The sequence below is a fragment of the Salminus brasiliensis genome, chromosome 14, assembly GCF_030463535.1.
Source record: "Salminus brasiliensis chromosome 14, fSalBra1.hap2, whole genome shotgun sequence".
Lineage (NCBI taxonomy): Eukaryota > Metazoa > Chordata > Actinopteri > Characiformes > Bryconidae > Salminus > Salminus brasiliensis.
In genome coordinates, this window is record NC_132891.1 from 9,839,999 (window position 1) to 9,912,087 (window position 72,089).

Consider the following 72,089-nt stretch of genomic DNA (forward strand, 5'->3'; position numbering starts at 1 on the left):
GATTGCCTCACATTTTACTGAGTGTTCTCTACAGGGACACAAAATCTCCCCTCGTTTATCTCTCCTCCAAGCTGCAGCACCGCTAGCTGCGTGTGCTGCCTCATAAACACCCTATGGCCTGCAGCATAACACGGCCATAAATATTCACGGTGTTGTTCCACTGTTTCACCTGCTTTATTGCTGGACAGACAACAGAGGGTGAGTAAAGGCACTTAAAAGGTTCACGACACAGGTAAGAGCCATGGATATCCATCTATCCCAATGGACCTTATGTGCTTTGAATGCCATGATAAGAAGCCTTAGACAAACCATGTATACTCGACTGGAGCGGACCATTGTGTCTTGTATAGAGCCCATTTACTCTTTTGTGGGGGGTGTTCTGAATCTGCTGTTCAGTAATTATGCTCTTCAGGCTCTACCATCCTGCAAGCTCAACGGCAGACGCATGGGTAATAGTGGCTGTAACTACTGGGCATAATTACCATCTCCACATCTGTATCCCTCGTGTCCTTGCATAATTCAGCCACTTCACCACTCCCTAACAACACATCAGTCTGTGATTAAGAGAGGTGTCACAGTTCTGCCGTCCTTGTCAGAGTTAATTCATGAATAATTCACACTGAATTCAGGTCTTTTGCGTGTGACCGCACACAGTGGACAGCCATCCAAGGCTCGGCTGCTCGAGTTCTGTTATTAGATATTAGATAAATGGACTGACAGATACATGTGGACTAATAATCTCCCCTGGAGATTTAATAGATTAACTAGGCGGACAGACAGACAAACAGATATACACTATATGGATAAAAGTATTGGGACGCACACTGATTCCTTGTTTCTTCCTAAACTAAGGGTATTGAAGAGTTTATGCTGGTTTTGTTGGACTTACTCCACTGCTGATCAGGGAAACAGGCCTTCTACTAGATTTTGGAGCATTGCTGTGAGGATTGCATTAATTGCATTCAGCGACAAGAGTATTAGTGAGGTCAGAATATTGTATGATCACCTCCTCACCCCACCTCCCCAACTCATCCCAGAAGTACTGGATGGGGAGCCATTGTTTCAGAGGACACAGCTCCACTGCTCTGCAGCTCAATGCTGGGGGGCTTTATAGACCTCTTGCTCACACCTGGCATTAGACATTTTGGAGTCATACTCTACTGGCAATACTTCTCTACAGGGACTATAGTGTAGATATAGTTTAAGAGGACACAATAAATACACAATAAATAGATTTTAGTTACACAATTATACATAAACACAGTCTAATTATTTCACCACACCAACACTACAGAGTGTAGAAGGTGGCATTCAAATACAAGGCCCGCTCTTAAATATGAGCTTTGTTCAATGTTCAATTTATTTAATGATTATTCTAATTATATATCACCTTTAAAAACAAGAAGTCATAAAAGAATGAATGGACAATAATAAGTAATGACCCATAAGGCCCATTCAATAAATCTGACCCATAAAGTCCCATAAACACAATGTATTGCACACCCAACATAACAGTAAAATAAGTCTCAGCTACTGTAATAGGTCAGAGAATAAAAGTATACTGTCTGTCCAAATGTTTGTGGACACCCCTTCTAATGAATACATTCAGCAACTTTAAGTTGCACCAAGATGTGCAAATGCACACACAGCTTTTCTAGTCCCTTTAGAGAAGAATTTCCAATAGGACTCTCTGGAGAAGATAAACATGAACCTATCGGCACTATGCCTAATGCCAGGCATGGGCTAGAGGGGCATAAAAAGCCCACCAGCATTGAGCTGTGAAGCAGTGGAACTGTGTTCTCTGGAATGATGGTTGGTGCTCCTTTCAATGTTTTTGGGATGATTTGGGGAGTTGGGGATGGGGTGGGGTGGTGATCTTCCAGCATCCTGGCCACACTAATGCCCTTCTCACTGAATGCAATCAAATCCTCACAGCAATGCTCTAAAATCTAGCAGAAAGGCTTTCCTTGGACAGTAGAGACAGTTACTTCAACAAAGGCAGGATAAACTCTTTTTTAAGTAACCTTGATTTTAGAAGAAACAATAAATGAGCAGGTGTCCCAATACTTTCGTCCACATCACGTATCCTTTCAGTTTGGTTTTAATACAAGCTACAGATCTCCTAATATCCAACGGTAAAGCGCTCCACAGTCTTGGGGCCATGATTGAAAAGGCCTAATCTCCTTTCTGTTTATGTCGGGGCCATTGAATGTTAAGGAGTAGCTGAGAAGATCTTAGGGCTGTAGGAGCCTCATCGTTACAAAGCATTACTCTAGACAAAGGAGTGGGCCGGGCCATTGAAAGCTTTATACACTGTGTATCCTAAAACACAGAGAGCCAGTGTAAAGATGCTGAAATTCAGGGTGATTTCCTTTCATTGTGCCCACTAGGAGACGGACTGCTACCATCTGTAAACAGCTTTGTGTCTGAGTCCTGGCTGACGGTGTAGACAGAGCACACTGCCCCAGTTTCATTTAACTGAGCACAGAAATTTCAATTTAGTGTAACGATCCCATAACGCCCCAACAGCCAGGGTCTCATCCAACAGGCAGTGTGGGAGATTTACACTGTGGTAGATTAACACACGGTGGCTTCTAATCTAGTGTGGTACCCTTCCACAAAGCACAGACTCCCCTTCTCACCGCAATAAACAAATCTAATACGATAAGATAGAAAGGCATACGCATGCCAATAAACCCGAACTCAAAGTGCAGCAGCATGCACTTTAGAGATGATCAAATCACCAAAGATACGGAGAGAGGGAGGGGGGAGGGAGTGCAGAAGGTGAGTGAGATCAAGACTGAGAAAGAGAGAGAGAGAAATAAGAGAGAGGGGGGGGGGGCAAGTTAGACAGAGGTTGAAAGAGAGAGAGAGAAGGACAAAGACAGGGAGTGAGATAAAGAGGGCAAGTGAGGCAGAGATTGAAAAGAGGAGCAGAGAGGGCAAGTGAGACAATTTGAAAGAGAGAGAGAGAGAAGGAGAAAGGTGAGGAGAGAGACAGATTGAAAGGCGGGGAGTGAGACAGATTGAAAGTGAGAGAAAGGAGGGGAGTGAGACATTGAAAGATGGGGAGTGAGAGATTAAAAGTGAGAGAAAGGAGGGGAGTGAGACAGAATGAAAGTGAGACAGAGGCGGGGAGTGAGACAGATTGAAAAAGAGAGAGAAGGAGAGAGACGGGGAGTGAGACAGATTTAAAGAGAGAGAGAGAAGGAAAGAGGCGGGGAGTGAGACAGATTGAAAGAGAGAGAGAGAGAAGGAGAGAGGCGGGGAGTGAGACAGATTAAAAGAAAGAGAGAGAAGTAGAGAGGCGGGGAGTGAGACAGATTGAAAGAGAGAGAGAGAAGGAGAGAGGCAGGGAGTGAGACAGATTGAAAGAGAGAGAGAGAAGAAGAGAGGCGGGGAGTGAGACCCATTGAAAGTGAGAGAGAGAAGGAGAGAGACGGGGAGTGAGACAGATTGAAAGAGAGAGAGAGAAGGAGAGAGACGGGGAGTGAGACAGATTAAAAGAGAGAGAGAGAAGAAGAGAGGCGGGGAGTGAGACAGATTGAAAGAGAGAGAGAGAAGGAGAGAGACGGGGAGTGAGACAGATTGAAAAAGAGAGAGAGAAGGAGAGAGACGGGGAGTGAGACAGATTGAAAGAGAGAGAGAGAAGGAGAGAGGCGGGGAGTGAGACAGATTGAAAGAGAGAGAGAGAAGGAGAGAGACGGGGAGTGAGACAGATTGAAAGAGAGAGAGAGAAGGAGAGAGGCGGGGAGTGAGACAGATTGAAAGAGAGAGAGAGAAGGAGAGAGACGGGGAGTGAGACAGATTGAAAAAGAGAGAGAGAAGGAGAGAGACGGGGGGTGAGACAGATTGAAAGAGAGAGAGAGAAGGAGAGAGGCGAGGAGTGAGACAGATTGAAAGAGAGAGAGAGAGAAGGAGAGAGGCGGGGAGTGAGACAGATTAGAAGAGAGAGAGAGAAGGAGAGAGGCGGGGAGTGAGACAGATTGAAAGAGAGAGAGAGAAGGAGAGAGGCGGGGAGTGAGACAGATTGAAAGAGAGAGAGAGAGAGAAGGAGAGAGGCGGGGAGTGAGACCCATTGAAAGAGAGAGAGAGAAGGAGAGAGGCGGGCAGTGAGACAGATTAAAAGAGAGAGAGAGAGAAGGAGAGAGGCGGGAGTGAGACAGATTGAAAGAGAGAGAGAGAAGGAGAGAGGTGGGGAGTGAGACAGATTGAAAGAGAGAGAGAGAGAGAAGGAGAGAGGCGGGGAGTGAGACACATTGAAAGAGAGAGAGAGAAGGAGAGAGGCGGGGAGTGAGACAGAGTGAAAGAGAGAGAGAGAAGGAGAGAGGCGGGGAGTGAGACAGATTGAAAGAGAGAGAGAGAAGGAGAGAGGCGGGCAGTGAGACAGATTAAAAGAGAGAGAGAGAAGAAGAGAGGCGGGGAGTGAGACAGATTGAAAGAGAGAGAGAGAGAAGGAGAGAGGCGGGGAGTGAGACAGAGTGAAAGAGAGAGAGAGAAGGAGAGAGGCGGGGAGTGAGACAAATTGAAAGAGAGAGAGAGAAGGAGAGAGGCGGGCAGTGAGACAGATTAAAAGAGAGAGAGAGAGAAGGAGAGAGGCGGGAGTGAGACAGATTGAAAGAGAGAGAGAGAAGGAGAGAGGTGGGGAGTGAGACAGATTGAAAGAGAGAGAGAGAGAGAAGGAGAGAGGCGGGGAGTGAGACAGATTGAAAGAGAGAGAGAGAAGGAGAGAGGCGGGGAGTGAGACAGAGTGAAAGAGAGAGAGAGAAGGAGAGAGGCGGGGAGTGAGACAGATTGAAAGAGAGAGAGAGAAGGAGAGAGGCGGGCAGTGAGACAGATTAAAAGAGAGAGAGAGAAGAAGAGAGGCGGGGAGTGAGACAGATTGAAAGAGAGAGAGAGAGAGAAGGAGAGAGGCGGGGAGTGAGACCCATTGAAAGAGAGAGAGAGAAGGAGAGAGGCGGGCAGTGAGACAGATTAAAAGAGAGAGAGAGAGAAGGAGAGAGGCGGGAGTGAGACAGATTGAAAGAGAGAGAGAGAAGGAGAGAGGTGGGGAGTGAGACAGATTGAAAGAGAGAGAGAGAGAGAAGGAGAGAGGCGGGGAGTGAGACACATTGAAAGAGAGAGAGAGAAGGAGAGAGGCGGGGAGTGAGACAGAGTGAAAGAGAGAGAGAGAAGGAGAGAGGCGGGGAGTGAGACAGATTGAAAGAGAGAGAGAGAAGGAGAGAGGCGGGCAGTGAGACAGATTAAAAGAGAGAGAGAGAAGAAGAGAGGCGGGGAGTGAGACAGATTGAAAGAGAGAGAGAGAGAAGGAGAGAGGCGGGGAGTGAGACAGAGTGAAAGAGAGAGAGAGAAGGAGAGAGGCGGGGAGTGAGACAAATTGAAAGAGAGAGAGAGAAGGAGAGAGGCGGGCAGTGAGACAGATTAAAAGAGAGAGAGAGAAGGAGAGAGGCGGGGAGTGAGACAGATTGAAAGAGAGAGAGAGAGAAGGAAGGAGGCGGGGAGTGAGACAGAGAGAAAGAGAAGGGAAGAGACAAATTGAAAGCTAGAGAAAAAGAGAGGGAGAGAGTGGGAGAGAGAGGGAGGGGAAGTGAGACAGCAGAGATTGAAAAAGAGAGAGAAAGAGAGGGGTTTAGAGAGAGAGAGAGAGAGAGAGAGAGAGAGAGGCAGTGACAGTGATAGATGGGGGCACATACAGACCTTATGGGAGGTGAGTGTGAAGATTTGCAGCACGACTCGGAACGTGAGCGGGAAAAAATTGCTTTTCTATAAATTGTTCCTTTCGGTCAGAGATTGTCAGAGCTGGTTGTTGGAACCTGCCTCCAGGCCACTCCTGCAGTGCCTGTAGCTTTGTCGTCCTTGACTTTGCCTCTTTTCCATTTGCTATTATCCTTCTCTTTTCGCTTTGTTTTGACTTTGAAATGTCATGTAAGTCGAGGTCACTAAATCCAACTGAAAAATGCCCTGAGATGCTTTATAGTAGAGGCCTTCTGTTCACCAGCTAACCATTACACACCTATTTCCCTTCTAGACACTCCAGCACATGTATTACAATGTGTATACATATATTATATGGAATAATGTTACAATATGGACATGCAAATACACACCAAATAACACAGTTTGCACAAAACCAAAATACAAATAGAATTCAATTAGAATAGAATATCAATATGGCCTGTGGAAATGTTTGGACACCTAAATATATATATATTTAGAAAAGGTCTCGCAAATCAGGTCTGAGGCATGACACCAACTGTAATTAGGAACTGTCTGTTGAATGAAATTTCCAAGCTTTGGAAACACTCAACTATGGGCTCCTCTGATCAACTGTCTAAAGATCTAAACGTAATCAGTGACCACAAGGCAGGAAAAAGACTAGAAGAAGATAGTCAAGCGTTTCCAGCATGCCATTTCCACAGCATGAGCTGTCACTGGTGCAGTGCGTACATTTTTTTATGATGATAAATTCTGTCTTGAATATAACATGTTCACAACAGCAGATCATTAGGATTTTTTATTGAATAATATTACAATTACGAGCCAAATACATACAAAGGCTGATGATTGATGTTAATTTTACTAGCTATAGGTCACTGCAAGTTCAACATTTCTGATGCTTAAGTGTAATTGTTGCCAATGTAGGATTTAGCCTGTTGTATGTGTTAGCAAGCAAATGAATGGGGCGACGCAAGATGAACTTCAGACATTTACAAATGCTGTTTCATTGGCTTATCTGGCTGTTCAGTCTTCTCATAAGCCAAGTTCAGAGGGTCAGAATAAGGAACAGTATGGTAAGTATAGTATAGTAATAGTAAATTACAGTATAGCACTATTTCTAGCTTGTTTGATCATCTAGAGCAGGTGCCGGTGTAGCTGCAGGTTTTCTTCGCAGCCAAGCCGAAGCTGACCCAGTTGTTTGAACTGGCTAATTGATTGAACAAGTGGAATCAGGTGTGCTGCTGGTTGTTTAAAAGGAAAACCAGGAGCCACACCAGCTCTTTGCAGATAACAATGGACACCTCTGATCTGGAGATTGGGCTCAGAACATGCTCACAGTGTACAGTATAGTCTTTTGTTTGTGCATGAAGGCTTAGTTCTCAAGTCATATTCTTTTTCTTTACAATCCATGCTTTTGATGGCCTGTTATTTAGAGAATCCTTCAGTATGGTCGTCTGGATGCTCATCGTGCCATTACTATTATTGCTACCAAATCAAATATTGCTACCACCTATCCTATAGCAGCTTGGTTCCGAGTTCAGCAGCTGGCACTGGAAACCTGCAGAGTGTGGACAGCAAGATTGATTCAATCAAGGAAAACCTAGGAGGAAACATCATGTCTACTGTGAGGAAGCTGAAGCTTGGGTGTCACTGGACCTTGCAACAGGACAATGATCCCAAGCATATCTCAGCGTTCACCCAGGCTTGGTTTTAGAAGAAGTCCGGGAAGATTCTGGAGTAACCACCACAGTCGCCACAGTGAACTCCACTGAACTCCATAGAACGTCTTTGGTGGGATTTGAAAGCGGTTGCAGCTGCAAACTCACTGATATTAGTGAGCTGGAGGCCATTGCCTGTGAGATATGAGCTAAGATTCATTAGCTAAAATCGCTGCCAGAAACTGGCGTCTGGCTATTTAAGGTTTATGTTTTTGCTAATAGGCTAAACCTCATTTACATTGTGGGTTTAATCATTTTGATTACATCTGTATTAAACATTACCTTAACCTTAACCTTGGCCATTTTTTTGCCCTTTCAGTTAAAAATATTAAGCATGGAGCTTCAGTGAAAGCACTTAACGTGAAAATGGTTCTTTATTTATTGGTGTTTCTTCAAAACAAATGGGAAAAAATGTTAATGACCATTTTGATGGTCAGGACATTGTAGGTTTCGCTTGCTTCACCTACCGAGCAAGGTCCTAAAAACTCTCTCTCTTTTCCTCTCACTCACCCACACACTCCTGGAGCACACTCCAGTATGTGCTGATCGCAGTAACTGAGCCTCGGGAGGAGGCGCACGGCTTCATTCCAGCAAACTCAACAGAAAATCCAGCAAATCGAAGTATCGAGCAGAAAGTCTGGAGCTCTTCTCGGCGATGCCCCTTTGGCGCTTCTCTGGGCGCACGGACCTGCTGCTGCACTTCATCCAGCTCTCTGAGGGACTGTAGCTGCTCTTCATCAGTGAGAGGGAGAATCACTGTACCGGAGCGCTGGAGACACACGATGGGCTCCTGCACACCCCTCAGCGAGACCAGTGCCCTCAGTCTCGTGGTGTAAGGGTAGATTAGCGCGCGTCAGCTGGTCAGCTCACTTCTCCCTGTCTATGCCTGTAGGTGTTCTTTACCATGGAGCTCCCGGAGGAACTGAGCGGTGTTACAGACACGCTAGCTCTCAGTCTGCTCAACGAAACGCTTTTCCAGGGTAACATCAGCGCGCTGGACGACACGGACGGACTTCTGCCCACCAGCGTGAAGATCACTGTGGCCGTGGTGTATCTGATTGTGTGTGTGGTGGGGCTGGTGGGGAACTGCCTGGTTATGTATGTCATCATCAGGTGAGAGAGAGAGAGAGTCGATTTTGAAGTTTTTAAACTGAGTCTAGATGCCTGCCTGTCTGTCTGTCTGTCTGTCTGTCTGCGTGTTTGTCTGTCTGTCTGCGAGTCTGTCTATGTAAAATATGCAATTAAATTGCGCAAATTCAACGCATTATCTTTTCCAGTGCACTGGCACCATGCCTAATGCCAGGCATGGGCTGGAGGGGTATAGAGCTGTGGAGCAGTGCAACTGTGTTCCTGAGAATAATGATGGTGATCCATCCAATACATTAAGGATTAGAGTTGAGGATGATGAAGTGGGGTGGTGATCATCCAGCATCCTGATCTCACTAACACTCGTGTCGCTGAATGCAATCAAATCCTCACAGTAGTGCTCTAGAATCTAGTGGAAAGCATTCCCTGGACAGTTACTCCAGTAATTGTATATTTATATAGTTAATTATATAATTTATAATCATATAATTGAATACCCTTAATTTCGAAAGAAAACAGTGAATGAGTAGGTGTCCCAATACTTTTGTCAATATGGTATACTGTTTTTTACTTCAGCATTTGTTTTCATTGGTTTTTATCATTTTCTTGGTTATAAGTCCTGGTGCATCAACCAAAAAGTGTCCCACTTTTGTTGAGTTTGCCCCTCAGTTACTTCCAAGGGTTTGTTGGCCAAAAAGGTTTTGACTTTAAAGGTCTTGACTGCAGAGTACCTCTCAGAGTAAAGTGGCTGGATTGGGGCAGGGGCTTGTGTTTTGTCTGCATCAATGTTGAAATTGCTGGACTTTTTGTAAATCAGTGTTAAATTCAAGGGTTTTTGGGCTGTGTTGTGTTAGAGGATGGCACAGAACATTTATTTTTCTGAGACCTACTAATCTATATATAATCTATATAATACATGAACTGATTACATATAATAATAAACTGTTTTATTATTGATCTACACAGTTAAACTGAGTTTTTTGAAACAGTATGTACATGTATTGTAGAGTTATGCAAACAAACAGGGTTACGTAGACGGACAGAGTTAATGGAATTGGCTATTTACAGTAATAAAGAGTTATTCAGAGAACATTGCCAAATAAACACAAGGTACATATTCAGGCATTCCTGACATTTATGTTGCATTGGAAAATGTGTGTGTGGTTTTACATTTTTACATAGTGTGTGTGTGTTCATCTTGTTGTGGATTGGAATAATAGACTGATTCGAGTCAGACAGATATGTGTACTGTTGTTGTAAATGCTACACTTAACCGTTTGAGAGGTATTGACCCATGGGTAGTTTAAGCTGTTATGGTTCAGAGTGCACCTTTCCACCCCAAGGTCCTTTCAAAGTAAAAATCGACCTACTAAATGATTGGCATATTGGCAGGTTGCAATATATTTTGGCTGTTGAAGGACTGGAGAAGAGTGATAGAGAGAGCAAGGGAGTGAGAGAGAGAGTCTCATGTCTTGCATAGTTGCAGTTTCCCAGCTCATAACGTTTAACATTGTTTCTCCCAGCTTGCATATTAATTAGGCTAAAGAATGAGCTCAGGGTTTTATTTGGATATAGAGTGTATTGAATGGACTAATATGGTATTATAGAGGTTCACTGAGCAACAGAGTTTATTTAGGGGCCGTTACGTATTATAGAGTTACACAGAGCAACAGATTTTATGGACTATTACTGTAGTATAGCGTTTCACAGAGAAACAAAGTGTATTGACTATTACTGTAGTATAGAGTTACACAGAGCAACAGAGTTTATAAAATAGACTATTACTGCATTATAGAGTTACACAGAGCAACAGAGTGTATTGAAGGGACTGTTGCTGTATTATAGAGTTACACAGAGCTACAGAGTTTAAAAAATAGACGATTACTGTATTATAGAGTTACACAGAGCAACATAGTTTATTGACTATTATAGAGTTATACAGAGCAACAGAGTTTATTGACATTTACTGTATTATAGAGTTATACAGAGCAACAGAGTTTATTGACTATTACTGTATTATAGAGTTACACAGAGCAACAGAGTTTATTGACTATTACTGTATTATAGAGTTATACAGAGCAACACAGTGTGTTGACTATTACTGTAGTATAGAGTTACACAGAGCAACAGAGTGTATTGACTATTACTGTAGTATAGAGTTACACAGAGAAACAAAGTTTATTGAATGGATTATTACTGATACAGAGTCTTAAAAATGTAAGTAATGGCATCTATATGAAGAGCTGTTCAATAGACAGTTCTGAAAAGAACTAGTTGAGATGTATGAATGCAGTCTTAAAGAGCCTTTTAAATAAGCAGTTTAATTGTAATGAATGTTGCTATCTACAAGAATTGCTATAGCATTTAACTGGAACCAACATGCTGCAACACAGCCAGAACCTAATGGCCTAGCAGAGAGGGAAGAATGTGCTGAAATGTACAGAATGTAAGGAATAGAGTGGACGATAGTGTCCCTTTTTGGCATTGGTGATAAAGAGTGTGATGAACCTTAAAGAACCTTTATATTAAGTTGTATTAATCACTTTGAATATTGTCATCAATTACTACTTTTCATTAAGGTTTCTCTATGGAAACCTATAGCATTTGACTATATAAGATTTCCACTTGAAAAAGTACCTTTGCAGTGTTTCCGCTGCAGATATGACAAGTTTTAAGGGGATACAGTTTGACAGGCCTTAGAAAGAACCACCAATTCACCTCTAGTTTACTTCTGCACACTTTTTGTTTGGGCTTAGCATGGTATGCAAAACCAATGACTTTCGCTTACTTCCCTTGCTTCAGTCTGATTAAGCATATAATTAAGAAAGAATCTCAGGCTTGCCTAATGTGCTCATATAATTGCTTTGTAATTACGTTTCAGAAAATAGAAATACTGCAACACAGCCAGCACTTAATGGCCTAGCAGAGAGAGACAAATGTGTCGGAATGAACAAATTGTGAAGGAAGAGAGGAAGACGGTGTTCTTTTTTGGCATTGGTGATAAAGTGTATGACAGAATACCTGCCCTCATATGTCTGTACAGGTGGCCACTGCTGACAGAGTTGACAGCGGCAATATAGCTGCTCTAGGCCTATTTTAAACCCCTTGTTGCTAGGCTGGTTACCAAGCATCCCTCACTGAAAGTCCCTTGCTGCTTATTGATCACACTCTGCGTCCTTTCTGGCGAAGAGATGAAATTTCAGATTCCTTTGAATTCACCTGAAAAGCCACAGCAATAATTCATAATGAGATTTCTTTCAAGTTCTCCCAAGGTCTTCCAGTAGAGTATTAAAAATGAAAGCTGTACTGAAAATACTGTCGAGGAGAGTCCTGGCAACGTGTAGAACATTTAGACCAAGTAAAAAAAAAGGAATGAAGGAGAATTGACCTTAATTTAGCTGAAACAGGTACAAACTGTTACTGCAAGGCTTTGTCACGCAAGGCAAGCCAAGAACTGACAAGTGAGAAGGAAGATAGCATGTAAAGAACAAGCTGTAAATGAGCTAAAACTGACTGATCCTTTTCTCCATTTGTTTTTTCAAAATGCTTTTCCAAAATGTGTGTGTCTGTGTGTGTGTGTGTGTGTGTGTGTGTGTGTACAAATTATTGTGAAGTGTTTCTTTGGGAGTGTATATATACTTATGTATGTACACTACAGCTGACCCAAACACTGTTTTACAGACTTCAGATGCTCGTTGGTGTTTAGCAAATGCTCCTTATTAAAACTGCCCTTAAAATATATATATATATATATATATATATATATATATATGTTAATTAATGTATAATTACCCATAACCTTTAAGCATGCTTATATATTTACCAGATGATAAACATGTATTAATACTGCATAGTGGTGATAGCGCAAATGAATTGAAATTAGCTGTTTTTTTTCTAAGGGCAAATACAGCCATAATATATAGACATGTATGCTACTGAGCATCTCTTGAACATACATTTGACATACACTATATGTCCAAATGTTTCTGGACACTCCTTCTAATGAATGTGTTCAGCTACTTTAAGTTTCACCCATTGCTGAGACAGATTGCAAATACATACACACAGCTTGTCACACACAGTTAGTCCTTGTAGAGAAGTAGTGGGAATATAATAGGACTCTCTGGAGCAGATAAACATGAACCTACTGGCACCATGCCTAATGCCTTCCTTGGGATAGAGACATTTAAAGCAGTGGAACTGGAATGATGGATTGTGCTCCATCCAATACTTTTGATGAGTTGGGGAGTTGGGGATGAGGTGGGGTGGTAATCATCCAACATCCTGACCTCACTAACACTCTTGTCGTGGAATGCAATTAAATTCTCACAGCAGTGCTCCTCCAAAACATAGTAGAAAGCCTTCTTCCCTGAAAAGTAGAGACAGTTACTCCAACAAAAGAGACACAATCAGTCCACATAACTCTTTTGTAGTTTTGCATACTTAATAACAGCAGTGTGGTCACGCATACTTAAATGCAGTGCATGATACATTTTAAATTTCACTAAAAATAGTCAGTGTTATTGATTATAGTCTTAAAATGACAGATCATCAAGTAATCAAATGTTTTTTGTTTTTTTATATACTCCTACAGGTACACAAAGATGAAGACAGCCACCAACATCTACATCTTTAATTTAGCACTGGCCGACAGCCTGGTGTTGGCCACTCTACCTTTCCAAGGCACAGATGTCCTGTTAGGCTTTTGGCCCTTTGGCCTGACTCTGTGCAAGACGGTGGTGGCCATCGACTATTACAACATGTTCACCAGCATCTTCACTCTGACCATCATGAGTGTGGACCGCTACATCGCGGTGTGCCACCCTGTGCGCTCCCTGGCCGTGCGCACACCCCACAGGGCCAAGCTGGTCAATGTTGCAGTGTGGGCACTGGCTTCTGCCATTGGAGTGCCTGTAATGATTATGGGGCAAGTGGAAATTGAGCCCAATGGTAGTCCTCACATTATATTTACCTTCACCATCACTAAGCATCGTTCTGTTCATTCACCAAGGGTCTTTCTGTTTGTTCATGTTATTACACTCTTAGAGCTGTCATTTATGTGAGGGCAGTTTATTGGTTATCTGTTTCTCAGATTTTTTTTGTGTGTTTTTATTATCATTTTTGAAGACCTTAAAAGGCTCTCAAACAATTCCTGTATCTGTTGTGAAAATACATTCAATCTTACAGTGGAGCTATGTGGTTTCTACTGTGAGATTTGCCTGTTAAAAGACTAAAATCCCCTGATGATGTGTCTTGAGGAAGGAGGGGCAGATAATTGTGCTTGATTTTGATTTTTGCTAATGCAGCAGGAAGCCAGATGGCTAACGATACTGCAAGGAATGTCTGTATTTACTGTATTTGCTTCTACATCAGTGGCTACACTAGCAGACTAGCAGGAGTTGTCTAGGTGTCTAAATTTTGTCACTCATTTGATAAGCATTTATTTTCCATTAACTCTTTTTCCAAGAGTGCAAATATTAAATCCTTTATTTTTTACCATTTCCAACCTTACTTCTATGTGTCACATCTGTGTTGTGATTTCTGAGTAGAAATAGTTCATAACACAGTTTAATAGAAGTTACTGACAAGTTGCTGAATTCTTTGTTCTTGTTCTCCTAATTCAGCACAAAAAGTCACTTGTAACGACCACTACAGTCTCAGAATTATGACAAGCATCTCTAGGACTTAATAGAGCACTATTTTGCTGTTATGACCTGTTGCCAGTGTGATGCATAGCCAGACACCAGCTCCTGGCAGCAATCTTAGCCCATTCCTCATGGGCAGTGACCTCCAGTTCACTAATATTATTGGGTTTTCTGCTGCAACCGCCTTCTTCAAATCCCACCAAAGATTTTCTATATAGTTCAAGTCAGGGGACTGTGATGGCCACTCCAGAATCTTCCAGGACTTCTTCTGAAATTAAGCCTTGGTGGACTTTGAGGTATGCTTGGGATCAGTGTCCTGCTGGACGTTTCAATGATTCCCAAGCTTCAGCTTCCTCACAGAGGGCTTGCTGCATTTCTCCTAGGATTTCCTGACACTAAATAAATAAATCTATCTTGCCCTCCACATGCTGCAGTTTCCAGCACCAGAGAAAACAGCAGCCCCAGAGCATAACCGAGCCATCGTCCATGCATCACTGTCGACAGGGTGTTTTTTTTTTAGCTGGAACACTTGTAGGAAACCCATAGGGAGAACACACCACATTCCAGACAGTGACTAGAGATAGGATCAGCAACTGTCTAATGACTGCTATTAGAACAGTCAAGAGTGGTTAGATCAATGGGTTCTGTTCCTTTCGAAGTACATGAAAATGCATCAAAAATATTGATCATAGTAAACAGTTGTAATTACAGATACAGCAGAGGATAATAATAATAAAACATTTCCCGAACATGGATCAAGCATCTTTCAGTCAAATGGCCTATCAGGACTAGGCTTATGAAAACTGAACCTTAAGGAAACTGAACCCTAGTGCATTTCCTCAGGGCTGACTTGCTGTAATAATTAAAGAAAGTGTTTTAAATGATAGTCATAATGTGTCATGAATGTTCTGGAAAGATCTCACTGAATGGACTTTGTCTTCTTTTTTCTCTGTGCAGGTATCGAATGCATGGTGGTCCTACCTGACCCTCAAAGCTACTCTGAGCCTGTTTTCGGGACCTGTGTGTTCCTTTTCTCCTTTTTAATCCCGGTGGCTATCATTAGTTTGTGTTATGGCTTGATGGTGCGCCGTCTGCGTTCCGTGCGTCTTCTCTCCGGCTCCAGGGAGAAGGACAGGAACCTGAGGAGGATCTCGCAGATGGTGCTGGCTGTGGTGGCTGCCTTCGTGCTCTGCTGGATGCCTGTTCAGGTCCTGGCTCTGGTGCAGGCCTTGGGGAAGGTGGACCTGGGGGGCAGCGAAGTCGCTGTAGCAGCAATGCACTTCTGCATCGCCCTGGGTTATGCCAACAGCAGTCTCAACCCAGTCCTGTACGCCTTCCTGGATGAAAATTTCAAGCGCTGCTTTCGCGAATTCTGCCTGCCAGCCAACTCTGTTGTTGAACTGGAGGCACCTAGAAGGAAGTCGGTGAGGAAGGAGGTTGGATGTGAAGTAGACGGAGAGCAAGGAAATGGAGCAGCTCTTCAAGCTGCTGGCATACCCAGGTGTGAGGAGTAGAACGTTTAACCTGATGCTGCTTTTTAAAAGTGCTTTGAAAGTACAGTTTGGCCAAAAATGTTCTTATCTAAAGTGAACTTTAACCAGCCAAGACATGTTTGGTCTAGAGGTGTTTCTTTTGTTTCATTGCATGCTGAGGCAATGAGGCTAATGTAGCAACTATCCATCTATTTATCCAGCCATCCATCTTCCTGGTCCTGTTTCTGGTCAGGGTCTCGCTGGGTCCATAGCCTACCCAGAAACACTTGGCGCAAGGCAGTATTAGCCCTTGGACAAGGAGCCAGTCCATCACAACACAACCATCCAGTCACTTATTCACACCTAGGAGCAATTTAACATGACCAATTCCCTTACCGTGTGTGTTTTGGGAGGTGGGAGAAAACCAGAGTATGGATGAAACCTGCACTGACACAGGGAAAACACACCACAGCGACCGGAACGAGGGTCAAACAGACACACTTACTACCTGCGGTGCCACAATACCACCTATGTAGCAACTAATGGAAACTTATAGTCACTAGTTTAAGCTAGACTGCATGACTTAATTTACAGGGTGCTGTTAAAGAGGAATTTGACCATTTTTTCACATTTCCAGCACAATCGAATCACTAAAATGTAAACAGTAATTCTGAGGGGTTTGGTGGGAAATGCCCTGTTATACAGAAACCTACTAAGTCAAGGTTGTTCACAATGGTGCCGAAAAGAGCCAGACGTCTTACGAGTGAATACTTCTAAAAGTACTTCTAATTCACAGAAAGCTTTTATTATTATATAGTATTATTTTGAGACATTTGTTTAGTTCTGAGAACATTGTAAGGCAAAATAAATCCATTTTTGTACCACAGTTCTGTTCTAATCCACATTACATACATATTAAACCTCAGAAGAGACATATACACTCTTAAAAACAGACACTATATTTATTTTTAGATAAATAAAAGTGCTTTAGATTGTTCTTTGAGCAATTCCACAAAACAACCACTTTTGGTTTTATTAAGAACAATGTCTGTAACAGCATTGGTGAATAACCTTCATGTTAAGTGATGTTTTTTAGACCTTTAAAAGGTTCCTTCATGGCGCACTCATACAGCCATGGGAACAAAAATAATGTGACATCTGCTCATTTATTGTTTCATCTGAAGTCAAGGGTAATAAAAAGAGCTGATCCTGCATTTGCTGGAGTAACTGTCTCTACTGTCCACGAAAGAATTTCAACTAGTTTCTGGAGCACTGCTGTGAGGATTTGTTCGCAAGAGTCCACTACTCCACAGCTCAGTGCTTGGTATTACTCAAAGTGCCAATAGTTTCATGTTTATCAGCTCCAGAGAATCCTATTCTACTAGCAGTACTGCTCTACCAGGACTAGATAAGCTGTGCGTGTGTGCATTTGCACATATGTGTCAGCAATAGGTGTAATCTAAAGTACCTGGAGGCATTCATTAGAGGTTAGGGGTGTCCACAAACATTTGGACATAGTATATATCAATATAAAGTGGTAAAGTGGTTAATTCTGTGGCATTGCTCAAAGAGCCTTTTGAAGCAGCGAGAGAGAATTATATTCCCATTCCCATATGTTCCCATTATAACCACTGTACTGACATCTGAGCTGGTCAGTTACTAATCTGAATGATTTAGTTTACATTTGAACCACTGAATTATGCAGAACGCTTGAAACATCAGTGGACTTTCCCTTTAAATCTATTCCAAAAGACTTGTTTGTGTAGTTTCCAGCACTGTACACCATATACACTATCATGGGCATTTCTGAACATATTGGGGCCCTAAGTACCATCCCACCTGGGGATCCTTCCAACCATTCTTTATTAAGAAAATGAAAAATGAATCAATAAATGCATGAATATGGGATTATGGCTTGAATACTGCTTGAATACTGTTAGGATATTGACAAAAACATCACATAGCTAAAATAGCAGTTAAGTCTTGAGTTTTGTCCTTAATTTTTTTATATTTGTTGATTGAATCAGCCCCCCATACCCCCCCCCCCAAAGTTGGTACAGCCAGTGATTCCACTCGTTCATAGCTCCCCCTAGCACTAGCAACGCTCCCGACACTAGTAGCATAAGGACTTAACACATGTCTCCACCGACACATGCAGAGTCAGCCACAGCCTTTTCATGGTCCTGCAAGCTAACAGACGTCTGTGCCTGCGATGAGAGTGATGAGAGGAGTGAGCGCCATCTACCCACCTGGTAAGAGGACAGCCAATTGTGCTCTCTCAGACTCCAGCTGTTAATGGCCAAACAGCATGCTCGGGATTCAAACTTGCGACACCTGGGCCATGGTGGCAGTGCATTAGGCCACTGAGCCTAATTTAACTGCATTTGAAGTGAGGGGTGAATTGTATAAAGTTGATTTCTTGGTCAAACTCTCACTGTACTGAATGTTCTGAATATTCACAGCCTCAAACTCATCTGTAAATAGAGATTACTGGGTAAATAGTCCTGGTAATACCAGGGTAATTATAGCATTTGAGGTTTAGCAGACAAAAATAATGGTAAATTGCTTTGCCACTTGGGACAAAAGGGCTTATCTTGTTAATAGGCTTTTCTTTTTCGCTGATGAAAATGAGGCCTTTACGCATATTGTAATGTTGATGCCTGTTTAAGAACACAGCAAATATGTGCAAGCTTTATTTGCTCAATGTAACTCCAAGACTGAAGGCCTATCAGTATGCACTGTATGGTATTTATTGAATGCTGCCTTATAATCAGGCTACTATTAGTGCTGTGTTCATGTGGGCGCATATTCCTCAGTGGTGCGTATTAGCTTTGTCTGGAAACATACTCAATTGACTGTAGATGCTTATGATTGTCATTAAATGTCTGCATATGACATCTACTCTTTATTTTCGGTGTGCCGTGTGGTATGAAACCTGCTTTTGCTGCTCACTCCTTGCTCCACAGGGAACAGATCTGAGTGACAGGATACCTTTTCTTTGAGGCTTTTTCATGTTTCTCTCTGACATAGTCAGCAGGAGTGGGAGGGAAGGGAGGAAAGCATACAAAACACCTTGCATTTCTAATTTTATTTGTCTGAGTCTGTGATAAAGATAAGGGTCCATTGCTTACAGTCTTTGGTATCCAGTCACATGACTTCATCATATGAATCCAATGAGAAAGTTGCCAAGCATGTCTTAGACATCTGTTTTCCTGTTCCCGGTATGAAGTGCCAGCCAGATGGTGTGCTGCTTTGACAAAGCTAATGTCCTGAATTTAGTTTCCAGTCTGGTCATGATGAATTGGCTTTCATCTAACTTTTCATCCATTTCCACTTAATGTTGCTGCCATTGTGTGAAGTGCTCAACAGATCCACAGCCATGGGAGCTGAGTGTCATTTGTATTCGTTCCTTTTTGTATTTATATATTTGTGTGTGGTTTTATTCATTTGCTTCTACATTTACATTGAGGTTGCATTAATGAATGTCTTAATCTACTACTAAGTTGCTGAGACAGATGTGCAAATACACACACAGCTGTGGAGAATTATTACTAATAGAACAGTACTCTCTGGAGCAGATAAACATGAACCTATTACCATCTTGTTTAATGCCAGGTTAGGGCTAGAGGGATACAATTGAGCTCTGGTGCAGTGGGACTGTGTTCTCTGCAATGATGGTGGTGCTCCGTTCAACACTTTTGGGATGAGATGGGGAGTCACTGCACCATCACGTCTGGCTCTGAATAGTAAGAGTTATCGAGCTACCATTTAATAGAGTGCTCGTCAGTTTTCCACCTCCTGCACAGTCTTCATTAGGCTTCAACACAGCTAACAGGAGGGCAGTTAACATGTCTGGAAGTGCTTCCAGCACAGACGAAAGGCTAGTTTAGTGTGGAAAGTCGTGGTATTTAGACGTGGAGTGGGATCTGTCAAGGCAGAGATGGAGTAGAGACCACCACATCCCAGCTCTGAATAGACATACTAAAGAAACTAGCACTTACTGAGCTTCATTCTGGAGGAGAAGAATCTGGCAGATATAACTCCTCCCACTCAGTCCATGTAAACAGTAGCAACGTTACTGAGCGCCCTGAACACCACAACTAGCTCAGAGACACAGCATCGATTTTTCTACAAACTACTCACTAAGTCACTAAGTGGTCTGTTTCTCAAGGTTTTTCACCAAACCTGGCTGAACTCCGGTTCAGTTTAACTCTCGATTTATTGCCTCGTTAAAAATGATACATGATGAGCTGAGTTTTTCAGCTGGAGATCAGGACATTTGGACAACTTGATGGAGTGGAAACTCTGGTAAGTGTGTTTGGATGAAATATTAGTGTATTCACAAAAAGGGCAGTAGCCTCAGCCATTGATTACAACACAACAAGCAGGCATTTAATGCTACTATTTACACTTCCACAATAATGAACGCAGAAGTGTGATAATGGTCTATAGCCCCATTTTTTTTAACACCCTTAATTTCAGAAGAAAAAGTAAATTAGCACGACCCAATACTTTTGTCCATATAGTGTATATCCTTCACTTGATGTAGTACTTCTACCATTTGTCCAATGCAGATACTATTAGTTCATTTAAAGCATAAAAGGACTTTTGCATCCATAAACTTTATCAACACCAACAACGCTAATACAAATTTTTACATATGCAAATTATAACTATAAATAAGGTTATCCTGTAAAACTTTACATTAGTCATCAGTAAAACATTTGCCATAAACCTCACATGTCATAATGTCACATGTTTTCTGGTATTTCACTTCCTTAAATTAAATTAAAGCTTTTTTTAGTGACATAGGTGTGAAATCTCCTGTAATCAGAAGATTACAGCTACTCTGTAGGTCCAAAAGTATCCAGATGATCCCAATGGAAAATCATTGGCAATAGAATGGGATGCACTGGAGGAGCTGCGCATGAGCCTAAGGTCACCACGCTCAATACCTTTTTAGAGGGGTATAAAGTACCCAGCAATGGCCTCTGGAGCTGGAACTGCGCTTCCTGGAAAGACTGAGCCCATCCAATACATTTGAGATGAGTTGGAGTGGTGTTGATCCAGAACTAAACAACCAGCATCAGTCGTGACCTCACTAATGCAATCCAATCCTCACAGCAATGTTCCAACATCTATTGTAAAGCCTTGCCAGAAGAGAAGAGGCCATTACTGCAGCAAAGAGGAAGTCCCTATTAATTCTGCTGCTATCAGAAGGTATTGGGTTGGTTGGGGTTTAATTGGCCTGAAGAAGCACATCTGCTTGTACCTAGACGATGTGAAGTAAGCTATTTAAGGCATTGTAAGGGTGGTTGTTTATGTGAATGAAACATTAACTGCACTGTACCACTGCTTCTCAACCTATGTCGCCCACCCCGCAGATAGTTATAGCCCAGTCATCCATGTGCAATGCAATCTGCAGGAGCCTGTTACTTACTCCTTAAACAAGGTGCAAGGTGACTACTTTTTGGTAAGGGGAGCTTTTATTATCCATAAAATAGACACAAGAATACAAGAATAGTGTACGCACAAAAAACTGAAATATAGAATTAATTATTTCATATGAATTTAATCTGAATATTTGAATCAGGAGGCAAAGACAAGTCGATAATGTGTGAGTTGAGGTGGGATTCATTAAGTTAATAGTACACACATCAAGCGTTATTACTAGTGAAAGCTAGTTAGTTATTATTCAGAACTGAGTTAATAAAAATGAACTATCCTGCTGCTACCTGTAAATGAAGCCAAACCCAGGGTCCATGAGATACTGAACAGTATGCAGGTAAGTCGTATAAAGCTTCAAGCTTCAAGGCTCTCTGCTGCTGATGAAATAAAGCTTGTTGGCATCAACTGCTGCAGACAAATCGATGGAAAAAGAACACAATGATGTGTGAGAGAGAGAGAGAGAAAGAGAGAGAGAGAAAGAGAGAGAGAGAAAGAGAGTTGGGGATGTATTGGACGATAAGAGGTGAAGTGCATTAGACAGAAATTGACTTAATGACCGTCTGAAGGAGGTACACCAGGACAACAGGACTTAATGAAATACACAACAGTCTCAAAATAGCATGCTTCGGTTTCCCCTTTGTAAACATGTCAATACATTTCTGTAAATGGTATGTAATTAGTGTAATTACTTACAAACGCTGACGTACTTGTAGAAAAAATGCTTTAGCATGCTTAGCACTAGTGTCATGCCTCAGTGAAACACTATCAACATGATCTGGAGTTTTAACAGTTGTTTGCCTATAGTATCCGTATGCTGTGACCTGAGCTAGGCATTTTTAAGAGTGTTCAGTCAGATAATTGCGCAACATGTATAAGATACAGATGACAAAAACGTCAAGCTCCAAATGTTTCTGGACACCCCTTCTAATGAGTGTGTCCAGCCACTATAAATTAAAGCACCTATTGCTTACACACAGAAACAGATTAGACAGGTGTAAAAATACACATAGACAGCGTCTAGTCCCTGTAGAGAAGTACTGCCTTTAGAATGGGATCATCTGGAGTAGGTAACCATGAACACATCGGCACCATACGTAATGCCAGGGGTTGGCTAAAGGGGTATAAAATCCTCCGTCATTGAGCTGTGGAGCAGTGGAACTGCGTTCTCTGCAATGATGGCTGGTGCTCCATCCAGTACTTTTGGGATGAGTTGGGTAGTTGGGGATGAGGTGGGATGGTGATCTTCCAATACCCTGACCTTACTAACACTTGTTAAACTTTTTTGAATACCCTTGATTTTGGAAGAAGCAACAATGAGCAAGTGTCCCAATACTTTTCTCCATATATAGTCTAAGTTCCACTGTAATGGACATTCATTAGCAGCGACTCTGTTTGAATTAATTTAGGGCTGAGGATCAGAGAACCTCTGATGCTGCATCATCGCCACTCTGTGGTTGGTCATGATAGATGCAGCTTTTTTTAGGCTTAATTAATAATCAGCAGCACTTAGATCAGACAGAGTAATGCCATGAGGCCTATCACATAATGCGGCACAAGAGTCTTTCCTGCTCTTCTCTTCGTCTTCCCAGTGGACACTGTTATGTTCTTGTAACACAATGGTCATCAATTCTGGTCCTGAGGGGCCATAGTCCAGCACATTTTGAAGATTTTCCTGCTCTGACGCACTTTATTCAATTGATCAATTAGTTACCAGGTTTAGTAAGTATGCTTGAGCATGGGGATCATCAATTTATGCTGGACCATAATTGGTGAGCCTTGCTCTATCACTCTTACAGAGAAGGCCTCCTCGGTTAAATATGGATGAGATACTGAGAGAGACACTTATTCCACAGTAGACAGTAATATGCTGGTATAATTTGATCAAGCTGCTTTAATATCAACTTTCACTGCCAGCTTAAGCTTTCACTGAGCACAATCAGCCCAGAAGTGTGATTTCAATATGCGTACACTGTTCATAAACGTTCAAGGCCAGTTATAACAGTAATACAGATGGAATTGTACGTGAATCTAATGAACAGTCTGCTTCAGGGAGTGTGACATTATTTGACTAATGCCAGTGATCATACTCTGCTATGTTACTCTGTGGTAAATATCATAAATGTATATAGAGGCTTTGCCCCCCTCTGCCCTCTATTCATCTCAGAAGGCTTTACACTAGATGTTGGAACATTGCTAGTATTTATCCACAAGAACTTTATGTGGTCAGGTACTGATGTTGGATGATCAGTTCTGGCATTCAATGGAGCTCCACCGCAGTACTGTGAGGATTTGATTGCATTTAGTGACATCAGTGTTAGTGAGGTCAGGATTTTGGATGATCACCACCCCACTCATCCCTAACTCCCCAGCTTAACCCAGCACCATCATTCCAGAGAACACAGTTCCGATGCTCCACAGCTCCACACTGGGAGGCTTTACACCCCTCTAGCCCACGTCTAGGTTCACTACAGAGACTAGAAGACTAGAAGTTGTGTCTGTGTCAGCAATGGGTGCAACTTAAAGGAGCTAAATACATTCACTAGAGGAAGTGTCCACAAACATTTGGACATATAGTCTATCATGTTATTTATTAAAATTCAAATTTGCAAATCCTGGATTCACAAAACGGGCAGGGGGTCCCCAGGACCACTTCACAGCTTTTCACAGCTGCAGCTCCAGTTAAATACTGCAGTTACTTCTAATTACAGCTAATGTGATCTGTTCCTGTGTTTCACCAATAGATGTCAGCACTAGTACACTGGTTCCTTGTTGCTAGCCTTCAGACTATGCAGCCAAAATTATGTTAAAGGCTAGACCAGTATTTCTCAAGCCTGGTCCCGGAGGCCCACTCCCCTGTGCTCCCAATAACACCTGATCCAACTAAACACTCATTAACAGCCCATTACTGAGTAAACGTGGGTGAGTGAAAGAAGGAGAGGCACTAAAATAGGGCATGTGTGGAATATGGAGAAGCACCGGATGATCTTAAAGCAACGTTATGTAGCATTTTTACCATAAAATGTTCTTGCTGTCAATGTCATATGTGTGCATCTGTTCACACAGTAGCAGTTGGTGTAGCATAGTGGGTAGGAACATCGAGCACCTTCCGACAGCAGACAACTGGGGTTCAACTGCCTGGCCAGGCAAGCACACCACACTACACCAATAAGAGTCTTTGGACAAGATTCTTAACACTAACTACACCTACCTGTGTAACCCTTTATATATTTATATTGTTCTAGATAATAGTGCCAACCAAAGTGCTGTAAACGTAGTCAAAGTCAATAAAGGACTTGTCAATGGGTGGTCCTTAAAAATGGACCTCAAATGATTATATATGAGATGTGTGAGGGTCTTTTTAACGTTTAAAGAACCTCTACATAATATTCTATAGGGCATTACTTAAGGGGTTGTCCTAGAGCTGCATGTCTAAGGAAAGGGCCGTTTGTTTTTATGAGTGTGTGTTCTGGGACGAGTCGATGTGGGAGGAGGGTAAAAGAGAAGGGATTTTCCTCTGTTTAAAAAAATGACAAAACTCACCCCCCTCGTAAAACTGCCCCCGCAGGATTAATGGCCTTATGTGATAGCCCTTAATCGTATAAAGCCGTCTGCAGTTTACATAGTAAAGGACCACACAGACAGCACGCACACCCACAACCTGGACGTTTGACCCCACCGTTGGAGTGCCCGGTGTGTCAAACCGATACATAGCTGGTGCTGATCAATGCAATAAGGCGTGCATTATGGAATCGTTTAAACTGTAATAACCAGGGGGCGCCATTCCTCAAAAAAGACACGGGGACAAAGAGCGATGGAGCTGCACGTTCAGTCGCTGCCAAAGCATCAATCACCACCCCTCCCTTCTTTCCTCGTCCTATCATTTCCGTGGCCCTGCATCGCCAGTAATGCATGGCTTTAGCAGAAATGGAGCCTCCACCTTGATGCTCTGGCTGTGCTTTGATTGACTACAGTGTGATGGCCTTGGTTCTAGGAGAGGTATTCACTTTCCTGGAGTCCACGATGGTGTGCAGAGCAGAGCAGAGTGCGTGGTACCAGAACCAGGAGGACCAACACTGCAGCAGATTCACGCCTCAGTCCTGGAAATCATCTCAGAGAGCTGCAGCTGACTGCCTTGCTAGCCAGTTAGCACACCTTATAGCCTACACAGGCAGGGCCCTGCAGCATTACGCATAGCGGGCTACTGTGATACACCTGCAGGCATCTCAGCAACCTCCTTCATGATGATGATGCTGGAGCATCCCTAGCTCTGACAAGACCATTGACCAGAGTCAGGATGCTTAGCAAGGAATAATGACCACCCCTCCCCACCCCTCTCCTCCTCCTCCTCCTCCGCCCCACCTCCATATCTGTACACACAGACACACAACCCCCTCCCCCTGCTCTCTGCTCCATCCCTCCATCCCCTGCCTGCCTCCCTCCCTCCCTTCCTCTCTCTCCCATCCCTCTTTTTCCTACTCTCATTTTTTCCTCCCCTGCCCCACTACAACAAACATGGCCGCGAAATCGGACGGCATCGCCGCCGTGTCCGTGCTGGCCGAGAGTCCGGCGCCGAAGTCCGCGGTCAAGCGCTACTCGTTGCCGGACTGCTGCTGGACTCTCGCAGCCCTGCTCGTCTTCTTCTCGGACGGCGCCTCGGACCTGTGGCTGGCCGCCGACTACTACCTCAGGCGGGACTACTGGTGGTTCGCGCTTACGCTCGCCTTCGTCGTCGTGCCCTCCGTGGTGGTGCAGGTGCTCAGCTTCCGCTGGTTTGCCTACGACTACGCAGAGGACGAGGCCGGCGGGGGCGGCGCGGCAGCGGCGGCGGCGGTGGTGGCCGCGGCCGGCGCCGAGAGCCACCTCCTGGGCGTCAAGGGCGGCGAACTGCGCGGGGTTGGAGCCAGGAGCGGCGGCGGCGGAGGAAGGACGTGCTGCAGAGTCTGCGTGTGGCTTTTCCAGAGCCTGGTGCACATCCTGCAGCTGGCACAAGTCTGGAGGTAAGGACAGAAGTGCGAGGGGTGCTCTAGCTGTTTAAAGGGAATATCGGGGTACAGTAGGTGCGTCCAGTGGTATCTCCATGGTGCATTTCCTTTGAGGGAATGGGCTGGAACTGAGCTCAGTTTGCTCAGGGATGCTATAGGGACCTCTATATGATCTCCTACCTATATGATATGCATGTGATCTTATGCCCCAAAGAAGGGCTGTTGGGTATGGCTTAATGTTGGATGGCTTAAGGGTTTGCGTTAAAGGTTTGTATGAGGTTTGCTAGCTGTATAATATCCATATAATTATATGTGCTGGATGTTCCAGTTCTCTCAGAGTAATGTTTAGGATCTATATAGGATGTTCTACCATATATGCATAGGATGCTGTACTCCATAAGTGACATGCAATGGTGGCTTGATGCTGCACTGCCATGAGTTGTAGCTAGGCGTGAGCTCAATCTAAGGGGCACTAGGCTACAGATTCACCGCTGATTCATTAAAAGAGTCAGTTAATTCACTTTGTCCCCCGCTTGCTTTACTAACAGCTTCTTTTATCAGCGCAGACCAGAGAATGAAAGCTCAGTGCAACTGCTGATGGACTGATGCTCCTGACATCAGTTTGGTTTAGGTTAACCTCTTTGGCCTCAACAGTTCCTGACCCAGTAGTATCAACCCCATGCCTTTTTAGTATTTTATCCAGACAAAGAAAGACACACACGCACAGTCTAATGTACACAGTCCAGAATGAGATATTTAAGCTGAAGCTGTTGATCTACCCGTAATACAGTAGGCAAAAGTCAAAGGTCTGAAGACTGCTTTGAAGAAAGGTCCACTCCATTAACATTGTCCAGCATTTCCTGTTGTCTCGTGCCAGTTCATCATCCGCTAGCCACAGAGCTTCCGGGGCCCCTCCTACACCTCCTCCTCCTCTTCCTCTTCTCACAAGCTTCTGGGTCAATAATCTCCCAGAGAGAATCGTCTACTCATCCACTCATTCAGGCTGTCAGCCAGGAATCGCCTTAAGCACACTCTAAAATCCCTTTGTCTTTTGAACAGTGCGAAAGACGGGCTCAGAGCGGACCAAGATTCTTTCCTCACTTCTATAAATGATTGCTGAGATTTTTAAACAAGACGAGGAGAGAACCGCTCCGGTTTTGTGCGAGCAACAGGAGCTCGCTGTGGCACACCCACTCATGTACTCAGGAGGCGTTTGTATCTCTCAGCAGTGCTCAAGTGGTGACAAAATTCCTCAGATGGCTTTAAAGGTTGGTCAGACAGTTTTCAGTCCTGAGTGGAGCGCACACTTCTCTTTCGGACACAGTTTACCAAGCGGTAAATCCGTCCCACCTCTATTCATTTCTGGAGACACATTTTAATATGCTGGGCTTCACCCCTGACCTATATAGCACAATACTCTGTGAATCCCCTCAGCACCCCCCCCCCCCCCCCCCCCCCCCCACACACACACACACACACACTTTTGTTTACATCACATGACATCTGTTTGTGGGATCTCTTGCTTGGTGATAAACCAGTGATACCCTTCTACCACAACAAAGTGACCAAGAGCGGTCTTGGGAATGATGCCATAGAAGAACCACTTTGGGTTTCTTATTGAATCTTTCTATTTGAGGTTTGTCTGAAGAAACTCTTTAGGGAACCAAAAGTGGTTCTCTTATGACATTGCTCCTCAGAACCCTGATTGAAATCTTTATGTTTAACAAAATAACTGTTAATTTGTGTTAATAATGTGTATTCTTTAGGTATTGTGTCCTAAATTAATGTACACTATATGTCCAAATGTTTGTAGACACCTCTTCTAATGAATGCATTCAGATAATTACAACTGCACTAACCATAGTAACTCACAAGTAAAGGTAGCTGTACTTCCAAAACCTGAAAATGAAGGCTTTTCGAACAGAAAAGGTCCTGCTTCCGTGGGGTCGTTTACATTGTTATGGATACACCAATGGATACAACACCTGCACAGTCATTATCAATGAGGGAAGTGAGTTTTTTTTAGCATTTCGCTTAGTTTTATATATAGTTTAGGACTGACTTTGGTTAATAATAATCAAATTGCAAATGTTTATAATCTAAGACATACTTTTAATATTTGTAGTATAGTTCTGAGCCCCCGTTTTAGGGCCACTGTAGCACGGTTGGCACTTAATATGTACTTTTCGTGCCACAATAAAAAATCTATTGGCCAAAACTTGCAGTGTAATGCACACAGTGTAGCGTGCACTTGCACGGTGGTAGCATTATGAGTAAGAGAGATGTAGAGCTAAGATGTTATGAATGACAGTATAGGCCTGTGGGCATTCCACTGGCCTTGTCACCCGTTGAGTGGTCTGACTGGTTGTGATGGGCTCAGGCTGCTATATGTTTGGACTGTGTTGGCTGCCCCGCAGGGTGCAGAAGGGTTAATGATGTGATACTTACTATGGGCCTGTCAGGCATGTCAGTCACATTTAATCATTCGTCTTTCCTGAAACAGTTAAGGCAGCATATTGGACTGTTTGTTATTCATTAGTACAATATTGGACGTCTCAGTGCTGATAGTTCGGAGGGCTGTACTTGTGTGTGTGTTGTGAGCAGGCTCAGATGATTATTTTCTGACCAGTCACGTTTATATACATGCAACATTTATTTAAGCTTGCATCTCCAGAATGGCAACTGTACAGGACCTTCTGGACCTTTACGACATTTCTGTTGGTCCATTCATCATGACATCTTTCCAGGAAAGTCACTAACAACAAAATGTAAATTCACACTATAGGTCCAAGTGTTTGTGGACACCCCTTCTAATAAATGCATTCAGCTACTTAATGTTGCACCCATTGCTGATACAGATGTCCAAATGCACACAACTATAGCAACTATTTTTAATACCCTTGATTTTGGAAGAAACATTGCATAAGCAGGTGTCCCAATACTTTTGTCCACATAGTGTATAGTGTACCTTATATATATATTGTTCCATATCATTAAGTCTACTTCATTTCACAGACACTGTGTTTTAAGGACATACTTAATAAACCTTTTAGCTCAACACGGGCTGTTGGCAGTTTGAAAGTATTCCAGTATGTACATTTACAGAAGAAGTCACAGTAAAAGCACTATGGTGGAGATGATTATTCTCAAACAATGTATTTTTAAGTATTTTTGGGGATTTTTAAAACTTATGCCATTCTTTTGTAAGGGTTTATAAAATAATATAATTGTATTGTGATCATGACTATGAAATAATATCAAAAGATAATTGGTCATGACTGTCTGATATCCTGTTCATTTTATAAGGTCAGTACTGGTACAGATGTGTGTATCCAGACATGCAGATCGGATCATTGCTGTAGTAGTAATAGTTATAATAATAAAAATAATAAATGTTAACCTTATTTATGTAACACTTTTCAAATACTGTTACTCTAAAAATGGTTTCTCGATTCAATCTAAAATATACTACTTCACGTGGCTACAGGGACGTCTCGATCAGGTGCCCCCAATCCAAGTCTCTTAATGCTGAGTTTCAGTCGATACCAATTCGATCTTTGTGTTTGTATAAATAATACAGCCACACAGTTTAGACAAGATGAGCTGCTGATTAATATGTTCAGTAAAATATCTTTATTTTTAGTATTAGCTTCTATAATGAGACATTCTGGACTGATTGATTTAGTTTAGTAGAGACTTTTATGAAAATGTGTTTAATAGTGTTTAATATAAATAATCATGTCCCAACTTGGTTCTGAATGGGCTCTTCAGTGCTGGTTTAAAAACAGAGAAAGGTAAAACAGAGCATTTCAGTGAGAGTTTTATAAAGGTTCAGGTATTATGGTCTGTTGTTCTGTTGCACTGTAAAATAGCTCACCACTTCAGACTATCAACTCTTTTATTTACCTTCTGGGAGCGGCTGCATTGCTGCTGCCAGCTGGACAATAATGTCCGCTAATGGCGCTGTGATGGCGCTCTGAACTCTGTGGTTAAAACAAAGACTCTGAACTGAATTGGAATTAAAATAGCCGATACCTGATCTAATAAACTATGCTTGGATCATCCATCTTTTATGTGACCATTTTCAGTGTTTTAGTAGCACACATAGTGCTTTACAAGCTGGTGATAATGTTTAAGATAGTCTTAAAAGAAAACAAAGTTGAATAAATGAAAGTTGAGAACATGAAATGAGAAATGAGCTGAGACAACAACATAGATCCAATTAACAAAGATAAAATATGATAAAATGATATAATTAAATTATATATATATTTTTAGCTGTGACTTAAAACTGTGTAAGCTTGACTCTCACAGTTCCACAGTTAAGAAATATAATACATTTTTTTCTTCCTTGTTCTGTAATTTAGTCAGGGTCCCGTGGAAAGTCAGTATCTGAAGCTTTAAAAACAAGTAATATAATATCATACTCCTATGATCCTATAATCGATCCTAAAAGACACAGGCAACCAGTGCAGCGTTTTCTAGATAAGGCTCTTTTTTATTGTATTAGTTGGGATCAGTGCTGAAGTTGTAGAGAATGTACAGTAAAACTAGGGCTGGGCGATATGGTAAAAATATTGTATCACGATATTTAAAGATTTCCACAATACACAATATTCATCAGCATATGTGATCGCAGAGAAAATTACTAGTATTAGTATAATTACTAGCATTACTAGTGATGGATTTTTAAATACTACCATTCAAACACTCTCCCATATTTAGTACAGTGATTTTTATTGAAATGTGCTGCACTTTATCCAGTTAAACCAGAGTAAATACACTGTTTGTAATGTAACATGCAGCTGATCAGTGTTATTTAAGCACTTGATCATATCCTCGATATGCTTAAAAAAGCTTATTGTGTTTCACAAAAAATAAGAATATCACAATACAATCGAATATTGTCATATTGGCCAGCTAGTACAACATCAAGTACAAACACAACATCATCCTATTAATGAATTCTGCCTATGACAAATGCAAGGGCATGCTTCTCTGCATTGTCATGGAATAGAAACTAACTAGTGATATTTCTCAAATATTGAAAATCAGCTTTACTAATCACATTTACAACAGACACAGAATCTAGAGCTAGACCCAGATTCTGTGCTTCACATTTTTTTTATAAAAGCAAAGGGACCTTGTTTCTGAATTTTGGAAAGTAGTAAAGAAAGAAAAAGTGAGCAAAAGAACAAGTGCAACAGAATCATCTAAGGAGGTCATTTTGGTTGTTAGCCATGCTAAATTTGACCCAGCCATTCTTCTTTTTTTTCTAATGGACGCCCATTGTTTGATTAATTGCATCAGTGCCATCCATTTAAATAGTCCTCAAAAAAGATACTTGAGGTCAAGTAATTTAATGTCTTCTAAAATGTTCAATTTCTCTGTCTCTGCCTCTCTCTCTACCACACTTTACACCTCTGTTCTGCAGTGATCGCCCCAGTCCCAGTTTCCTCTTTGTGTCCCTCCTGTGATAAAGCCACATGTCCTTCTTCCCACTGCTGCTGCAGCGCTGCCGTCCACTCCTGCACTCAGAACGAGACTTTGTTCCAAAGGCTGGCACATGAATCTCTCCCAGCACTCTGGCTTTGTTTGACTGGAATTACTGCTAATGCCATTAAAGCTGACACCGGCACTGGGCTCATCATAGCCCTGCATTAGAGGGATTACTGCTGTAGGTTTTATCTGCAGCGGTTTGCCCGAAAATGGAGACGGCTGTGATCTGCTACTTATATGAATAGGTAAGCAGGGATCAATGACGTAGCTACGAGAAGAAGTGTGCCTTGGCATATTGTGACAAATCGTGAGTATTTCACTAATCAGATATCACCACTAACATGTGGTAGGGAACATATCGCCGCTGTCGCACGAAAAACTTGTGTCTCCATTTCTGCTGTTTTCTTTTTTACATAATGTGAATCTGGTTGTTACTTACATTGTGTCTCAGTTTCATGATGAACGGATCAATAGAAATCATCCAAAATGACTTACCATCCTTAATTTGTGTGTGCATTTCTAACATAAGCAACTCCTCTTCCCCGCCCACTGTCACACCAATCGGCCATAACGTAAGTACCCCTACTAAATATTAAGGGCCTTGAATTATCTGACCATTCGAGGCACGGACTTGGACCTCTGAAAGCCTCCTGTGGTATCTGACACCAAGACGTTAGCAGCAGAGTGCTATAATTTGTCAAGTCAGGCCTCCATTAGTATCGGTGAACCATACTTGCCCATAATCCTGTCACCGGTTCACTGGTTGTCCTTCCTTGGAGCACTTTTGGTAGGTATTGACTATTGCATAATGGTAACACTCCACAAGACCTGCCTGATGTTTTGGAGGTGCTCTGACCCGGTCGTCTAGCCATCACAATTTGTCTCTTGTCACAGGGGCTCAGATTCTTATGCTTGCCAATTTTCCTACTTTTAACAAATCATCACCTCCAAGAACTGACTGTTCCCTTGCTGCATAATATACCCACCCCTTGACAGAAGCCACTGTAGATGAAGATAATCAATGTTTTTCAATTCACCTGTACTAATGATATGGCTGATCTGTGTATATCAGATAATAATAATAGTAGTGTGTGTGCTGTTCATTTCCCAGGGCCTGGGGTAGGGGGTTCTTTGATGGTTTGGTGTGTTCTTCCCGTGTCCATGTGGGGATCCTCCAGGTTCTCTGGATCTCACGATAAGCACATGGTGAATGGTGTGTGTGATGCACTGGAGATGTTCCTGCCATGCTCTTAATGATTCCAGTTCCACTACACTGGCCAAGAAGAAGCACATACGAGTGTGGATGTAATATGATAATCACTGTTTATATGAATTAAAGGGAGCTTTACTAGCATTTTACCATGTAACATGAGAGAATAACCTCATAGTAGGCTGCCCAGAAACAGATCCGGTGAACAAACTTTCTCTTGGTCCACTGGATGCTTTGATAGATGGTTTTTAATCCCATCCTCCCTCCAGCACTGACTGAGAACCATTTAGGCTCATTCTCAACCAGTGTAAGAAAAAAACAAGCCCCCAAATTGGCTGTGGAGGAAGAAGTAATCATTGTATGTCCTTTGGCAATCACTTAGAAGTGAGGTACCTGTCAAAGATAATTGACAAGACACAGGAATACACAAGGATAACATCCTGAAGCCTTTTTTATTTAGTTTGAGCCAGTATATACAGTTATGTGAAGTCCTGGTCTTTGTCTAGAGGTTCTCCGGCAAGTTTTTGACTTGCCCTGTTTTTTGGGCACACCTCCCATGAACATCAAACTTCTACAGTTTCTTCCTGATGGTAGATGTTGTGGCAAGAGCTACCTGTAGGTCCAGTAATGACATGTTAGGATTGCTGGGGACTTCTGTACACATCTTGCGGTCTGCTCTTGGGCTGAATGTGCAAGGACGGCCTAACCTGGTCATGTTGGTGGTTCTTTTAAGTTTTATGTTTTTAAATGTAATGGTATTTAAAGAAAATTACACAGTATAAGATATTTGTATGTTGACATGAAGACGAAATGCATAAGCAGCGACAGATTCTTAAAAAAAACTGCTATTCAAATACTGTCCCATCCTGAGTACAGTGATTTATAGTCAAAATCTGCTGCACCTCATCTCATTAAACAACACTAATGACTAATGACTCTCTGTAATGAAATGTGCAGTTGGCCAGTGTTCTTTAAGCACTTACGATATCCATGACATGCACGCTTGAATCACGATAACAAAAGTTCACAAATTCAGTAAAATGTAGTCATATTGGCCACCCCTACTTTACATAATTACATACCATATGCATCTACAACCTTCTTTCTGAAGGCCTCAGAGAGCTCTTTGGGTCTTACCATGGAGAGACCACTCACTTCTACAACCAGACTGAGACTGTGTCCGAAACGGAAGGCACCTGCTGCGATGCCATGCTGCATGCAACAATATGTCATGGCGTTGCCAGGATACCATCAACTACTGTCAGCTGGTGGCGTACCTAATACCTAAGTCATTTTGACATAAAAAGCACACATTCGGCTATTACGCTGACAATTTCTCTGAAATAAAATATTAAGAAAAAAAGAATTGCAACTTAATTCGTAGAGGTTGCTGCTTACTTCCACCATGTTGCTTTTTCTTCCAAGGTTCATGGGATACGTAAGGCAGCAAAAAATACACTCGGTTGGGACATGACATTGTACCTTCCTGCTTCAGAATACTGCCTGAGTAGGCAGCATTTATTAAGTTCCAGACACAGTCTAAATGTCTGAGGTTCTAATAAGGCAGGTTTCTCCAAAACCCAGGCCGTTCCTCAATATGTGTTCTTGTCTGTTCTTTCTCTTCTTGTGTTCTTGTCTGCGATCAGCTTCCATTGCCCAAGTTCTATTCCAATACTCAGGAATAGCAAGAACCGTAAACGTTTCTGAATGAGTTCTTTCTTCGAGAATGAGTGGAAATACCAAGCATTCATAGGGAATTCAGCGCTGACGCAGCAGCAGAAGATGCTGTAGAAGCTGCAGAAGATGCTGTAGAAGCTTGTGCTTTAAATAAATGTTGCCGCTCAGTAAGTGGCGGTAAAGCATCACACGTTGGTCTGTCACCATTAGTCCAAAAGAAGAAGCAGAAGAAGAAATGGTGCACCTGGTTCTGCTCTAGTGAAGTTATCAAATCTTAGTTCATTTAATAAGCAACGATTGTTTCTTTTGTTATGTTGTGAAGCTCATTAACCCTCCTGAGGTAGCCTTAGCTAAGCTGGTTATCAATAGGACATCTCAAAAGGTGTCCTCCATCCTTGTGTTCTTGTGAGTTCGTCCTGACACCAAGACGTTAGAATGCTCTTTCCAAGAACATAAGTCTGCTTTAACCGTTCTTGGTAATGAGAAACACCCCCTTGTTAAACCATGTTCTAATCGCCTGCAGCTGATGTGCTGCACCCGATTCTAATTGTAGACATAAATAGTGGTAAATGTGGGAGTGTCCCAAATTGTTCCCCTCAAGAAAATTGATTTTCCATAATTATAGTTTGAAAAAATTACTTACAAAAGACATTTCCTTATTTTTCTATATGGTTATATTACCTATAAAAACATTTTTTTTACATGACTGTATGCTCAGGCGCCCAAGTGGTGGGTTATAGCTTAAAAAGTGTTTAGGTTTGGATGTTTTAGCTTACATAGCATCCATGTTTTATGGCCTCAGTGTCCCACAACTCATGGGAATTGATAACCGGAGTCCCCGGAGTAAGTGGAGTGTGTAAATCAGCTGCATTGCAGGGGTAATTGGTGTTATATCAAGCTGAATATTTAGCCCAGTCGTTTTTAAATAAAGCAAGCTTCTACAGGAATTTATGGTTTGCAGAACTGGCACTGCTCTGGCAAGTGGGGTTAGAACCAAAATTCTCTCGCAATAAGACTATAAATAGACACATCGCACACACACAGCTCATTTCCAGTTGGGCTCTGAATCAAATGGACACTGTATATGTGTGTGTGTGTGTTGAGTATTAGTGTGGGAGTGTGAGAGGGAGGACAAAATGCACAAGAAACGGCTCATCTGTTACGGTGCGATAATTTGGAGTCGGTGGAAGATTGATTCACCCCTGTGGATATCAAAGTTAAACTGGCCCGTGGGCGAACTACACCAGCGAAGCTCACAACGCCCGCCGCAGCTAGGCCAGAAGCTTTACATTCCAGGCAGAAGGATGCAGGCTAAATAAAATGCATTAATTCACAGGCCCGAGGATTAGCCGTGACAGGAGAATGAACCTAATAAGATTCAAGCTTTGGTTAATGTGTGTGAGGTAGGCAGGGGCGGGCTGCTGGCTATGTGGGTGTTGGTGGGCTTTTGTTTGATCTGTGAGTGTTTGCATAGATAAATGAGGTTATGGCTCAAATGACAATCATTGATGGCTGCCGAAAAATAATACGACTGCGTGTTACGAAGCGAGAGCTTCATATATCCAGCTGTGGCATTCTCTTCTCCTCAAGGGTTCGAATGCCATTTAAGAAAGCATATGCAAGCCTGGAGCTGTTGATGGCCTCTATTTTACATAGAATATCAATATTTCATTGCGCTATTGAAGTACAGAAAGTACATTACTGTCTTTTCTGGTGCACCTATTTGCATTTGCTGGTTTGAGTTTCAGTTCACTTCAGCTTAAGTCGGTGAAAAACACGAATGGACGTAATCGCATTACAGTGGGCAGACTGAAATAAGCAGAAAGAAGTGCTTGATATGGAGAAAACATGTTGTGTTGCATTGGTACGTACTGCAATGCAGTGCATTTTTAAAATAGAAATAAATAATTCTTCATAGGACTAATTTTGGCTCATTTTTATGTGGTGCATTTGTTGGATCACATTGCCTTGATTTATTGAAGTAGTCATTTAGAACAACTGGGATTGTCCAACATGCTCAGTGTCAGAAATTCTGTGATTGGTTAGAGGATTCATTTCAAACTAATATGATGTTTGTTTGTTGTTTTGGACTTTACATTGTGTCTGTGATGGACCATGAATGGACCAATAGAAAAGCCCCAAGAAAACATTTTAATTTTTTGACCTAATGTGAATCTGATGCTTGTTCTTTACATTGTGTCGAACTATCATAGTGAATGAACCAATAGAAATGCTCCAAAATGACTTGGAATACAATCTTTTTACATTTACTTCCATTGACATTTTTTTCTGTAAAGTTGCCATTTTGGGGATAAAAAGCTTTTGTGTGACTGAGATGTTATGTTAGCTCAACTAAATATTATATTTATTGCTGCCAAAGACAGCAATCAGGTCAGTTAGCGTTACTAATTATTTACATATGTTGAGTAAAAAAGAACCAGCTAGTGGAAACTGATACCAACATCCTTACAGTGAAGATTATGCAGAGTGTATAGTACAGCTAAAGCCAAGGGTGCAACAGTAAGGGTAATAGTAAGAGTACAAATAAGATCCACTGGGTGTAATGTATAGTAATGTAATATAGGCCACCGTTAGCATAGCGTTGAAGCGGAGAAGTATAAATTGAGTACATTCATTTCCTTCAGATTTCCTTTGATGTGCAAAGGTGAAGAAATGAGGAGTGTGCAGTCGGAAGAGAACCTTTTGACACTCTGTCATGTCTTCACGTTCAAGTCATGTTCTTTAAGGCAATCTCATTTACTTGATCTTAGCTGTCATGCCGCTGTCTGGATAAGTTCTGGGAATAACCTGAAATTGTGCAATATTTTGATTAGATCCAGGGAATTTGACACCTGCCACTCCCTCCCATTTACAGTGAGAACGTTCTGTCAACCAGACCTTGGCAGTGTGGAAACTGCAAGCCTCCCTCACTTGACTGAAATGGAAAGCTATGGATGTCCACTGACTGCTCCAGAGCTTCCTGTTCTGTTGGCCGTGCTTTTCTATGGATATTATACACGCTGTCAGCAGTAGGTGCACTTTAACATAGCCTACTTTTCTGGACATTTGGTAAAAACATCAAATGAAATACAGGACAAGACTAATTACTCCACAGACAAATGACAAATGATGTGATTGCTTTAAAGGGATTATATCCTATATTTTAATTGTAGATTTTGCCTCAAGGTCCCTTTTTATTTGAGCCCAAGAAAGCACGATTGGCCCTGCTCTTTCCAAGTAGGTATATGTCTCATGTAAGAGCACTACATGTGATTAGGGCCCTTTAAGGTGTGCAGTGTAATGTAGGCTTCAAGTCCACATATGATTTTGGTCATAAACCCCCCAGCTCCAGACTGTGGAGCAGTGGAGCGTTGAGTTGATTTGGACTGATGTTTGGGATCCAGACGTCCAACATTATCCTACAGTACTTGGCCTCACTAATGCTCTTGTGGCTTAATGTAATCAAAAGCTCACAGCAATGTTCCAACATCTTGTGTTAAGCTCTTTCAAGATGAAGCTGTGTTACTGCAACTAAGAGGAAACAACAAGTCCCAATTCATTTCCTTGACTTGAGAAGAAATGTTGGGTGAGCTCTCTGCTCTGATTGGCTGCCCCCTGTGACTCATTTAAATAGGTGGATATGTTTAAATTATGGATTCCAAATGAGCTGATCTGCAGCTTAGTTTCCACATATTTACAGTATAGACTCAAGAGTGAACTCTAGACTGGGTTTAGAAACTTTTTCACCCAAACTCTGGCTTGAAAAGGGGAAGGATCCTTCAGTTTTCCATGATATGGGCTCTTTAATGTCTATAGTAGCCTAAAGCAGAGAGTTCACAGAGCTTGTGTGCAGACGGCATGAGAAGACCGAGAAAGTGAAAGAGAGAGAGAGAGTATGAGTAACACAGGCAGACGGGATGTAGAAGACACTGACAGCCTCTCAGCAGTGCTTCCACCGCCCCCAAGCTCACCTGCTGTCCACAGACACCCGCGCAGTGTTTCATAGACGCCTCAGCGGGGGTGCCGTCTGAAGCTGAATGGAGGCATTTAACCTTTCGTGTCAAGAGTAATTGCTTTTGTTTTGCTGTAATTACTAAATAACCTAATAATTACATATTCAGTTACGTAATTGAGTTTACACACTGAATCAGTGGGATCGATTCTGTACTTTTCTTTTAAACTTTTCCTCTCTGCTCTACTCTTCTCTTCCCCTTTACTTCTCTACTCTTCTCTACTCTTCTCTACTCTTCTCTTCCCCTTTACTTCTCTACTCTTCTCTTCCCCTTTACTTCTCTACTCTTCTCTTCCCCTTTACTTCTCTTCTCTTCTCCTTTACCTCGCTACTCTTCTCTTCTCCTTTACTTCTCTACTCTTCTCTACTCTTCTCTTCTCCTTTACTTCTCTACTCTTCTCTTCTCCTTTACTTAACTACTCTTCTCTACTCCTTTACTTCTCTACTCTTCTCTTCTCCTTTACTTCTCTACTCTTCTCTACTCCTTTACTTCTCTACTCTTCTCTTCTCCTTTACTTCTCTACTCTTCTCTTCTCCTTTACTTCTCTACTCTTCTCTACTCTTCTCTTCTCCTTTACTTCTCTACTCTTCTCTACTCTTCTCTTCTCCTTTACTTCTCTACTCTTCTCTACTCTTCTCTTCTCCTTTACTTCTCTACTCTTCTCTTCTCCTTTACTTCTCTACTCTTCTCTTCCCCTTTACTTCTCTACTCTTCTCTTCCCCTTTACTTCTCTACTCTTCTCTACTCTTCTCTACTCTTCTCTTCTCCTTTACTTCTCTACTCTTCTCTACTCTTCTCTTCTCATTTACCTCTCTACTCTTCTCTACTCTTCTCCTTTACTTCTCTACTCTTCTCTTCTCCTTTACTTCTCTACTCTTCTCTACTCTTCTCTTCTCCTTTACTTCTCTACTCTTCTCTACTCTTCTCTTCTCCTTTACTTCTCTACTCTTCTCTTCTCCTTTACTTCTCTACTCTTCTCTACTCTTCCCCTTCTCTTCCCCTTTACTTTTCTACTCTTCTCTTCTCCTTTACTTCTCTACTCTTCTCTTCTCCTTTACTTAACTACTCTTCTCTACTCCTTTACTTCTCTACTCTTCTCCTCTCTTCTCTACTCTTCTCATCTCCTTTACTTCTCTACTCTTCTCTACTCTTCTCTTTTCTACTCTTCTCTTCTCCTTTACTTCTCTACTCTTCTCTACTCTTCTCATCTCCTTTACTTCTCTAAGTCTTCTTTTCTCTACTCTTCTCTTCTCCTTTACTTCTCTTCTCCTCTTTTCTCTACTCTTCTCTTCTCCTTTACTTCTCTACTCTTCTCTACTCTTCTCATCTCCTTTACTTCTCTACTCTTCTTTTCTCTACTCTTCTCTTCTCCTTTACTTCTCTACTCTTCTCCTCTCTTCTCTTCTCTACTTCTCTACTCTTCTCCTCTCTTCTCTTCTCCTTCTCTACTCTTCTCTTCTTTTCTTCTCTACTCTTCTTTTAAACTTTTCTACTGTTCTCTACTTCTCTACTCTTCTCCTCTCTCTTTTCTCCTCCTCTCTTTTTCTATCTTCTCCTCTCTTCTTCTCTCTTCTCTATTCTTCTCTTACTCCCCCTTTTCCTTTTCCTCTCTTCTTCCTTGTCTCTCTTTTTCATCTCATCTCTTTTCTTATTTTTCCTCCCTTTTTGCCACTTTTCTCCTTTTGTTTCATTTTTTCTTTTTTCTTCTTTTCTTATTTTTCTTTACTTTCTCTTCATTTCGGTTTGCTCTCTACTCTTCTCTACTCTACTCTACTCTTCTCTACTCTTCTCATCTCCTTTACTTCTCTACTCTTATTTTCTCTACTCTTCTCTTCTCCTTTACTTCTCTACTCTTTTCTCCTTTATGTCTATACTCTTCTCTTCTCTACTTTTCTACTCTTCTCCTCTCTTCTCTACTTTTCTTTTCTCCTTTACGTCAATACTCTTCTCTTCTCTACTCTTCTCCTCTCTTCTCTACTCCTCTACCTTTTTACTCTTCTCCTCTCTTCTCTACTTTTCTTTTCTCCTTTACGTCTATACTCTTCTCTTCTCTACTTCTCTACTCTTCTCCTCTCTTCTCTTCTCTACTTCTCTACTCTTCTCCTCTCTTCTCTTCTCCTTCTCTACTCTTCTCTTCTTTTCTTCTCTACTCTTCTTTTAAACTTTTCTACTGTTCTCTACTTCTCTACTCTTCTCCTCTCTCTTTTCTCCTCCTCTCTTTTTCTATCTTCTCCTCTCTTCTTCTCTCTTCTCTATTCTTCTCTTACTCCCCCTTTTCCTTTTCCTCTCTTCTTCCTTGTCTCTCTTTTTCATCTCATCTCTTTTCTTATTTTTCCTCCCTTTTTGCCACTTTTCTCCTTTTGTTTCATTTTTTCTTTTTTCTTCTTTTCTTATTTTTCTTTACTTTCTCTTCATTTCGGTTTGCTTCTTCGTCTTTTCTCTTTCTCTATATTATTTCCTATTCCTACAATAACGATTATGTTCCTCCCTCTCTCTTGGACCACAAGTCTCATGCATCTTTACTGATGATGATAAGAACAGTTATCACTGTGAAAGCTGAGGCGTGATTTGAAAAGGTTTGATCGGCTTGATCGACCAGACTTTTGTGCACCAAAGGAACAGAGCCAGTCAATAGCGGAGGTCCAATTGGCCGGCCATGAGCCTGAGTAATGGAGTAGCCTAATTGGTCTCTCCAATGATGGAAATGAGATGGTGCCCAATGGCAGCTGCAACCCAGAGATGAACTGCAGAGCAATCAGGTTAGTGAACCTGCTTCGACTGCTCAACAACACAATGGACAGAAATCAATAATCCCTGTCAAACAGCGGAGTTGCCCTTGTTCAGAGAGGCTGAGTGGAAAGATCCTCTCCACAGGACCCGTGTACAATCCTCTGAGCGAACCAGAGGGCTGTCACGTTATTGTCTCCAAATGGTTTTTGTTAAGTAAAGCAATAATGGGCCAAGCACGTCGACCATAATGCTTGTCAGTTGTCACCATGGAGACTGTTGTTTTTGCTCGCTGTCAGCAGCTGTGTATGTAATGATCGGCTCTATACTCTGCTCTAAGAAGCCGTCCGCCCCCTTTGTTGGTTTTTACGTCCCGATGGAGTGGCCTACTCAGCTAAAATATTTTTTGAATAACCTGAGATTGGCACGTGTAATGCTTGGTTTTATCTGATAGCAACCTTAATCCCAGAGGGACAAGGGAAAAAAACTGCCCTCGAAGCCAAGGGAAGGAGGTTTTTAGGGGCTCTATTGCTTCACCAAGAATGTTCTTCAGCTCCAAACAAAAAGGCAAATTAGCGTCACTTGTCAAATGTGAGGTATTCATGCTGTCAGCTCTGGCACGGTGCCTGAGCGCTGCTTGATTGTCTTTTGAGGAGCTGCCTTTTCACTCATGTTCATCACACAGGAAGCCAAGAGGAGGACGTGGAGCAATTTTATGGAAATCATCAACTGGAGGTGAATCATCGTGCCAATCGCCGGCTTCCAGCAGGCGCTCTTATTACACTTATTTTCTGTCAGAGAAGCTGACACATCATGGCACTTGCCAGCCAAGAGAGAGAAATTGAACTCAAGTGCATGAGTGCTGAAAATGTCAGTATAGCTGGGTCAGTCCTCTTCTCCTGTTTTGGACCGTGTTCAAATATTTTCTCTGTAATAAACATTTTCACATGTTTCCCCTAAAACGCTGAATGTGGGCTGCCATTCAAAGTTTTTACTCATTGTTCAGTTGTTCATTTGTTGTTACACAATATGACTCATGACAAGAAGAGATCTATTTGTTTCCAAAAAAGATTAAAAAAGATTTGTTTCTAAAACTCACAGTCTGAATCGGATCACAGTTTTTTGTGTATTTTGTGTTACTGCTTCCTTTGTATTAGTGACTTTTATTGTGATATAGTCTGTTTGGATTACTGACTTTTATTCTGACACTGTTTATATTAGTGGTTTATTTTGGTACAGTCTGGTTATTTGTTTATATTCGTGATTTGGAGATTAATCTGTACAACCAAACTTTGTGTATGTGTTGGTGGGGGGGGGGGGGGGGTCCACATGGTCCTAGAATGGCTGTGTATTAGACTACAGCATTTACTACAAAACAACATTGATTTAAATTCTACAAATTAGACATTTAAATCGATCAGTTTTATTATTTTTTTTCATTGTAAATGACATTATTAGCATGAAGTTAAATCTTTATATTTAGAATTTTGGGGGCGTGGCCTCTTTTGCTTTAATGAGTCCACAACTTCATGGTGAGTAGATTAAGTTTGTCCATGAGTTTCAATGGAGAAAAATCTAAATATTGTAAAAAAAAAATGTTTCTCTTTTTGTCAAATTTCTGAAACATTCTGTTGTGTAAATTAAATTAATTAATTAATTTTTTTTTGTTATGTAAATATAGTAGAATAATGTCCAGTAGTAATATAAATGTAGCTAAAGATAAAGTTGAGTTTCCAAATTTCCAATAACTTAACAGTAGTTTCTGTGGTGTTTGGAGCTGAGACTCAGTAGGGCCCTGGCTATGTAATGTAGTATTAAACAGGATGGAGGGAAATGTCATCATTAAAAGTGCTGAAACTGGGGCGGCCTGTTCTCCCCCTGCTCCCTGTGCTCTGGCATCCATACAGCCTAATGTGAGAAGACATTAGTGTGTGTCGTAAGACATGCTCGAAGCCCCGGCGGAGGCACTGAGGACAAAATGTACATGATAGGTTGGAGCACATTCGAGTTCACTGGCACTCTGCCTAAGCAAGGTGTACTGATTATTCCAGGTGGTTGCAGTCGCTGAAGAGGTTCCTTAGTCTTAAGATAGGCTTCTGTCTGTAGGTTAGCAATGAAGACAGCAATGTTTCCCAGGGCTTCCAAAGGCTGTCTGATTTCCCCAGTATACACTGCAAACAGTAAAGAAATACAGTCATCCGGGGTGTGAATGTTGTCAATGTGACAAATAGATTCTAGGCTGTTAAAATTGATTATGTTGGTAATTAGTTAATCTACTGGCTAAACAATATTGCAAATAACGAATATTGTAAAAAATATACATGTATGAAATGTTGGAAATTATATAAAAACTGCAATTTTGTGGAAGTGTGTGGCAAACAATGCCTATAAATTAGTGTGTCCATCAGACTCATATCAGCCAACATGAGTCCAATATGAGAATTTGCATATTATCACCCAAACTACCATTTAAAAGCACTGCCAAACACTGAGAAGGTCAATTTTAATCTATTCAGCTTCTGATCTTTCTTTCCCTCTGTTCTTTTCTTCTTTGTACCTCCATCCCTCTGCACTCGTCCTGCTGCTCCATGGGGTGGTCTTCAGGTACGTCCATGCCCTGTACCTCGGGGTGCAGAGTCAATGGCGAGGGGACCATTCCTACTGGCGTATGATGTTCGAGAGTGCGGACATCAGCATGCTGCGGCTCCTGGAGACCTTTCTGAAGAGCGCTCCTCAACTCGTTCTGCAGCTCAGCATCATGGTCCAGACCAGCCAAGTGCTCCCTTTACAAGGTCAGTTACTCTTTTCCAAAGCATTACAGCTAGCTTAAAAGAGTGTGCACATGACAGATAGGGTTCCTTAGAACCCTCTATAGAAGAACCACTTTTGGACCTGTAAAGCAGGGGTTCTCAAGGTGTTCTAATGTTAGACACAGTAGACAAATAAGTACCATCATATTTGTTTCAAAGGAGATCAAGCTCCTCGCTAGTGAGCTACTAACAGGGTCCAGATTCATATTTCACACTATATGTCCAAATGTTTGTGGACGCCCGTTCTAATGAATGCATTCAGCTACTTTAAGTTGTATCCATTACTGATGCAGATGTGCCTGTGCACACACTCAGACGCAGCTCGTCTTGTCCCTGTAGAGAAGTCTTGCCAATAGAATAGGACTATCTGGAGCAGCTAAACACAAGCCTATTGGCACCATTCCTAATACTAGGCTTGGACTAGAGGGGTACAGGGCCCCCCAACATTGAGCCGTGGAGCATTGGAACTGTGTTCTCTGGCATGATGGATGATGCTCCATCCAATACTTTTAAGATGAGTTGGGCAGTTGTAGATGAGGTGGGGTTTTGATCATCCAACACCCTGACCTCACTAACATTAACTCCAACACAAGCAGGATATACTCTTTTAATACCCTTGATTTCAGAAGAAACAATGAATGAGCAGGTGTCCCAATACATTTGTCCATATAGAGTATGTCCCATTGTATCTCTACACCCTTTGGATTTGTGAATTGAGCTACTTTTGAGTGCGTCTGTTGCTGACATACATGTTCAAATGTGCACACAGCTTTACAATCTTTGCAGAGAGGCAGTGCCGGTACAGAGGCAGTTCCTGGAGCAACTGTTTATGGGCCTTGGGTCACTATGTCCAATGTTAAGCACTAGATAGACGAGTATAGACAATGCCTCCCAGCTTTGGGCTGTGTTGGGCAGTTGTAGAAGAGGTGGGGTGGTGATCATCCAACATCCTGACCTCACTAATGCTCTTAACACTGAATGCAATCAGATCCTCACAGCAATGCTCTAATGTCTAGTAGAAAAACTTCCCTGGACAGTAGAGACAGTTAAACAAAGCTAAAGCAGGGTCTTTTTGTAATAGCCTTGATTTCAGAAAAAACTATGAATGAGCAAGTGTCCCAATAATTTTGTCCATATTGTGTATGTGAAATATCTTCAGTGAGAGCACACTCTTATAAATGAAGGTGCAACAAAGTTATGCCATAGAAGAATCACTTTTGGTTCCATAAAGAAATACAGTACTGTTTTTGTGAAGACGTTGTGAGTGTGAAGAAGCGTTACATTGACTTCTTTAAACCTTTAAAAGGTTCCTCACACACATTTGTTTTTCCAAACATGGATTTTATGGAATCCGAAATGGTTCCTCTGTGGCATCGCTCAAAGAACCCTTTGTAGCGTCATTATTTTTAAGAGTGCATAATGATCTTTGTCTGTGTTTCTATTCAGCAGTGCAGTTCACAGGCTGCTCAGTCTGCCTGGCTGCATGCTCGTTTGGTGTGATTGCTAGATTGTATCTGGTTAGTATTCATTGCCACAGTGGGACTCATTTAGAAACTTAGCCTCACTTAGCATTCATTAACGAACAGATCTGCCATGAGTTACACAGCATGGCACTACGCAGCGGTTCATTTTCAGTCCAACTGCAAATTAGCTGGAGTGAGAAATCAGCAGCTGATTATAGAGCACAGCGTATATGGGTTATATGGCCTTAAGCATCAGTAGCATGCTTAACAGTGACCTTTCTGCTGTCACATAAAAGACTGGACTAGCTGGCCAGTGCCAGTATCAAGTCTTTCACTGTATTAGCCAGGCATCAGGACCAGTGGAATTACTTTAATAGAATATAAAAGGGGAAAACTGCTCTCTGAGACATATTTGATTCCAGTGCCATGCTTACGTGCATTTGGCTTTTTTTACTGACTGAATTATTAGTGTAACTGAAAAAGATTTGTTTAAATCCATAGCGACGAACAAAAGTGCTTCACTGTTTACTCAGAAAATATCTTTAGCTAGTTTGTATCAGCTGGGATCCTAAATATACCTCTAAGCTTAGATTCTACAAGTCAGTATGGATACCTAGATACATAACACTCAACATACAAGTGCCCAGGTACTCTTGGAAAAGGTCTAATGCTAATGTAATGGTTGATCGGTGTAGATGATGTATATTGCCTAATTATTATTATTATTATTATTATTATTATTGAGACTGGTATAGACAGTGTATTTCTCACAAACAATGCAGTCTGAAGATGATGATGATGATGATGATGAAGAAATGATCGTTATTATTGTTATTATTGTTGATGTTATTATTCATGTTATTATTATTATTATTATTGAGACTAGTATAAACAGTGTTCAAAATCAATTAATTTTAAAGATGATGATGATGATGTAATGAAGATGATTATTATTATTGTTATTATTGTTGATGTTATTGTTAATATTATTATTATTATTATTAAGACTGGTATAGACAGTGAATCTCTCAAAAACAATGCAGTCTGAAGATGATGATGATGATGATGATGAAGAAATGATCATTATTATTGTTATTGTTATTATTGTTGATGTTATTATTCATGTTATTATTATTATTATTGAGACTAGTATAAACAGTGTTCAAAATCAATTCATTTTAAAGATGATGATGATGATTATTATTATTGTTGTTGTTATTGTTGATGTTATTGTTAATGTTATTATTATTATTATTATTATTATTATTAAGACTGGTATATACAGTGAATCACTCAAAAACAATGCAGTCTGAAGATGATGATGATGGTGATGATGATGATGAATATTATTATTATTAGTATTGTTGTTGGTTATTATTATTATTATTAGTAGTAGTAGTAGTAGTAGTTGTAGTAGTATTACTGAGAATGGTATAGACAGTGTATACCTCATAAAAAAACATGCAGTCCGATGATGATCATGATTATGATGATGATGATGATGATGATGATTATTGACACTGGTATAGACAGTGTATACCTCCTAAAACAATACATGCAGTCTTATTATGATAATTGTTGATATTAAAAGAAAGGCCGTTGTAGGAGATGTGACTGTGCTTTGTGCTGTAAAATAACTAATTCTAAGACAGTAGTGTCCGCGGTCATGCAATACAGGCATGTTACCCTAACTAAGCATTTAGCACAGGTCAGTTGGATGTAGGGGGCTAAAAGAACCCTTCCCAGGATCCATCCTTCCTCATTATAATGAACATAGCTTTGAATACCAGTTGAAAGGATACAGTCCTAGAGGCATTTGCATCCAAATGTCAAACAGCAAACTGCACCACAAAAGAATACCCCAGAGGTGGCCAATTCCACTGTACATTCTGATGTCCTTCTCTTTCGTTATGCCACTGGACAAGATCCTGCAATTCCTCAGTGGTGTGTGTTGCTCTGAGCATGCAATGAGAGCGATGCTGCACTCATGGCTAATTCAGAAATTCAAAGCAGCTGAAGGGAGCTGTGGAGCTGACTGATGCTCGTGTCTGGAGCATTCATTAGCAAAGTCCCTTAGTTCTGCTTCTCTTCACCAAATGGGTGAGCTGATGAGCTGCCAGATAGTGATCAAATATTTATGACAGCTTTCCACAGCACTCAAACACAGCCTCTCTTGTTTTTCTATGAGAGTGTGTGTGTATGTGTGTGTGTGTGTGTTTTATACTTAATATTGATTGCTTCCTCTTATTCCATGAAGTGTAGATCATCACTGACACTAACCAGTAGTCAGACGGGCAAATGCATATGCTGATGGCCATACACACTCATTTTCATCTCTGACATTTATTACTCTGTACTGATGTGTGATGGTACTAAAGTCAGCTGTCTCTGATAGTATCAGTGGTTATGAGTTATCACAGATGCCACCACTTCATGCTTTGTCTTTATCGCCCATTCATAGCAGGTAGTACGTAGTTAATGATAATAATAATAATAATAATAATCATCGTCATCATCATCATCATCATCATCATCAGTTTAAAACTGCAGAGGAACCTCATAAGATGCTTTGAGGTACCTTCAAGGAACCTTTTTCTTCTAAAAACATTTTTCTTCAAGGTTCCGTAAAGCACCTTAAGAGGTTCCTACACAGTTTCAAACTGATGATGATGATGAAGATTGTTATTATTATTATTGTTATTATTATTAGTAGTATTATTACAAACATTACTCCACAGTTTCCTCTCATAAGAATCTTTTAATAGTGTATATTAATGAAATCTATTGTTACAGGCCTTATGGCTAGTACTATTAACTAATATTTATCATTATGAGACTATGACTGTAACAAGATGATATGAAATTTTGTTTAACATTTATGTAGATAAACATACTTACTATATTGTAATTATTGAATTTGGCTTCTTTTAAAACATGATGCATTATATATTTTCTTGCTGTTTCAAGAAGCAGTGCTTGGAATTTCAAATTTCTATGGCGTTTTTGCTGGCCAAAATAAATGAAACTAAAGCTAAAGCTAAAAATTACATTTTAATTCAACTTTATCTACCAGACAGAATCTGCAGACTAGGGGTCCTAACATAGCCTTAAATAATCTGATAAAATGTATAAAAGTTTAGCCATATATTTGACTTGCTAATCTCATATTTGAATTGTTTATTTTTATAATTTTGCAGGTGTCTAATGGCATTTGTGAGTCACCCGGCTTTCACGCATTAAAGGTGTCGTTTATGTCCATGCTAATCGATGGCAGATAGAGATTAGGCTGAAAAATGTGGGAATATTCCTTTAAAACATCTCAAACCTCAGTCCTTTTTCGTTTCCTGCCCCCCCAGGCCTCTCTGCATCTGCCTCCTTGGTGTCTCTTGCCTGGATGATGGCATCTTACCAGAAGGCTCTGCGGGACTCCCGTGATGACAAGCTGCCCATGTCTTACAAAGCAGTGTTGGTACAGATGCTGTGGCACCTGTTCTCGGTGGGGGCACGAGCCATGGCCTTCGCACTGTTCGCCTCCATCTTCCAGCTGTACTTCGGCATCTTCATTGTGGCCCATTGGTGCGCCATGACCTTCTGGATCATCCAGGGCGAGACTGACTTCTGCATGTCCAAGTGGGAGGAGATCATCTACAACATGATGGTGGGCATCGTGTACGTGTTCTGCTGGTTCAGCGTGCGCGAGGGGCCCACAAGGTGTCGGCTGTTGCTGTACACCCTCATAGTGCTGGCAGAAAACGTGGCCCTCACTGCAGCTTGGTACCTTTACCGGGGGCCACGCATCTCCGACTTCTACGCCGTGGTGGTGGTCTGTGTGGTGGCTTGCAGCTACGCCCTGGGCACGTTCTTCATGTTCGTGTATTACTGCCTGCTGCACCCGGACGGCCCTGTGTCGGCCACTAATTTGGGATGCGGCATGATGGAGGTGGGGGCCATCTCGGAGCCTTGCCTTTCATCCGTGACCTCAGCCCCACCTCCAGACGTGGTCAGCAGCCCACCCAGGACGTTGCAGAGGACTAAAGGAGGAGCAGAGCAGGACGCAGCAGGAGGGGAGGGTGCTGATGTGTTTCAGGTGCGCCCTCCTGCCGGTTTAAGGACCCCTGCGCCCCGCCTCACCCCAAAGACAGAAGGGCCGGTTATCCGCATCGACCTGCCCAGGAAGCAGTACCCCGCCTGGGACGCCCACTTCATCGACCGTAGGCTGCGCAAGACCATCTTAGTTCTAGAAAGCGCAGCCCCAGTCACCCCCAGGATCCAGTACCGCTGCCTAGGCACGCCTAAGGAGGTAATGGAGTATGAGACGACAGTGTGAACCTATCAGACGCTTTCTCGCCCAGTTTGGCCACGTGCCAGACTCTCTTACTCTAAGCGCATGGTGCAGTCATGTCAGCCCGCAGAGTCAAGCCCTCCTGGCTTCGTTTGGCGGTGTTGACCTACGGCAGTGGCAGGGAGAACAAAAGAGAGGGGGGGGAAGAGGGAACAAAACCAGAACAGTGCTCGCCAGCTCTCCAAATGGCACGACCTCTATCTTTAATCCTTTCCATCTGTAGAAGTATCTGCTGTAACGGTCTGCTCTTTTAAAAGAGGGCTCCCTGGTGGTGTGGCGACACCCACCATGGCATTATTGCAGGTTACTGGAACAAAGGACAAAGAAGTCAGAAGGTCAGATAGCATGTCACTGCGAGCAGGTCCTGCCGAATCTGAAATTGGAGAGAAGAGCGGGGCAACGGCGATGTAGAAGTGGATGTCACAGAGGGTACAGCGTATTGTGGTACAGCATACGTATTTGCAGTGACGGTGCTTCAAAATGTCTTTACAAAGAAAACAACTTTGCTTGGATGTTAAATAAGCCCTTATGGCAGCTGTTCCAAAAAAAACAGCAGTTATTTGCCTGATGCTGAGCTCCAGTTGGTAGTTATTTATGGAGTCTGAGATGTCATAGCTTTTAGGTAAGGTGCAGTGTATGAATAGTTTCATTCAAGGCCTTAATCAGCCCATGTAGGAAAGTCATGCAACACGTAGAAAAAGGACCAGGCCAAAAAAAAAAGAGGAGAACAAACACACCATTTTTATCTCAAGGATAGACAATCCTGAACAGACCGACCCAAGACATTCCTTTATGATGAAAGTGATTACGGATCCACGTCTGCAGTATTTCACAGATGATGTCTAAAAGCTAACAGGGCTCAAATGTTCTAAAAGTTTCTAGCTGGTCTATAGTGCATCTGCGATGATACTTCAGTGTATGTTTACATGTTTCTAACTAATCCTCTTTTCTATGACTAATAAAAAAACAAGGTTAGCATTGTGGTTTCATGGTGATGAAGATTGGCTCGTCCTGTGCAATAAAAAGAAAACAGAAATGCTTGGATTGTAAATCTCCAGTTTGGAGGGTTATGTCACATACATACAGTACTGTGCAAATGTCTTGGCCATCCGAGGAAAGTATATATGTATGGCATTCATTTGCTTTCAGAAATACAAATAAACAGTACATTAACTACAATGCGGTGATTTGAGGGGAGTGTGCCAGTTACCATCCAGTATCTAGTTTATCTACTACGTCCTTCATTAAAGTAAATCAGGTGAGCTGCTGGTGGAAGCTATGGCCATATAGTATCTGAAGGCACCAACCAAATCTGTATTCTTCTGACAAAGACTCAACGTGCACTATATGTCCAAATGCTATGTTAAGTTGCATCCATTGCTGAAACAGATGTGCAAATGCACACACACACACAGCTTGTCCAGGCCCTGCAGAAAAGTATTGGCAATAGAATGGGACACGCTGGAGTAGATAACCATGAACCTATTGGCACTGTGCCTAATGCCAGGTGAGGGCTAGATGGATATAAAGCCCCCCACATTGTGGAGCAGTCAGTATAAGCAGTATACATTCTTTTTAATACCCTTAATTTCAGAAGAAACAATGAATGAGAAGGTGTCCCAATACTTTTGTCCATATAGTGTATGTCCTAACGTATCTCTACACCCTTTTGATTTGTGAATTGAACTACTTTTAAGTGCACCTGTTGCTGACATCAAATGTGCACACACAGCTTGTACAATCTTTACAGAGAGGCAGTGCCAGTAGAACAGGATGTTCCTGGAGCAGCTGCGCATGGGCCTTGGGTCACTATGTCCAATGTCAAGCACTGGATAGATGAGTATAAAGCCCCCCAGCATTGGGCTGTGGAGTACCTTCCATCCAGTACCTTCAGAATGAGTTGGAGAGCCAGCCTGCTTACGCAACATCAGTACTTAGCCTAAATGATGCACTTGTGGCTAAATGCTGTGAATCTTCACAGCAACATTCAGACTTCTAGTTGAGATGCGTTGGTTTAAACAGTAAGTCCATGAGACTTTTGCACAGTACTGTCGCTACAACATTTTTCTGTCATTTCACTCATTCCATTCATTCTGCACAGTGCTCTGACTAGAATTTTGCATCTCTTCCACATGTGATGCACAGGATTTCCCTTAACTTACTGTTTCTAAACTGACAGCCTCGCACACAAACACACACAATCCACAAACTGTATATCCCAGTTTCCTTTGTATGTTTAGAATCTATAAACATGGTACTTAAGATTGTTCTGGTCAAGATTAAAAAAATACAATCGTCTGGGTTCGCAAATTAAGTCCTGAGCCATGCCACTTTGCCATCGGCTGTTGGTGTCAGAGAGAGCATAATTGGCTGTGCTCTTTCCGGATGGTTAGATGGCGCTCTCTCCCCTCATCATTCTTAAAGTGATATTGGCCGGCACAGGCGTCTGTTAGCCGGTGCGATGGAGTTGGGGACCCGGCGCTTTCCTCAGATCGTGTCGGCTGCCCGGCGATGCCGCATTGGGAGCGGTTCGTAAAAAGGTGGAGGGTGGCTTCTCATGTATTGAAGGAGACGTGTTAAGTCCTTGCACTCCTAGTGTTGTGAGCATTGCTAGTGCTAGGGGAAGCTATGAACAGGTGGGTTAATTGGCAGTACCGAAAACACAATTGTCCACAGTAAGGCCCATGTGGCCACTTAGAACTTCAGGTTGGACCGTTACTGGATCAGTGCAGTATATTGTAGTCATATGGTTTTTGTGTCGCCGGTAAGTCAATTGGTGCATCCATAGACACAGAAACGTATGGTTTCACTTCAGCATTATCTTTACACGCCCTGTCTCAGTACTGTGTTGCCATGTTGGTGCTAGCTGTAACACCTCAGCACAGCCTAATGTATGCTGTCCTATATCAGTCAAGACCATACCGGTACACTGGTTTATGCTGGATTTTACTTCAGACACATTAGCTAGACGTAAAGCCTTACACTGCTCATGTCAGACTGTGACTACTGTACAAAAAAAAGAAAAAAATACACAAAAGATGGACTGCAGCCATGTGTGTGTGTGTAATTTGGAAAATAAAAAAACAGTGTTTACTGGCCTGACCAAAGCACCACCCTGGAAAGTGTCTTCTGTTTATTGGTCATGAAAATCTGTGTATTGGGAAGTTCAATATGGATTTACAAATGAAAAAAAAAAAACAGTTGGTCTTTTCTGTTTTTCTGCCAGTGGATTTTAGTCAGAGGCCAACACTGCACTCATGTGGATATAAGTGGAATAGCACCCCCACAGAGCAGACCACCAACAACATAGTATTAGTTGCCACTGCTGTAGCCTTTTTTAGATAAACAATAGAACAGTGTGAAGGCAGGTTAAAATGCTAAAATGATCAGTTAACTGATTACAGAATGTTTTTGGGAGTTAACTCAACTTGGATTAGTCGCAAGTTCTCCAACCTCACATTTATAGTTCTGCGTCTCAGTTTGGGCAACAATACAGTTTAGGTCAAGTCTTAAAATCATTAGTAAATGAGCTGCTGCTGAACTTGATTAAATATTCTGTAAGATGTTTAGTCTCTGTTCCTCCTCGTGTTTACTGTTTATTCCCATCTGCAGGTTAAAAATTCATCTATCACATTTTTTCACAATGGAATGCTGAGCTCTCGCTAGGATTTGATGATGATCTCCTCAAACTTGATGAGCAGCAGTTAGACTGTAGGGCCGGTCTAGAGCATAAAAACACAGTTCTGAGTAAATCTACCTTTACGTTTTTTTTTGGCCACAAATATGTACATGGGTTCCCAGCTCAAGACTGGCATAACTGTCTAACTGCCTGCTTGTCAGGAGACAGGAGATCTTAGGTTTGAGTTCCATCAACACCACAGCCCTCCATGGTCTGGAGTCTAGGAATAGGAAGGCATTCCCCCATGTAATAGGGGAACTGCTTAATATGAGATGTGAATAAATGGTAAACAATATGGAGGTGGAGGGACACAGACTAAACATTGTACAATATTTTTAACCCCTTAATGCAGAAATGTTTATTACACACTAAGGTGTATTACTGACTTCTGTACAAACTGGTGGGGCTGTTCTTTAGTAATAGAAGTTTGTGATAACACTTTCAGCACACCAGCAGGTCATAGGCTGTTTAAGGGGTTAAGCAACTTCTGCTGCATCTCATTTACTAATGTGTTTGAGACTCAACTTGAACTGTATTGTTGACCAAACTTAGAGTTAGGATAACTTTTGACTAACTCAAAAATTGTTGTTTTATCATCTGAAGTTGACCTGCCTTTATATTTTTTACAGTGTATGTAATTTATTATGCGTTATATTATACAATATTCTGGTGAATATTTCTTTATGCAAATAATAGATTTACCAGAAACAAATACACAGATATCATTACTTTTTTTCACAGAATACAAAGATCTCATATAGGTATTAGAACTGTTACTAAATTTACTGAAGTAGCTCAAGAATGACCGGTAACCTTTATTTATGTGTAATTAAATGTATCTCTCATTTTATATGCAGAAATGCAACAAATGCACTGGCCACATCAGTATATCCACATTGGGGGTTAGTGTATGCCTTCTATAATATATAATATACAACATCATGCATTACTCAGTCTCATTGCCACATGTTGTCACTGTTGTACAGTCTACAAGATGAGTTTAATCATATAGAATAACACCCAACCAAGACCAAAAAAGCATTTAGGCATTCAGTTGGTGCATTAAGATGTCTCAATTCCATATAGAGCCACTACCTTCAAGGAACTTTTGACGAACCCCTTTTTAACAGCAAAATAAAAAAAAAAACTTGTAACTCATTTGTTTATAAATGCATGACCCCTTATGTTATATTGGGACGGTCTTTACTGTCTCATTGTGTTGGGTCCTAGAGACCCCATAATTCCAAAAGTATGAAATAATAACAACTTGTTTTCATTCTTTTGATTTAATTACAACCTATTAGGCAGATAAAAATGAGACTCTATCCTCCCCTTTGGCAACAAAGGAAACGTTTTCGATAAGATGAAGTAGTTGGTGTAGTGTACTGGGTAACAACCCAGCCTTTTCCATGGAAGAGTAGAGTGTGAATCCCTGATTCCATTATTTAAATGTAAGTCGCTTTGGACTAGAGCACCAGCCAAAAGCCTTAACGCCTTACTGTGTCTTATATCATACATCCACTGTTGGTGGATGCTATCGGTAAAGTAAATAATGGAAAAATGTATAAAAATGTAAAGAAAAGGGTATGTTTGTGGTCTTGATATGAAGAGGATGTGAGGGGTAACCTGGTATAAGGGCAAAAATAACCTCTGAGTAAAACTGCCACTACCCCTTTGAATTAAAGTAACTCATGTGTGTCAGAGGTCTGATGATTATATTTGTAGTTGGTTTAAACTGAGATCTTTTTTCCCATAGTTCCGAACTTTCACCAAACCATGACATCACCTGATCCGGGATTTATGTGTACTGTTACACCCCTAATATTTAAGTTTGCTTGGTCTACAGGACCCCTAACATAGCGTGAGGGTTAATGTATGTGGTTTACGGCAGCTGCGAGATAGATGTTGGTTGCCAGGCACAGCCACAATCACAAGGTCCAAGCTATGATTAGCTTATCTAAGGCAGGTCTCTGGAAGTGAAAGGTGAGTGTCATAAAGCTTGGGGAATACTGGATGAAGAGAGGGAATATGATATGACACACAAATGTAAAGGTGCATGTATTTGTCACTGTACACTGTACAGCGACAAACCCATCTACCCACATTTAACCCATCTGGGGTACACACACACACACACACACACACACTAGGGGCAGTGAGAACACAGACGCACCCAGAGCAGTGGGCAGCCAACTCCAGCGCCCGGGGAGCAGCGCCCGGGGAGCAGCGCCCTTGCTCAAGGGCCCAACAGTGGCAGCTTGCTGAGCCCGGGAATTGAACCCACAACCCTGTTATCAATATCCCGGCACTCTAACCACTGAGCCACCACTGCCCCAAATGTGCTGTCAGCAGTGCAAGCATTTGTGTCATACTGGGTTTCCACAAGTAAACCTTTCAGCACACTTGGAAAAATGAGCGGAGAGGAGAGAGAAATCCTCTCTCACACAGAACTGGAGAGCTGAAATGAAGGTTCTTGCCACCAGCATGAATAGACATTGTTATCTGGTTGACTGTAGGTCATGACATCAGGTTACCAAAACTCAGGGTCAGGTCAGCGTCGAATGGCAGTCTAGGCATCCAATACTGGGAGGCACTCTCGTCCTGTCTCCAGTATCATTTTAGTCTCCCATGATTAAAAGGCTCTTAGGCCCTGTCTCTACTCACACCCTTTGTTTGCATGTTCCCACTTAGCAGTACAAGTTCTTTCAGTTTCCTTAACAAGAGTGCTCACAAGCGCCCCCCTATGAGCATCTGACGCACCCCTTTCCTGGTGTTCGATTTTCAGTGTCTCCATTTGTACCCAGTTGAGATGCTGTTGTGTTCTGCAGTTCGTTATCTTTGAAATGATTCAGCAGCAGCAGCAGCTGTTAAGCCCAGCATCATGGCAACTGCGGTATTTGGCATTTAAGCAGCAGTACGGTCTACAGGTGAAGGGATGTGAGGCGAAGTGTGTGCCTATTCTGCTCTGAACTCTCTCATGTCTTATACACTCATGCAACTTTTACAACTTCATAGAAGTGTACACTTTAACTAGGGGCTTAGGGTGCTGAATTGGGACAGGGCCTTAGATGTCATGATAAAAGCATAAGATCAAGGGATTTCTAAATAACGCCAAGAATCTTTGTAGCAAGTTTATAGTGTTTTAAGTAATTAAACAAGTTAAAATGTCTCCGGTCTCTTGCTTACACCATTACATAAATAATTAAATTAATAAATAGATAAAAAATGAATAAACACTCATTATACCTTCCCTATTTTGTATTTCATAAAAAGAAATCCCAGTTAATCTCAATCCAACATTACATTTGAATCTTGTTGTCACAGCTGTGGATCTTGGAGGTGGAGGTAAATGCAAGGAATATGTTTAATAGAAATAACAAAACAGAGCAAAACAGGATACAAAAACAAGCATAACTAGACAACCAAACTAAAGTCAGACAGGGCTACAAAGAAGGCACGTGTGGGAACAATAACGACAAGGCGGGGCTAGGGTGGAGACCAGAGGGGACACAAACATAGTCATGTTCAAGAGCACATAGGGGAAAACCAAAACAAACTGGCAGAAGGAAAACGAAGACACACAGAGCATAGATATGAAAAATCTGAAAAATCACAATATATTGTCCTGCTTACAGTATTACAATATATCACAATATATTGAATCATAACTCCTCTATCATGATACATATTAAATCTCCATGTTTCTACATTTCATTTGTTCACAATGTTTATTATGGAAACGTATTAATCAGACGTGCAAGAGATCATTTTCTGGTGCACTTCAAGAGCAGATGCACATGATGGATGTGTGCATGTGCACACTGCTGTGTGTACTGGTCGGTACATGATGCTGATTGGTGTCTTCACTGTTAGAAAGAGGGGAACTGCTCTCAGTGAAGCATCACCACATTCCTCTGGCGTCACATCTCCAGAACGCGCTGTCTGGAGACGCGCGTGGCGTCATAAAGCGCGCGTCGTTCAAAAAGATTCCTCTCTGGTCAGATGTTCAGTCGGTGTGTTGGTGAGCTCGAGCACGGCGGCCACTTTTCACTGCGATAAAGTTATTATCCATTATTTCAACCCTAGAGCAGCTTATCGATTCATTTCGACAGTAGATTTCTACCACTGCGTCTCCTTCAGTTTAGCTGATCATTTGAACAGCTCTCAGAAACCCTTCTGGGGATCAGCTTATCCCACGGTCTTCACACAGCTATGGATTCTCGTCAGTACAGAGTCCCTCCGCTTCAGGTTAGTAGAAAGTTCCCACATTTAAGACTAAATTCCAGAGCAAGAGCACCAAAAAATAAAGCCACAGCTGGACCTGCATGAAGTAAAGCTAGTGTTCATTTTACAGGTGGATTCTGGTGGTTCAGAGGACTCCCCCGTTCACACACCTCTCTGTGTGAGTCTCTATCAGACTGTTACACATATTAAACCCAGTAGATCCCAGTAGAATAAACAATATTTAGATTTAAGGTTTTTCCTTCTCTTGTAAAGTTGAGGTTTAGACATAAAAACACACAGAGACAGTTTTCTATCATATATTGTTTAATAGATGTGTGACACATATAGGCTTTATTGATATATGGCTGAAATGAATGTCTCATATTTGAAAATGGTTGGGATATATGTCGCATATATTTCATCTGCAGGTGGATTCTGATGGTCCAGGCAACTCCATCACTCTCCTGCCTTTTTGTGTAAGTCTCTATTAGACTTATTATTATTTTTTTATTATTATTATTATGACTTGTTATTCCCAACAGAATCTTACATTTAATAAACAATATATAAATAAACAATATTTAGATGAAAGTGGCCTATTAGGGGTGTGAATAGCACTCACTGATATCTCCACCTAAAAGGACAGAAAGTAAGCAGTACCTTATTGGTCAGCCTAAATATGCAGAGGTGCTTAGTCCACATTACAGCATTACAGCACAAAGAATGTATGTCATCCTAAGTGGTGTTTCTTCCTGAAGGGCACTGAGGGGCAGAGAAAGGCCTGTATGGAATGGCAGGGTGAGGGGCCAGACCCCTGGTTGGCTCTCCGGCGCTCGCAGCATGAGTTCCTGGAGACGAAGCTAAAAGCTCTTATAGAGAAGGTAAGGAAAGCACACTGAATGATTAAGGTGCAGTGAGGAATCACTGTCATATAACTGTGTCCAAAACCACATACGACCATACTGAAACACTACAGCACCATAAGTACTTTTATTAGTGTAGGAAGGATTGGGGATGGGTATCTTCACAGTTTGGTGATTCCTCTGCTTTGACACACTTACTAAAATTGGCAGTTAACCACACTGTAACAAATATGTGTAGCTTAGAAAGCGTGAAAAGTGGTGTCAGAAGCTTAATTTCCTTCAGTTTATACAAGTAGAGCATAGTGAGAAACGTCTGGGTGAAATCTACCCTGCCAAAAGTATTTTATATAAACAAATATAATAAGGCACAGAAATTGTACATTTTGTAGTGGAGATGAGTGACCCTCATTTTAGACTAAATTCTCCAGCAAGAGCATTTAAAATTAAATAATATTTATTTTACAGGTGGATTCTGGTGGTTCAGAGGACTCCCCCGTTCACACACCTCTCTGTGTGAGTCTCTATCAGACTGTTACACATATTAAACCCAGTAGATCTCAGTAGAATAAACAATATTTAGATTGAAGGAAGCCACACGCTTTCTTCTTCTCTTGTAAGGTTGGAATTCTATCAGTCCTAATCATAAATAAATCAATGTAATCATATATTGTTTAATAGATGTGTGACACATATATGCTTTATTGATATATGGCTGAAATGAATGTCTCATATTTGAAAATGGTTGGGATATATGTCACATATATTTCATCTGCAGGTGGATTCTGATGGTCCAGGCAACTCCATCGTTCTCCTGCCTTTTTGTGTGAGTCTCTATCAGACTGTTATTCCCAACAGAATCTCACATTTAGATGAAAGTGGCCTATTAGGGGTGTGAATAGCACTCACTGTTATCTCCACCTAAAAGGACAGAAAGTAAGCAGTATCTTATTGGGTAGGCTAAATATGCAGAGGTGCTTAGTCCACATTACAGCATTACAGCACAAAGAGTGTATGTCATCCTAAGTGGTGTTTCTTCCTGAAGGGCACTGAGGGGCAGAGAAAGGCCTGTATGGAATGGCAGGGTGAGGGGCCAGACCCCTGGTTGGCTCTCCGGCGCTCGCAGCATGAGTTCCTGGAGACGAAGCTAAAAGCTCTTATTGAGAAGGTAAGGAAAGCACACTGAATGATTAAGGTGCAGTGAGGAATCACTGTCATATAACTGTGTCCAAAACCACATACGACCATACTGAAACACTACAGCACCATAAGTACTTTTATTAGTGTAGGAAGGTTAGATTGGGGATGCGTATCTTCACAGTTTGGTGATTCCCCTTATTTGACATACTAAAATTGGCAGTTAACTGATGAGTAAGAAAACCCTCACATACTATAGACCACACTGTAACAAATATCTGTAGCTTAGAAAGCGTGAAAAGTGGTTTCAGAAGCTTAATTTCCTTCAGTTTATACAAGTAGAGCATAATGAGAAATGTCTGGGTGAAATCTACCCTGCCAAAAGTATTTTATACAAACAAATATAATAAGGCACAGAAATTGTACATTTTGTAGTGGAGATGAGTGACCCTTATTTTAGACTAAATTCAAGAGCAAGAGCACTTAAAATTAAATAATATTTATTTTACAGGTGGATTCTGGTGGTTCAAAGGACTCCCCCGTTCACACACCTCTCTGTGTGAGTCTCTATCAGACTGTTACACATATTAAACCCAGTAGATCCCAGTAGAATAAACAATATTTAGATTTAAGGTTTTTCCTTCTCTTGTAAAGTTGAGGTTTAGACATAAAAACACACAGAGACAGTTTTCTATCATATATTGTTTAATAGATGTGTGACACATATAGGCTTTATTGATATATGGCTGAAATGAATGTCTCATATTTGAAAATGGTTGGGATATATGTCACATATATTTCATCTGCAGGTGTATTCTGATGGTCCAGGCAACTCCATCGGTCTCCTACCTTTTTGTGTAAGTCTCCATCATTCCCAACATAATTTTTACATTTAATATATATAAACAATATATATCTCAACCTAAAAGGATAGAAAATAAACAGTACATTATTGATTAGCCTAAATATGCAGAGGTGCTTGTGGTGGTGTTTCTTCCTTAAGGGCACTGAGGGGCTGAGAAAGGCCTGTATGGAGAAGCAGGGTGAGGAGCCAGACCCCTGGTTGGCACTCCGGCGCTCGCAGCATGAGTTCCTGGAGACGAAGCTAAAAGCCCTTATTGAGAAGGTAAGGAAAGCACACTGAATGATTAGGGTGATTTATTGAGCTCCTGCAAATGCTGTGTCTGTCAGCCCCCTTTTTGTCAAGGAGAGGTGCAGGATGGCCTTCAGTGTTTTTAACAGATGATTTTAATTTTTTTATTTATTCACATATTAGTAATGCTGTTTGGTTCTGATTGGGTTTGGCTGCTTTAATTGCAGTGTATGTAAGACTGACTGCCTTTAATAACTTTTTATAAATACTATAATAACTATAAAATACTTTTTTCTGGACAGTGCCAGGAAGCACAGGGGGAAGGCTGTGTGCCCGCTCTACTCACGGAGTCTCCAGAGCACAAAGACACGGGATTGAGCAGCTCCCTCATCCATCCCCCCACCGTCATAAATCCGCCCATTTATCCTCGGTTCAGGCCAGTTCTGGTGCCGATTGAAGAGGCAGATGCTTCTGACAGGCTGGACTTTGAGGAGGAGTTTAAGCCAGGGCCATCGGCACAGGTAAGAGTTTATCCAGCCGTATCTAAATCTGCTCTACCTCTTTGTCTCCAGATGATTAAAGGTCTAAAGTTCTGTGGGAGACTGGTTCATGTCTTTGCCTCTGCCTCTTGTAGTGTGACGATGTCTTAAAGGACCTGGCGTTGGATGAAGGTAGACAGGACTTTGATGTTCAAAAGGAGATGCTGGAGACTGCTCCTAAAATACAGGTAAGAAGTTAGTATTACCTAAAGCAGCACACACATATATGAGTAGCTGTTAGAGTGTTTAGTTTTTGTTAAGTAATGTAACTATTCCCATATTAATGATGCTGCTTGGTTCTGACTGGGATTGGCTGCTTAGATTATATTGTATCTGTATCACCAACTTCCTGTATCAATCTACATAACGGGAATCTTTGATAACATGATAACATGGACAGGGACAAGAAGCACTGAGGGAAGACCTCATGACCACTTGCCAGCCAGAGTTTTCAGAGCAGGGCAGCAGATTGCTCTCATCTACCAATGAAGACCATGGTGGATCCTCCCCACATCCCCCCACTACCATGAAGACCCTGAATGGCCCTCATTTCAAGCCAGTCCGCAGAGTCCTGGTGCTGGTTGAAGAGGCAGACAGCTCTCACAGGCTGGACTGTCATGAGTTTAAGCCAGTGTCAGCGGCACAGGTAAGACTTTTGCTCCTCTATGGGTTTGTGTTAAAATCTGTAGTTGATGTGCTACACATTCACTGTATCTCATGATGTTCTGCAGTCCTGCAGTCCTGCAGTCCCGGTAATACTGACCAGAAACAGTCTTTTAATTCTGTGTCACTTATAGTTTCCTAAAAGCATTTGGGACATATTGACAATCTCTCTTTAGTGGAATTATTCTAAAAATATCTTCTCTGCCTCTCTGCCTTCATACGATTGAAGGTTTACAGTATCTTTGGGAAACACGTTCATTTTTATTTGGCTCTGTCTCTTGTAGAGTGGGGATGATTTGGAGAATGGTGTGGAAGTCCTGTTTCTGGAAGAAACCAACAGGCAGAACTGTGATGGACAGAGTGAGACATTGGATCCTGCTCCAAAAAAGGTGAGAGCTCAGTGTTATCTATTGCAACACACACAGAGATATAAGAAGCTGCTAGAGAGTGTGGAGGAATGAAATAGGTTCTTCACGTGTTCTTCAGTAAAGGCAAAAGGCTTTCACTGTCATTGTCATTCAGAGAACCTATTTTTAAGACTATGAAGAGCATATGTCCTTCAGAAATATGTGTAGCACAGCTATTAGGGAATATTTCATTTCTGCATTACTGGCACATTATAGCAATTGTGTTGTTTTGTTTTATTGTCTATGCACGTCTATGGGATGTCTATGTCAATGGTTTTTACGCCCAGTCTTACTTTACCCTGTATTTTTACAATCCCTCCCATGCAGAGAGGATGGATTCGCCGCTTATTGAGCCACTTTCAGAAAAAGAAGCAGGACAACGAGAAAGCAAAGAAAAAACAGGCTATTGAAGCTCTACAAACAGAGCTGCAACAGTTAAAGGAAGACAAGAAGATAGTTAAAGAAATATATAGACAAGAAAAAAAAGAGCTCAAGCAAAAACTAAAAGACGCAAAGAAGGAGTGGCGACTGGAGAAAAAGCGTCAGAAAGAAAGACAGAAGGACGCTAAAGAAGGGATGGACAAATGCAGCATTAGTTAGGATGGGTGATGCAGCAAATCACAGCAGGGTTGTCCTTAGAGACAACGAAGAAGGACAATTTATTATTTCTTATATATTTTTCTTCTATATTTTCCAATTTATTGGTCATATATTCATATGTTCTGTATTCCTAACCCCATCCCACCACCCCATCCCTCAACCTCCACTTTTTCTGTTATTAATAAACACATTAACAACAACTTTGTGTCATTTGAGTTATTTAACCTAAAGTCTGGACTTTTACCTCTTTACAGCATCATCCAGGATAATCTAAAAATCTCTTTAGCTTTTAAACCCTAGCTCTCATTTTTTAAACATCAAAGAATAAAGCAAACTTCTTAGCAAACTTATTTTTTATGGTGTGCATACCCCCAGATCATTTGGATCCTCTAGATTACTTCATCACATACATTAATCAATACATTGATCAATTATGATTAATAGCAAAAATATTTAGTTTAACACAACACTATAACCAGTAGCATATATTACTGACTTGGTTGGGATATAGCTATTAAAAGTGAACAGATAAACAACACTGACCATTATTTTTTATTAATTGGAGGTCATATATTTTTCCTAATGCCACCCAATATCAGTGCATATCTGGTCGAGTTCAGGATACAGGAAATTTCATAACATTAATTATTGTACAGTACAATGAAACTCTTCACATATCCCAACTTAGAAACCCGACTTAGTCACTTAGTACTTTTAGAGAACCCCTGAAGAATGTCTTCAGGGCTTGGAATGGCCAGAAAGAGTGGCTTGAGGCCTTGCTCACAGGCCTAAGAGTGGCAGCTTGTGGGACCTGGTTATCAAACCCACAACCATGGGATTAACCTCTAAAACCACTACTGCCCTCCACTCAGCCACCACTGCTTATATATAGGATGTACTTAATACTGTGCATCCACACTGTAGGCTAGCTATAGTTTCCTCATCCAGGGCCTTGACAACATGCACTGTACACATTAGTGTTTTGCTGACAAACGCACCATACACCATGATAACGTGGGTGTACTGAACGTTTGTCTGGTGTTCGAGTCCAACATCTTGTTGACGTCATGTTGACATTCAGTACCTGCTGGCTTGCCGAAGTGTAATAGGACAACAAGACTAAAAATAGCTTGCATTTATACTATCAATACTTCTAGGAATGAAGCCAAATTCCAAGGATAAGCATATTTGCAGGGAAAAGAATGGAACACTTTTAATGTGAACTTTGAGGACATGAGAATTTAATGTATTACTATCACTAATGCCCACCTAAGGTAGAGCAACCAACTCCCAGTCACACAGCTTGACACATACATCATTATATGATCATTAGGCCTACCCTATACCTGCAATCACTGGCCATTTTATTAGAAACATCAACCATGCAGGCACATTTTGTGGGTACAGATTTACTAGCTGTATTCCAAGTGTTGCTACCTATTTTAGGAGTCACCCTCGATCCCATCCATCAATGGAAATGAACCACCTGATATTATTGACCAGATATTTTGTGTTAGCGTGGGTTTTACTGCTATAAATGCTATAAGTACATTTACTGGCCACTTTATTAGAAACACCAACCTTGTTGGTTCTTTGGAGGTGTATTTTTAGAAACACTTGAATTCTTACCTGCATGATCTGTGTTACTAACAATCGAGACCTCCATCAGGGGTCAGTTTATGACCATAGAGCCACTACAGGCTGGAGATTTGTGGCTGGTAGAACCAAATATATCTAGCCGGCAGGTATTGACGTTAAAGCATTGACAGATGGAGATGATAACAGATACAAAGATGGTGTGTGAATGACAAACTGCCAATGAATGAATATACCTAAAAACTGTCACAATTGAGTGCATGGTCAGATATGGGTGCAATCGCTGAAATACCGGCTTCTACACTAAAGCACTAGTGGCATCCTTCTCTTTTAGGAGCAGAGATATTGGCTTATCTACCACCTGCACTCTGTTATATAAACACTCAAAGTGACTTTGAGACTAATAATATGATTATAAAAGAGGATTTGATAAAGCAATTTCCTTCTTCTTTAGCTGAGTATGAAAACATTTCATATTTCATGTGGATTACAACAGCAGCCAGATCATGACAATGAGATTTATTGCAGCATGTTGACCCATTGAACCAGCATTGATAACATTGGAAACAGCTGAAGGTCCTCTTTTTGACACTCTGCAATGACTCTAGGTTGCTTATTTCATACAAATAAAATATATGTAAATTATTTGTATAACTTGTATTTAAATGTATTTAAATAGGGCTAAAACTTATTGATTGTATATGAATACGTTGACATTTCCTTGCTTTTCTTATGAATATTCATACTATTGTTACCAGTATAAAGCTCAAGCATCTCCCAGCCAATCCGCTTTCGACGAGCGTTCCTTTTCATGAATAATTCAAAACTCCCAACCAATAAGCTGCCTCCTGGGCGTTGCTACATTCTCCCCCCGTCAACGGAGCTCCACACTGCCACCAAGTCACTCGTAGAATGGCGGCCGCTGCTTGCGGTCCTCATGCTGGTGCCGGCGGCAATACAACCAAGCCAGCACACAAAGAAGTGCGAAAAAGTAAGGATTCGCGGCGGAGACAAGCGGCCCTGTTATTTCTGAACAACATATCTTTAGACGGGCGGCCAGTGTTAGCGCTCAGCAATGGAACCGCCAGCCTCAGAGAACACGGGCAACAGAGCGTGGAGGCCGGCGTACCGGCGGCGGCTCCCCCGCTGTATACAGCAGGCAGTTACGGAGCCTTCAGCCAGCTGTCAGCTCCAATCAGCGGAGGCACGAACGTTGCTCCTTTACCGAGGACTAGCACCTTTCCCCCGGCCCTGCTTCCCAACACTGTAACGGGGTTAAGTCAGGGGAGCAGCGATGTGTTTTTGGATCCTTTGTCGTCGTCGTCTCAGGGATTCCCCTTGTCTCCAGCCTCTGGACCTCAGAATCCCAATTTACCCGCCGGTAAATCACCCGTCGTGTCGTCCAGTTACAACCCGGCGCATCTGGATCTCCGGCAGCGGTGAGTTTAGTGTGCTGGCCGCTGGTGTGGTGACCCGGGCGACCGAACAGAAAGGGAGCCGGTGCGGCTTAACGGACGATTTAAGCCAAAATAACCCCACTGATAACAGAAGGGGAGTAAATCCTGCTTTTGTTCAGATAGCTAGCGACCTGCTCGACACCACTGGGCGCCTATTTGTGTGCTTTTAGGGACGTAAGGTAGGTAGAGTCTCAGTCTCGGTGCTCAGGACTGTGCTGGCTGCGTTTCGTCTGGACGTTGCTTAAGATTTGATGCTCGCTGAGCCACAGTCACTCCCCTGTCTGTGGTAATGAGGGTGTCTGACAGGCTGTGTGGGACTTACGAGCTTAAAACACTCACGATGTCCAGGTTTAAGCTCGTTTTCCTCTCATTTAACGTTAGTTAGTCTTCATAACACTGAAAACCTAAACTTCCGGGTCTTTATAGCTTTATAGCTTTCATTTTCGGATTGGAGCATTTCAACGTGTTTTAATTACAGTACACTTTTATTATTTGTTATTTATTTATTTTTCGTTAGTGCTGTATACCGGTTTGTTTTATTACTAATCCTAGGCTTTTATTGCTACAGGGATAATGGAGCTGCATGGTCCAGTACTGTATGTAGCTATGTATAGAGGCATGCACAGGTTTGGGCACCCCTGATACTGTAAATAGTTCAGTGAGTAGAAGATGAACTGATCTCCAAAAGGCATAAGGATGAAAAATCAACAGTTCAACAAGTTAAGCACACTTGGTGTGTGAGTTTTTGTTTTGTATCATTTTGAAGTGATTAAAAAAGGACCACCACAAGCCACCAAAGATGTGGGCACCCCCAGAGAGCTCTCGGATACCTTTAATGACCTAATTCTGCGATGGTGGAAGTGATGGAACGAACTTCCTCTGGGTGTCTGAACGGCAGAGTCGCTTACTGCCTTCAAACGCAGACTGAAACGCAAGACCCATCTCTTTCAAGAGTACTTTGGCGAAGTGTAGTGCAGAGCATTGTGGTCTCCATACTGTCTTTTGTAGATCTGATCTGAGGTATCTTTTGCATCCTGGCCTAAACTAGCTATGGATATAGCTAACGGTGGAAACAGTGAAGCACTTTTATAAGTCGCTCTGGATAAGAAGATCTGCTAAATGTAATGTAAATGTAATGATCTTGTTAAGGCTATGACTTATTCACCATCAGTCATCATTAGCAAAGGCCAGGTGACGCTAATTTCTAAGCTCGAATCCTCAGTTCCTTAAAGCAACACGATGGTGAAAAAAGTGACAAAAAAGTAAAATAACAGGTTTAAAATTGTGTAACATGGAGAAAAGCGTTGCTGCCCTTGCTATTCCGAGCTCGGCACGCTGCTAACTGCAGTATGTCATTTTGGAGAAGTAGGCAGGATGATGCTCACGTGAACTGCGTAATGCTATGAAACACATTTGTGTAAAATCCAGCATGCTTCTTTCACTTTATGTGAGGATCCTGTATCTCTCAGTTTAAGAAGCTTAAAGAACACTTCCCATTTGTAGGGGAAGCCCGAGAGTAAGACATAGCAATTCTCCATAGTGTTGCTTTAAACCTCCTTTATGCAGCTGCCTAGCACTCTGGAAATGAAAATAATTGCCAAGAAAACTTTCCAAGAGAACTCATCGTAGGATTGCTAGAATGGTCAAAATCCCTGTTCGACTGCAGAATACCTTCTGGAAGATGTAGCAGACTCTGGAGGGGTGGAACACTGTTCTACTGTGCAGCAACACCTGCATGTGTATGACGTTATTGAAAGAGTCATAAGAGGAAAACCTGTCCTGCGTCCACAAAATTCACTGTCAGAAGTTTTTTAGAAATAAAATCTAAGCAAACCTGCTGCATTTGGGATGTCCTGTGGACTGATGTGAAGTTAAAATACAGCTTTTTGGGATATGTTTGGAAAAGAGTGGATGAAATTCTTATAAAAACAAGAATTGAAAGAGATTACAAAAAGCGTCCTGGCCTTGCAGTGTGCCCAAACTTTTGATTTGAGTCTTATTCCTTTTTTATTATTTTTAATGTTATAATTGCTTAGCTATTCAAAGTAACACATTTTGGCCAGGGTCCCCACACTTTTTGCATGGCACAGTATAGTGTAGTGGTGTATAGTTTAGTGTAATTAAACATGTACTACTGACACCAGTAAAAACAGTACATTTCTAAAATGTATTTTTTATCATTATTTCGGACAGTTGTATGTGATATGTAAACATATCAAATTGTGGTGGTGGTAATAAGAACCATGGGTCACAGGGGATCTACAATGCAAATATAGCTATTTTATTTGCAGTCCAAAACGGATAATGACAGATGATTGACAGCTTTGAGAGGGCCTAGTGAATCAGATCATTGAGCATGGATTAGTAGTCCATTACAGCTTCAGCAAATCAAGCCTTCTATAAGGTTTAGCCTGGCCTTATGTTCCCATCTGTTAATCTCCTAACTCATTTTATCTGCCTCTGTGCTTCATTCAGAAAACAGATTATCATGTCCTTATATAAGGTCTCAGAGGAACTTGTTGGACTGGGCTGGTGCTTCTGTTACATCTCAGAGTGGATCCAATTTCTCCTCTGTGATAACAGCCACACAAAAGCTGGTCAGCGCTAACACGTAAAGATGATTTGTGAGTACCTCTGTACTGGGTACATATTTAGGCCTATGTTTACATGAAGTCTGGTAACAGATGAATATCCAGAGCAATGGAATGAATGCAAAGTGATAAAAGTAAGTAAAACATCTGAAAGGACAGGAGTCTTACCAAAATTTGATCAAAAGCTGGATCAATAGAAGTGGTGCAGAATTACTTAATAAAAATAAAAATAAAAGGTAAAATCTTTACCTATGTTATTTTAACGTGCATTCAGTTTGTAGGACTGCTTGAATAGCAAATCTGAAGCCCTGTTTGACTGTAAAAGACTTTCAGGATGATTTAGCAGACTCTGGAGGGGTGGTGCACTGTTCTACTGTGCAGCAACACCTAAAGGAGGGGAATTAGGCAGTTCATTCTAGTTTGACAAATTTGCAGTGAGAACCAAGCTTTCCACAGGCTAGCTTAAAAAGAGTGTATGTGGTTAAATGACCATTTTCAACAGTTTTTTTTATCCTATGGAATAAAAGGTTGGTTTTGTGGCTGTACCTTTAAGACATGTATATGTAAATTATGCTTGTTCCAATTGGCTGTCCTGTGTTGTGCTATAGTAAAAAAAAAAAAAAAAAAAGCAGCTCTGGGTTGAAATAGTCCTTATACCTTCAGTGTGAATGGACAGTGATAAACTGTTGTCACCTAAATAGGCGAATATACAGTAATGTAAGTGTTGTTTTTTGTGACCGTAGGCTGTTTCTGAAGGTTACCTGCCATATATGGATAATGAAAGCTGTATGGACTTTCAGACATGGTTATGTGTCAGTATGTAAATACATTTCCATTCGATGGGTCCCTTTTAATCATATGAATCGTATAAAAAAAGGTTACCATATCATCATTAAATTGAGTGACTCAAACTTTAAAACGAGGTTAAATCAAACTTTTAGTGATTCATTGCTTCACATGTATATTCATTTCCTGTGTGACGGGTCTTTGCTGTTTTGTTGCAGAACGCGTAACCAGTCAGGGTCTCCAGGGCCCCGGGCCAAGAAGGTGCATTTCATCAAGAACATGAGGCAGTATGACACCCGAGGCAGCAGGTGAGTCAGCAAGTGTGAGACGGTGGGAGTTTGCCAAATAAGAGCAGCATGAGTCTGCTCATGACACACACAGCCTATTTGAAGCTTTGTATTATTGTATGTTTCTGCTCTCTGACGAAAGCTGAATTGTCACAGTAGACAGGCTCAGTACGTCTATACAGCATTCCAGCTCTGACATGAAGGAACATGCTCTCGTTGTAAAGACATCTTATACATTAGCAGGGCAAAACAACTACTGCAGTTCCATCCAACATAGTGATAAACATGGGATATTAAGTGGTCAGATAAATATGATTTGCATACACCCTTAAAAAGAGGGGGTTCTTCAAGGGTTTTTGTAGTATAGATAACTGATCTGTATACAACCATGACAATTCTAAAGAGACACCTGAATGCTGAAATAGTTCTTTGCCTGGTTAAATGTTTCTTAACTATGATGGAAAATGAAATTTTATGGAGAGTGTATTAACGATGGCTCTGTATAACACTCAAGAGGTTCCACTTTTACTGTACAGAATAAATTCCATCTTGCTAAGAGTTTATACTCCTACTTGAAATCAATGAAAACTTGAGCAAGGCATCTACTGTTACAATTATGATGGACCATCAAAAACCTTTCCATCGTGGTTTAAATGTATTCTCAGGTAGGCTCACAGAGACTCTGTGGACCCAGCTTTTTTTTTATTATTTTATAATCATTAGATAAATAACTGTCTGATCTGGGTTCTCAACTCATTTAGAGCTTTACCTGCTGGCAAATTTAAATGGTGAATTAAAGGAATCTTAAAAGAATCTTCTTAAAATAAACCCCAGCTTAGATTAATGATTATTTTGTGTCTATTGACACTGTTTTCATATTTTTCATACTAATCTACTGATTTACTAAACACTATTCCTAGTTTCCTGATGTAGACTAGACCAGTTCTCCTGTAGTCCCTTTATTTTTGTCCAGACGCAGACCTGTACAATGTAGTACCTGCAGAATCTTCCTTCTATGGCTGTTACTTTCAGTAATCAGTAATGTACAGATTATTTGATTGACAGTAGAAAGCAAAATTAGACTGTACAGAAGTAAAGATCCTAAACTACAAAAAATATTTAAAACTTTAGATAATAAATAAAAATAAAGATACAAACACTGAAAGTCTATTGGTTCATTCGGTTGTGCGGTATGTGCTGTAATTAATATAGAATAGGGTTGTCCAGTCAGTCGATTCATTGAGACTGTAAATTTGTGTTAAATGGAGTAATTTAGTTTCATTGATCAATGCAGCCCTGCTTCTGTCTGTTACCCCATGTTCCCTCTTTGTTATCTTTTATCCGCAGTTTACACGTCACCGTTTCTGCTGTAATATTTAAACCTAATCTGGTCTAAGCCTTTGGTCTTATTTGCTTGCAAAAGATTGACTGTCTAAAACCCCATTGTCACCAGCCCTGAACACACTGCCAAGCATGAACTTCACAGTGTTGATATTTCTCATTCATATCCTCAGCCCCATGGCATCAGCAGAGTGTAATGTGTGCCCTTCATCCTCATCCAGCGCAGTCTGTCACTAGCTGCTGACCTGCTGGGCTTGTTATTGTTCATGCCTCCTAGCAACCTGTCGGAGGAGCACATACCCTACATTGTCCCAAGAAACAAACACAAAGAAATGTCTTATTTGGTTTTATTTTGCACAAGTGGGATTTAGGCTTTTCTCGCTGCTGTAATCCAGCTCTTTTATTTAGCGCATTTATTCAGAGATGAGCCGGTCACACTGATTTTCACTGCTGAGTCAATTCTGCAATAGTTCAGCTGTTACATAAATCTTTAGTGCTCTGCAGATCAAGAATTTTCTGTGACATTTGCATCGTGAGTTGGGAATTTTTAAGGTCTGTGATGGATAGTATTGCTTGGCTGAGTCTGTAGCGTGAGCCAGATTTCTCACAATGACAGCATCTCTCAGTCAGTTCATTGACATGCAGTGTTTGACATGGAGCTTGATGTGTACTTGACTGTACTTGTGGGTGAAATGGGCTGATCTGTAGCAGCCTGTACAAGTTTAGAAGGGGCTCACAGAGCATTATATTTTTACCATATCCTCCACCCCTACTTCATCAACAAAGTGAGAGGCAACATAACAGAAAATTAAATTTTCAATGTGCTCCCCACCTAAAAAAAAATAGATAGATTTAAGAACTTATAGGTCCAATAATTCAAGTGTGTGTGTGTGTGTGTCTGTGTGTCTGTACGTGTGTGTGTTACCGGGTAGTGTATCAAAGGTCTGACACTGTCTCTTCTGTGTACATGCTGTGTGTCTGTGTCCTGCAGGATTGTTCTGATCTGTGCTAAGAGGTCT

The 72,089-nt window shown here is 41.5% G+C and overlaps 3 protein-coding genes across 3 annotated transcripts in view; all 3 read left to right on the forward strand.

Moving 5' to 3' along the window:
• Positions 1-7,966: 7,966 nt before the first annotated feature.
• On the forward strand, positions 7,967-18,480 carry LOC140576779 (nociceptin receptor). Its single transcript, XM_072696384.1, has 3 exons — positions 7,967-8,549; positions 13,117-13,472; positions 15,125-18,480. Exons 1-3 carry the CDS (start codon positions 8,341-8,343, stop codon positions 15,679-15,681), a joined length of 1,122 nt encoding a protein of 373 aa, XP_072552485.1. The 5' UTR covers positions 7,967-8,340; the 3' UTR covers positions 15,682-18,480.
• A 7,009-nt stretch (positions 18,481-25,489) lies between these two features.
• Positions 25,490-52,878, forward strand: xkr7a (XK related 7a). The gene is made up of 3 exons (XM_072697249.1): positions 25,490-26,084; positions 43,800-43,987; positions 48,825-52,878. Exons 1-3 carry the CDS (start codon positions 25,600-25,602, stop codon positions 49,793-49,795), a joined length of 1,644 nt encoding a protein of 547 aa, XP_072553350.1. The 5' UTR covers positions 25,490-25,599; the 3' UTR covers positions 49,796-52,878.
• Positions 52,879-65,520: 12,642 nt separating this feature from the next.
• Positions 65,521-72,089, forward strand: part of cables2a (Cdk5 and Abl enzyme substrate 2a) — a 15,455-nt gene continuing 8,886 nt past the window's right edge. The window contains exons 1-3 of the mRNA XM_072696696.1: positions 65,521-66,047; positions 69,661-69,750; positions 72,062-72,089. The exon at positions 72,062-72,089 is cut by the window's right edge and continues 50 nt beyond it. Of these exons, the coding sequence (XP_072552797.1) occupies positions 65,521-66,047; positions 69,661-69,750; positions 72,062-72,089 (645 nt within the window). The remainder of the gene's footprint in view (positions 66,048-69,660; positions 69,751-72,061) is intronic.

Coding starts and splice junctions, on each gene's coding strand:
- LOC140576779 (XM_072696384.1), top strand. CDS start 8,341: ATGGAGCTCCCGGAGGAACTGAGCGGTGTTACAGACACGCTAGCTCTC. Junction 8,550..13,116: donor GTTATGTATGTCATCATCAG/GTGAGAGAGAGA, acceptor ATACTCCTACAG/GTACACAAAGATGAAGACAG. Junction 13,473..15,124: donor AGTGGAAATTGAGCCCAATG/GTAGTCCTCACA, acceptor TTCTCTGTGCAG/GTATCGAATGCATGGTGGTC.
- xkr7a (XM_072697249.1), top strand. CDS start 25,600: ATGGCCGCGAAATCGGACGGCATCGCCGCCGTGTCCGTGCTGGCCGAG. Junction 26,085..43,799: donor CAGCTGGCACAAGTCTGGAG/GTAAGGACAGAA, acceptor GGTGGTCTTCAG/GTACGTCCATGCCCTGTACC. Junction 43,988..48,824: donor CCAAGTGCTCCCTTTACAAG/GTCAGTTACTCT, acceptor CTGCCCCCCCAG/GCCTCTCTGCATCTGCCTCC.